Below are 72089 nucleotides of genomic sequence, written 5' to 3' on the forward strand. Positions count from 1 at the left end.
AAATTGTTTTACCATGTTTTCATTCTTTAGTGTTCCTGGTATCATTACAGGAGTACGTCTTCTCGACTTTTCCGGTATAAAAAATTTATAAATCCACAATTATCTCATCTAAAATATATTAGCTGGGACGGAAATAACTATATAAAGCTTAAGGACTAAAAACGTCAGCAGTGAATATTTCAATAGGAAACTGAAAGCCCTTCAGAGCTCCTAAAATAATACAAATGAAACTCTTGCTATTTACCTGGTCGATTCAAATTCTTCCAGAACATTGTGATAAATCACTAATACACTGCATCGTGCCACATTTTAATGTACTCCACAGTAAATGTGTAGTAGTTTTCTACTAAATGACAGGTTAGAATTTCTTCTATAGTCTGTCAAAGACTTGTCTTGTGATAGTCAACAGGTGAAAGTATTGCCCGCTCATATTCTGGCAAAAAATGGCGGCCCTATCTATGGTCTAACGAGCACGGGTCACTGTCTCTCTCAGTATATATCCTCTCTAGAGTTCTGCACGTGGGAGACCTCTCGCGGTAACCACGTGAACCAACCACTTACTAATGACGCTAAAGTTAACATTTAGCTTCGATGCATTACGTAAAAATCACACCAGGCTTTTGTCTTCACTCGTGTAGGAAACACAGTATTCCGAGATCGTAGGAATCTTTCTGAAATATCGTGTATTATTGAGAAGGAGGGTTGTAATGAAAAGGTGCCCCCCCCCCTTTCCATCCTGTTTCCTTTTCCCCGCCTACCCTCGCTTTGACTCCTTTCTATCCCTCGAGTTTTTTTGCTTTCCCCTCCACTGCCTTCCCTACTCCTTCTCGCGTCCGCCCTGCCCCCCCCCCCCTTTCTGTGTCCTCTTCTTCCATCAGCTCCCCACCATTTTTGCTTTTCCTCTCCTCCACCCTTTTCTCCCCCCTCATCTGTCCAGGTCGTCCCCTCCCCCCTCCCCCTCTCCCCATATGCATTTGTACTTTATAGTGCAGTGTTTTCTGTGAGTGTTCACTGTTGTGCATCCCCCTTTTTTAAATGTTGCGAACTGAAACCAAACTGTCGCCGTGTTTTTTAATTGTGCCTGTCTGTCTACTCTGTTTTAATCACCATCGCCCACCCTTTGTTTTTTATATTTTCTTCGCAACTTTTCACCGTTTTCTTTTTAAGCAGTCACCGTTTTATCACCTGTTTTTATTATTACATCTCCTCTGGGGGAGGGGGGGTGGGATCGAAATACAATAAAGAAAAACAATGAGAAGGTGTTGTATTCGCTGACAGCCCACTCCTGCCCATATGAATATGAGGTGGGCAGATGGGGGGAATGAAGTAACAGTACAGAAAAAAATGAAAAAGTGAGATTGTAGCGATTCAAAAGGGACTCGAATACATCAGTGGTTAGCCGCTTTTCCGCACCACATACTTTGTAGGGCCCTTACCTCTAGTGCGTGGTCTCGCTGGATTCAGGATGTGGGCGCGCATCCACTTTGCATGATTTCGCGCCTCGCTGCACCGGATTGGTCACGCCACAGCTGTCCCCAAGCTCTCTCTCTCTCTCTCGCCTTTTCCCTCTCTTTCACTTCCTGTCATTCCGCTCTCCACTTTTAATAATACATCCGGGATACCAAGACACATGTGTGTGGGTAAGAATTGGTGGCTGTTTCAGATCTTTCACCAGATGCGATGAATATTCAAGATTGGGTGATAACTTACCAGCAGTCAATCTGTCACAAAGACTGATCAAACCAGTGCAAATTCTTGAAAGTTACGCTCCTTGCCGGATGACAGAGCGGCTGTGGAGAGGACTGATTAAACTTCAGTTTATAATCTACTTATAGTCACTCGCAGGTGATGATTCTCGTATGAGAAGTGAGCCACAGCTCTCGAGATTTAAAACTGAATACATTTTGTTCGTATAACGCTTGTTTGCGAGATGTTCAGCACTCAGAAAAAGTTTCAAAATAAGATGATGTAGATATGAAGAGTAATTTTTGTTCAAGTGTATTAAATTATAATGGGTTATATGAAGTTAAGAGACTGAAAAGCAACGAGTCTTCAAGTTGTGTCAAGAATAGCACAAGAAAAGACATATCATATTGCAAAGTAACTTAACGGAAAGCAGGTTAATGTATGAATCTTAGGGCGTCGTAGCAGGAGAAACGTACTATTGCTTCCAAGGTAGGTTGTGGGACGCATATCAACTGAACATCGGAGTCCAGTTCAAAAAGCTAGTAATTTATAAGGAATAAGCTCACCGTCGCATGCGGCATGGAAAGCCACAATACGTGGCTGCGCTGTTTTTTTTATATTGTTACGTTTGTAGCAAATCATAATGATACGCAACTTTGGCACGTGTTGGCTGCAATAAGTGCATAATTTTTGCAGTTTCACTGCCATAAAAAAGTAAGTAAAAGAAATCTGCCACCTATTACACTGCCATTTCTCAGAGAGTACCTGAAGAAGAAATTTTTTGTTATTCTCCTACAACCTCCAGTAAAATGCTCACCGAAGTAACTGCATATTACGCAGTGCTAATAAATATGAGTTGTACAGCGTCTTGTTCCTCAGTTACATAGTCAAATTCTTGAATCTTGCATCATCACGACATAAATATGTGACAGATAAAATTTGTAATATAAATTAGGAGGACGTAATAGGGGTACATAAATGAGGTAATAAATGGTAGGATTACTGGTAGTATTGATAGCATTGGTAGGAAAAGAAACACAAATGCATGAGTAAGAGAGAAAATGGGAGCCGATGACTTCTCTTTGTTTTCTTTGTCTGTTTGGTTGTTTGTTTTGCAAATAATTAGAACTGCACATCATTCACTAATATTTCATTGTGTATCTTATATCCTTAAGGAATATGAACTGTATTTTATAAGTAATAAATGTTAGTTGACCTCGTAATGTCTGCACTTTTATAGAACCGAAGAAATTACTTTTTAATGAGAGTATAATTTACATTCGCAAATATAAAGAGTATCTTTCATTATTGTTGTTATTTGATGCTCAGTAGATGGTCTTCATCATGATGAACTGCATATTTTCCTGTTAGTATCAGTAAATGAGAAATTTAGTTATGAACAACAGAACACGTTTTATCTGTGTTCGACGAAGTATTGAAGCGATATTTGATATATGTTTGTTTTGTAGTTTTTTAATTTGCCTTTTTTTTAAGAAATTGCGTTTTCTAACACTGTACGATAAATCAGCATTGTTTTCTTCATTTTTATTACAATATTCCTCTGTTTCACATTATAAATCAACAATTTTCGAATAAAACCTGAATTAAACATTGACAATTTCAATTTTGCTATAAATACTGTTTGTTTTTACTTAACACACACAGGAGGATACACACGTAGAACAAATATATTCCATAGATTACGCGGTTCTTTGTACATCCTCAGTTAATTTCTAGATGGATCACTGCTTCCAGTATTTAGGATAATCTAGTAAGAAGCCGATCGCTTACGTAAATAAAGCAATCGTTACAAAGCAATGCCCGAAAGGAACGCAACACACGTAACGTACAGGCAAAGCAGGTATGTTCTTAACATAACTTTCGTATAAGTTGTTGGCTTATTCAAATTTAAGACATTTATTTCACCTGAAACATTTTCTAATATTTAACTAAAGTTTAGCGATTACAAATAACGTGTTCTGTGAGTCACAGTCTCTGTAGACATATGTTGCAAAAGGAATCGCGCCCTTGACTGTGTTCACAAAAATCTGAAAAGTACTTAATTTTTACAATATTTTTGAGTGATGTGTGCTATTATTTACAAATGCTTCAGTTTCACATGCAAAGTGTATCATAATTAATAGCAAAAACTGACACAGGTGGAAGAATTACATAATAGAAACAAAAACATTCCACTAGGCATGGAAACGAAGCGTCTGCGATAGAATTTCTGATGTGTGTTTACGAATCGCCACTGACTTCAGTATGAAATATGAGTATACAGTCAGTACAAACGCATTTTAAATGTAAAAATTTCGATTATGTCTCCCTCTAACTGAACACAAAAGGAGCCATTAGCTACTTTATCAAAAAATGCAGTATTATACTCACTGAGCACGTAAAATATTACAGTTTGCTATTCACTCGTATCTGTTAAAGAAGATGTTCCACGTGACGTCTTAGCATTTCGATGCAATACTGCACTCGTCTCTACAGTGATAGACAATTTATTTAGACATCACCAGATCATATCGAAAATCTTGGCAAGAATGTGCAATTCGCTGGTAGAGTTCTGCCTTATGCCAGTATAGGGTAGTTTTGTACCCTTTTCTTTGTGATATGACGACGGATAGAAAAATCTAGAGGACTGAGGTTAAGCCATTTGGGAGGCAAAGATACAGACCCGGTCAACCTGTCCATCTTGGACCACGTGTCGTCTTACATCAGCAGCAAAATTTGTTGGTTGTACATCATATATGTACTGGTTCCATATCACCAAGTCATGAGTAATGAGAGAAATTTCAAATACATTTGTGCTAATTATAACAATATTTTATTCGTAATTCGGTGATAGTTCGTAACTACACATTTGCAAATATATCATAATCTCTTCGTACATGAACCAGTTTGTACTGGGGCGTCTATGCTTCTATTATCTCGTTGTTTCCGCCGAGTCAGTTCTTGCTGTTAACTACGGTTCACGCTGTATGTTACACAGCCAGTGTAGCATCCTCCGTTTCTCTATTTGCATTGCATGCAGCACATTCGCCGATATAATCATACTGCTGTAAATATTTAATCCTACTCTGCTGGAAAGAAATGCAACACACTCAATGGATAAGTTCATTTTATGGACGAGTGAGGTGATAGGTTGAAAGGTGGCTACACTGAGTCACAACGCCAGAGATTGCGACAAAGATTATTCCGTTGCCTCCACTGAGCAGTAGTAGTTCGGAGGGTGTCGAGGGCAGTTGTTGTTCTGTTGGACGAGAGAGTAGACGCTGTTCGGTTGGTGTAATGTATAGATGGAAGAAGTTGCAATTGTCAGAATATTTTTGAGAAAGATTGGCCTTTGATTTATGATGCTGGTGTAATGGAATATTTTCGTCAATATATAATGAGGTAAAAAGGTATTACAGTTTTCTTTAATGACAATCCCTCTTGCTCACAGGTAAAGTCAACAAAGCATCTGGCACGTGTCCATTTATTAGACTTGTATTCTGGTTTCTATGTGCAATTATAGTATTTCTGGTTTTTCAATTAGTTCATTGTAAATGGTGTTTAAAATATTAGTCGTATTGGGAAATAACCGAGTCAGATACACGTACGTTGAGTCACACTACCACACACAGAACATTTACTGTTGTGCTTTGTTGTTTCGTAGCTTTTATAGTTGCAGAGGACTTCAATAATCAATTGTGTTAATGGAAATTCCTTGTCATTCTTTATTTTTATTTTATGCAGTCAGATTGTGTGCTAATACTAGTCAGCGCCAACCGGTTACGAGACTTCGTAACCGGTCACACAGCTACTAAAATTATTGCATTTATTCATTAATATTAGTCCTTTCTTTTTAATTAAGCCCCCATGCAAGGTTGATGTCATTGTAGGAGTGTTTGATTAAAAATCCAACCAAATGAAGCAGACGTCTCACAGTAAAGGTTGGCGAAACAGTCGCATTGCTACACAGTGCAACCCTGTCTGGCGACAAAGCGGGGATGTATTTTCGCCTGTAAACGATCATAAAAGTGCCGAATTGCGTCCTGCAATAGATACAGCATCTTGCGCCTTTTGTTGCAATTCGGCAATGGTTCCTGCAGGCCCTGGAAAACTAGTAAGTTCCCATTTGATTGTCTCCCACACAGGTTTAATTGATGAGAGATCCGGTTATCTTATTGGCCAGGCCAATTGTTGTACTCCACGAAGAGCATGTTGTGTCGCAACGCATCACCTTTCAGTCGAAGAAATGGCTGCAGCACGAGGATACAACCCTGTGAAACGTAGAGGGCCGGGCACTGATTATTCCACCCTGCAGAAACATCAAATGGAGCAACACACAATGAAACTTGTGATGACACTTGTGTGTCTACATGTGGCCTGGTTTCCACTCTGACTGATGTTTGGTCGGCTACGGCTGCTCGCACGATGTTTTGATCTTGACGTCCTTTCGTACCACGCACACGTGAAAATCGATTAGTGGTTATGCTACTTTCCATTCAAGAGAAAATTATGAGCTGCACATTAAGCGTGGGTCTGACATTCGCTTTCACTGCTAAGCGTAAAAAGACGCAAGAAAAGCACTCAGGATCTCGCATGCGGTGTCAACGGGACGTTTCACTTATAAGTCTTTCGATTTCAGAGCAAGAGAGATTTTGTGTGAATCATGTATTGACTACATCATTGCAAACAAAATCAATTTCTTTCTACATATCACTGTCAGAGTTAGTTGCTGCTAATTAGTTGCTGCTAGTCAGTTGCTGCAAGTCATTTGCTACTACTCGGTTTCTGCTAGTCAGTTTCACTGTTTTCTTAGTTTTGTCACGCAGAGGTAACAGACATTAAGTCATACCCGATGGTGGAGGGCTAATGTGTATTTGTGTGACTAGTATAGTTAAATATAGTATACTTTTGTACGCTACACAGCTTTGCTTTATTACCTCACAGTCCTCTCGTTTCCTTCTTTCTTCCCATTTACAGATATCTTTCCGTTTCACATTTTTCTTTCCTTTATTCTCCTTTGCGTTTCCCTCTTCTTTCCATTTTCTTTTCCACGGCTGTTCCTTTTACTATCATTCCCTTTAAATTTTCTCAGTCCTCTAAGGCATGTGCATAAGTCATTTAAATTACTGATACGATTACAGGATGTAAGAAGTAAAGTGTGACAAGAGAGAAGGAGACATTATGTACGTGACGTTACACATAACGTTTCATTGTCCTTTGTTTGTCGTTTTATTTACTCATTTCTAGAATTTCAAATTTATACGTGTATTCTAATGTGATGCAGACTAGTGTCACACGCCGAGTTGTACTGTAAAGTAGTCCAGAAGTAGTATCTGCGGAACAGGGTGGTAGGGTGGTAGATATGACCGGGCTTAGGAGGGTGGCGAGAGTAAAGTACGTAATGACTACATAATAATGTGATGAAGCTCTATTAATACGCTAATGTTCAAGCATATGAAGATAATCCTCTCTCGAGGGAAAAAAATCGAACAACACGAAGGGCCTTCAGTAAGTAATGCAACACATTTTTCTGAAAGCAGGCTGGTTTTATACAGCATATTCTTTTTTTCCGAGAGAAAATTGGTTTTATTCAGGATTCCCGTACACTTATTATTTCCCACTCTTTTGGCCACAATACCCTATTATTCAACATAATCTCCGCTTAATGCGACGGCCTTACGCCACCTTACTGGTAAGGCCTTCCCGCGGAGTATATCCTTCATTGGGCCAAGTAGATGTTGGGTGGATGATGATGAACAGTCCAATGAAATTTTTTGAGCTCCTCTCGGGTGCGCAGACTTGTGTGAGGCCATGCACTGCCACGGAGAAGAAGAAGAAGTTCGTTTACAGTTCTGTGGCGACGAACTCGCTGAAGTCGTTTCTCCAATTTCCTGAGGGCAGCACAGTACACTTTATCGTTGCACCATGAGGGAGGACAACAAACAGAATAACATCTTCAGCGTCCCAGAAGACGATCACCATGACTCTACCGGCTGAGCTTGAGGCTCTGAAATGTTTCTTTGTAGAAGAGGTGGCGCGGCCGTTTTGTTTGCGATTCGGGGTAATGAACCCACGTTTCATGGCATGTGATGATGTTCGGCAAAAACTGTCACGATCAGCCTCATAATGCGCAAGCAACTCCGCACAGATGGTCATTTGTTGCTCTATATGTTCTTCTGTGAGGTGGTGAGGAATCCAGTGTGTAGACACATCTTTGAACAGCCCAACTAATGGACGAATGTGTCATCGCCACCAACGGAGGCGTCCAGTTGAGCAGCGAGATGTTTGATTGTGATCCATAGATCACCTCGAATGAGAGTGCCCGCACGTTCCGACACTTCAGGAGTCACAGCTGTGTGCGGTCGGTCCGTACGCAGGAGATCGCACAGGTTTGCACGACCTTGTTGCGATGATGACAGACGCCCAGCCAACTACTCACAGTGCTTTGTTCACTGTCACGTCTCCGTAGACATTCTGCAAGCGCCTAGGAATATGTGTGATGCTCTAGTTTTCCGCGAGAAGGAATCCAGTGACAGCTCTATGCTTGGAGCTCAACTCCGTTACAGACGCCATTTTGAAGGTTACGTGTAACGCTGCCACCTATCGCAACTTCATGAAGCTGCAGAGGCTGAAGCGGGAATATTCCAAGCCGTTTCACAACAAATTCCGCATTTTTTTCAACCAAAATTGGCCGAGAAACGAAAGTTCTACATTACTTACTGAACGCCACTTGTATATTGATAAGTGAAAGCGCTCCACACATCTAGCTTGGGCCTGTTATTTACGTGTAAGTGTAAAGTCGCAGGTTATCTGAATCCCACATTCTGCTTTGATGTTTGTTCACATTACCGGTCAAAAAATTTCCTTCTCAAGACAAAAGACACATGAGCACCGTAGAAAGCTGCAGAATTCTCGTGTCTGTACAAGCGAGTTACATTTTTCTCCTCCTACCTAGGTTGCTGCTGTTGTTGTCTTCAGTCTGAAAATTATTTTGATGCAGATCTCCATGTTATTCAATATTGTGCAAGCCTCTTCACCTCCGAACAACTACTGTACCCTATATCCTTCTGAATCTGCTTACTATATTCTTCTCTTGGTCTCCCTCTACCATTTTTAAACACCACAGTTCCTTCCAATATTAAATTGGTGACCACTTGATGCGTCAAAACGTGTCCTATCAATTGATCCCCCTTTTAGTCAAGTTATGCCACAAATTTCTTGTCTCCCTAATTCTGTTCATTACCTCCTCATTAGTAACGTGAGCTACACATCTAATTTACAGGATTGTTTTGTAGCACTACATTTCAAAGCTTCTATTCTCTTCTTGTCTAAACTGTTTATCGATCATGTTTCACTTCCTTACATGGCCGTACATGGGTGAGGGGCACACGAATTTATGTTAGTGATATTGCGTTGAGCTGTGACGGCGACGATCGTGCAGTACTCCCGTACAGTTCTCGCAACATGGTACATCACATTAAAAAGTTATCTACTCATTCTACTTCAGTCAGTAAACTTCAGTTCTCATTAACAAATTACTTCATTTACAGACACAGTCGCACAACATATGATGCCTTTTGCGATACTCTCATAAGAGAACTCTGTCCCGGTACTTCGGACAAGAGAGTCCTTCAAATACACATCAAATGTTGATGCTGTGTTCTGCAACATCTTTTATTAGGGCTCAAGGAACACACTGTCTGGTGAATTCCTTAGGGCTGCGAACTCTCTGCACTTACTCTGTCATCACAACATCGGCCAACAAATACTGCAAACAGAATATGCACAAAACCAAACAGAACAAGTACTACAACAATCAAGTGAAACATGAGTTGTTATAAGAACATCATACGAGTCAACCAGGAAGTCTACACGTTTACTCATTAATATACGTTAGGGGACCGAGATTTTAGCGTGATAAATTCGAGCATATTAAAAGCTCTTAAGTCTCAGAATTTCTGCACACGTTCAGCTACAGGGTAGACAAATATCTCCAGAAAAGTCTTCCTACAAGAGAAGTGGAATTAGTTAATTGAAATGGCGTGTACTTCCACACGTGCCCAGTGGACAAGAACACAGGGAAACACAACAGTCTTCAAACTATTTTTACAAATTTCACCTCAGTGACTAAATATGTCCATGTTGCCAAAACGGCATCTTTCTGAATTTCAAAAGTTAGCAAAGAGTCATGATAGGATATTTTATGCATAAAAATGTGAACACTCAGTAACTAGATGCTGTTATTCTCATGGTGAGATGTTACACCAGGAGTGGTATTCAAATCCAAATTACAGCACAATTAAATCTAAACGGAAGCGGTAAAAAGAAACTGATACAGGTACGCGTACTAAAATAGAGAGATATGTAAACACGCAAAATACGGCGCTGCGGTCGGCAACGCCTACATAAGACAAAAAGTGACTAGCGCAGTTGTTTGATCGGCTGCTGCTACTACAGTGCAAGTAGTCAAAATTTAATTGAGTTTCACCGTGATGTTATGATGTTATAGTGGAAGCACGAGCGGTGGGACACAGCATCTCCGAGATAGCGATGAAGTGGGGAGCGTACCGTGAATATCAGGAATCCGCAAAAACACTAAATCTCCGACTTCGCTGGGCCGGAAGAAGATCCTGCAAGAACGCGACCAACGACGGTTGAAGAGATTCGTTCAACGTGACAGAAGTGCAACCCTTCTTCATCTTGTTGCAGATTTCAATCCTGGTCCATCAACAAGTACAGCGTGCGGACCATTCAACGCAACATCATCGATATGGACTTTCGGAGCGGAAGGCCCACTCGTGTACCCTTGGTGACTGCACGACACGAAGCTTTACACCTCACCTGGGCCCGTCAACACCGACAGTGGACTGTTGATGTCTGGAAACATGGTGCTTCGTCAGACGAGCCTCGTTTGAAATTGTACCGAGCGGATGGATGTGTACGGGTAGGGAGACAACCTCATGAATCCTTCGACCCTGCATGTCAGCTGGGGACTGTTCAAGCCGGTCGAGGCTCTGTAATGGTGTGGGGCGCATTCAGTTGGAGTGATACTTCTAGACACGGTTCTTAAGGTGACACGTACGTAAGCATCCTGTCTGATCAACTGTATCCATTCATGTCCATTGTGCAAACCGACGGTCTTGAGCAATTCCAACAGGACAGCGCGACACCCCACACGTCCAGACTTGCTACAGAGTGACTTCAGGAACACTCTACTGCGTTTAAAGACTTCCGCTGGCCATAGAACTCTCCGGACATGAACATTATTGAGCATATCTGGGATGCCTCCCGTTCAGACGAGACCTCCAACCCCTCGTACTCTTTCGAATTTATGGACAGGGCTGCAGGGTTCATGGTGTCAATTCCTTCTAGCACTGCTTCAGACACTAGTCGAGTATATGTCACGTTGTGCTAGGCCACTTTTGCTTGTTCACGGGGGCGCTACAAGATATTATATAGGCAGGTGTACGATTTTCTTTGGTTCTTCAATGTATATTTGCCGTTAACATTCTTTTTGCTGTTGCAAGTCTACATTTTATATGCTCTCTACCTATGTATGATGTATGAAAAGCGTTTACGAGCGAAACCTGACTGTAGTGATAGGCTTTTGAGTTTCGAGTTGTATCTCTTTTTTTTCCAGAGAAGTGCAGTTTGAGCGTAAAGTAGAGAGTGGAACGGAGCTTCATCTTACGGCCTATGCTCCTAGAAAAGCGCTGAGTCTACAGTCGAGCGTTTAATCCCAAATAAGGTGCAACGCCTTGCCAACAGAGTCTGCATCCCATCAGTGGATGAATGGCATGATACCTCCATCTGACCTGTTTCTTGCCAGGTCAGTTCGGTGATGAAACGTCTCGCCAAAGAAATTAAAAACTACTGCTTCAGGGTCGAGCGATTGTAAAGACCCACGATTTGTCTACATCAGACATGTTGTAATTTCACGGGAGGAGGCGTTTACTGGATTGCATTGTGTAACCCTGCGAATTAGGAAAGCCTTCCCAGAGCGCACGCCTATGTTGGCATCTGGCGGCAGCGGTACGGGACCCGGTGGTACCGATATCTGGCAGCCCAGCCCGTGAGGCAATTGGCGCCGTTAGCCGCTGGGCCGGCCTTATAGGCAGAGCGGTGTGTGGCCGCGGCGAGAGGCGCATCTGGGGTGTGGAGGCGGCGGCCCGCTAGAGCGGCACGCCCACTCTCCAATTAATGCCGGAGCCAGGCGGCCCGCGCGGGATAACGGGGCGCGACGAGGGCACGGCCGGCGCGCCAATACGTCAGACACAGGCACCAGCCAACACGTCTCATCTCTAGTGGGCCAAGTTGTAATAGGCACTGAAATCTCTCCTAAGTAGTAGGTGCCTGGATTAGGACGTCGTACATAAGTGGGAGGTAGCCGTTTTGAAATTCCTTGGTAAGACGTTCCTTCCCTTGCACTGAGCAGGAAAAAAGAAAAAAAACTCATTTTAAAAGAGGGCTACAAGATAATTCGCGTAAGGGAAATTCAGAAAAGCGCACAGGGCCATGGAGAGATTAGGTCAATGAGAAGGGATCGGGAAAGAGCTAACGAAATCCGCAGAATGCCCAACGACAGTGATGTACACTACTGGCCATTAAAATTGCTACACCACGATGATGACGTGCTACAGACGCAAAATTTAACCGACAGGAAGAAAATGCTGTGATATGCAAATTATTAGCTTTTCAGAGCATTCACACAAGGTTGGCGCCGATGGCGACACCTACAACGTGCTGACATCAGGGAAGTTTCCAACAGCAGCTGACTGGCGTTGCCTGGTGAAATGTTGTTGTGATACCTCGTCTAAGGAGGAGAAATGCGTACCATCACGTTTCCGACTTTGATAAAGGTCGGATTGTAGCCTATCGCGATTGCAGTTTATCGCATCGCGACATTGCTGCTCGCGTTGGTCGAGATCCAATGAGTGTTAGCAGAATATGGAATCGGTGGGTTCAGGAGGGTAATACGGAACGCCGTGCTGGATCCCAACAGCCTCGTATCACTAGCAGTCGAAATGACAGGCATCTTATGCGCATGGCTGTAACGTATCGTGCAGCCACGTCTCAATCCCTGAGCCAACAGATGGGGACGTTTGCAAGAAAACAACCTTCTGCACGAACAGTTCGACGACGTTTGCAGCAGCATGGACTGTCAGCTCGGAGACCATGGCTGCGGTTACCTTTGACGCTGCATCACAAACAGGAGCGCTTGCGATGGTGTATTCAACGACGAATCTGGGTGCACGAATGGCAAAACGTCATTTTTTCGGATGAATCCAGGTTCCATTTACAGCATCATGATGGTCGCATCCGTGTTTGGCGACATCGCGGTGAACGCACATTGAAAGCTTGTATTCGTCTTCGCCATACTGGCGTATCACACGGCGTGATGGTATGGGGTGCCATTGCTTACACGTCTCTGTCACCTCTTGTTCGCATTGACAGCAATTTGAACAGTGGACGTTATATTTCAGATGTGGTACGACCGGTGGCTCTACCCTTCATTCGATCCCTGTGCAACCCTACATTTCAGCAGGATAATATACGACCGCATGTTGCTGGTCCTGTACGGGCCTTTTTGGATACAGAAAATGTTCGACTGCTGCCCTGGCCAGCACATTCTCCAGATGTCTCACCAATAGAAAATGTCTGGTCAATGGTGGCCGAACAACTGGCTCGTCACAATACGCCAGTCACTACTCTTGATGAACTGTGGTATCGTGTTGAAGCTGCATGGACAGCTGTACCTGGACACGCCATCCAAGCTCTGTTTGACTCAATGCCCAGGCGTATCAAGGGCGTTATTACGGCCAGAGGTGGTTGTTCTGGGTACTGATTTCTCAGGATCTATGCACCCCAAATGGCGTGAAAGTGTAATCATATGTCAGTTCTAGTGTAATATATTTATCCAATGAATACCCGTTTATCATCTGCATTTCTTCTCGGTGTAGTAATTTTAATGGCCAGTAGTGTACGTTCTTGCGCATATGCTACATTGTTCCACACAGCCCTTGTGCGCATACTACTGCGGACCTTCTATGATCTGCCAGTGCATTAGCGTTGTTGACAGCAGTACACAGTTGCGGACATGATCAACATGGTGCTTACATACGACAAAGCGAATTCCAGTGGGAGAGCTGTTGCAAGATTGCATGCGGAACGTTTTCCGAACAGACGTGCTTCCCATTATACCACAACCTCGGCCGTCGAGATGCGCCTGAGAGAGGCTGGATGGTTGCCCGTACGTATTTTCTGCTGAGGTGTTTCCACTGTACTAAAGTAGCAGCAGTTTGTGCTTGGAACTTGCGAATACGATCCCCACTCTACTGTTGGTCCTCTGGTAGGTGCCGAAACGTGATGCGGTCTGACTATGCTCGGCTCGAATACCACAGCTGGAGGAGAACTTGCCGACAATGTTCGAAGAGAACCCAGCCGCCAGCACTCGGCAAGTGGCACAGGCGCTGCACATGGGTAAAAGTGTCGTGTGGCGTGTTGTCCACGAACACTAGCTCCATCCGTACCATCTGCAGAAAGTTCAGTCATTACGTGTGGCAGGCTACCCACAGAATTGTCACAATTAATAAAATATTGCTTACTGTTATTCCGTGGTCCAAGGGTTTTCACTTTAAAATTTGACATTTGGTCCTCAGCTGCGGAGGACGTTCTCAAGGGGGATTGTACATTTGTTGAATGTCCAATTCACACCCTGGCTCTCTATTGATTACAGAAAAATTCCGCTTCTGCGAGCTCCCGCACAGTAGCGTGACATCACATGTTTTGAATAGGCGAGTGCAATTGGCCGTTGTCGATCGCCGTCGTCCGCTGTTATTATCGTCCTGTGGTGGAAGACTGGTACAAATCTTCTTCAGTACCGTAGTCCAAATTTCATTCAGTCGTTTTCACAAACATCTGAACGTGATCAATGAGAAGATTCAGTTTACCAAAGAGGAAGAGGCAGGCGGAAGATCAAATTTCCTTGAAGTGCTACTTTTACAGAAAGCAGATGGTAGCTGCGCGGAGGCTCGCGGAAGCGGAATTTTTCTGTGATCAGTAGCGAGCCAGGGTATGAATCGAACATTCAATAAAGCTACAGTCCCCCTTGAGAATGCCATCCGCAGATGAGGACGGGTTTTAAAATGAAATCTCTTCGACCACGAAATGATATCCCGGAATGTTTAGTGAATTGTGAGGCCACCCACGACCGGGACCGTTAGCGCAGTGGAACATACAACAATGCCTACTCCATCCACAATTCCCGAGAATGGTGCTGTTCACGGATGAATGCACGTTTGTTAGAGACGGCATAGACCGCTGCGGTCGCAGGTTCGAATCCTGCCTCGGGCGTGGATGTGTGTGATGTCCTTAGGTTATTTAGGTTTAAGTGGTTCTAAGTTCCAGGGGACTTGCACAACAAGCATGTTAGGACAAACAAAATTTTGCGTGCGCAGGTGATTCAAAGTCACCAACATTTGGACCGGGGTAATTAGTGACCATATCATTGTGCTACATCTACCGCCAAACAGATTAACTGGACCGATCTACCTCACATATATTAGAGACGTTTTGTCTATCCTGTTGGGTGTAGTGCCATCAAATATTCGGATGGACATGTCGCTGCAACACGACGGAGATTCAGCACACATTGATGTCGATCTGCGAAACCGCCTCAACGTCGCGCATCTCAATCGATGAAATGGTGCCGCGCGAGATTAGCCGAGCGGTCTAGGGCGCTACAGTCAGACTATGCGGCTGGTCCCGGCGGAGATTCGAGTCCGCCCTCGGGCATGGGTGTGTGTGTGTGTGTTTGTTTGTCCTTAGGAAAATGTAGGCTACGTAGTGTGTAAGCTTAGGGACTGATGACCTTAGCAGTTTAGTCCCATAAGGTTTCACACACACATTTGAACATTTTTGATGAAAAGGCACGGGTGGACCAGTTCCATGGCCAGCACAGTTGCCAGATGCGGCATCTCCCGACTATTTTCTGTGGACTAGAACGAACAGTATGGTGTATGGCACACCTGTAACGTCAGCGGAGGACTTTATTGCTCGAGACCACGGAGCGTTTGAAATATGGTTCAAATGGCTGTAGGCCCTATGGGACTTATCGTCTGAGGTCATCAGTCCCCTAGACTTAGAACTACTTAAACCTGACTAACCTAAGGACATCACACACTAGAACCGCTCGGCCACAACGGCCGGCCGATTGAAATACTTCAAAGAGAATCGCTGGTACTGGCTCATGCACTTAAGGCTGAGTATCGCCGATGTAGGCTCTGCATTGACCTAGGAGGTACGCAGTTCGAAGCCTGTTTGTAATGTAGACAGCGCGATGTACTATTCATGTGGGGTTTATTGACATAACGCACGCTATCCAGAGCCCAAGTCGTGCGTCTCCAGATATGGGTACCTTCTTGAAAACCGATCAGTGTGCCTCCACGCACAACATGCTCGGCGTTGCCGGTGTTGTTCTGGGTAACATCTTTCACGCTGCGTCCCGTAAAAGAACAGAATGCTTTTTAAAGTACTCGTAGAATATTACGTACCCATTTGATAAAGCGGTTCCATGTTAGTCTAGTCCGATATTCGTGTAACCGATTTGTATTAACAGGCACGCTAAAACACGATGTATAACCAGTACACCATCAGCGACTAAGCAGCGCTGCTGCATGGCAGGAGCAGTCAGCGTGGACCAGGGCGGCACACGAGGCGCTACTGCAATACCGTGTTTTGTTAATCCTTTGCAGATGCAAACTTTCTTTTCAAAAGAGAGCGTTGGAATGTAATTTGTTAGATTACTTATCATTCCCAGATACACAAAAAATATTTAAAATTTGAAAAGTTTTTTGGCACTAATTATTATAAATTTTTATGCTTGGCAGAACATCGACCCCAGCCCATTCTGTGGAAATTCTATTTTTGTGGTCGATACATAGGTGTACGGAAGTGAAACATGGCAGTTTAAATAAAAGGATAATAGCAGCTTTCGAACTGTAGTGCCACACAAGAGTGTGAGTAGGTCAATCACGTAACTAATGAGAAGGTACTGAATAGAACTGGGTATACAAGGAGTTTGTGGCACAACCTGATCAAAAGAAGGGCTCGGTTGACAGCACACGTTTTGAGACATCAAGTGATCACCTGTTTAGTACTGGATGAACGTGAAACGTCCCCTTAGAAAAATTAATGAATGCCTGTGCCGATAAACCTCTTACATTGTTTGATTTTCAAACAGCTGAGCAAAACTGAACGTATTCAGACATTACTCTCTTTACTTATTCTGATCAAAACTAAGCTGACACACAATATTTTTAGCGCAACGCAATCTGACATTCAAAAATCCCTACAAAATACTGGCCCTGACTAACGTTAACCTACACCTTTCATAAATTCTTACCTCACAAAAATCTTCGTTACTCGAACTACTGCAGTACAGCGAGCGCCAATACTGCCAGCTAAATAAAAGATTCTAACCACTGAAGGCACTAACTACTGATAGGCATAGTTAGCAAATGAAAGATTTTGATAGAGAACAAACAATGTATTTACCTTAATAGTGTTCATAAGTCATAATATATGTTTCAGTTCATGACATCCATTCTTACAAATGTACTGTTTCTGATGGGCACACGTCCAGATCATCCGCCCTCAAAAATCCGCCATCTCACTTCCCCACATCCACCACTGCTAGCGGCTCACTTCCAACTGCGCAACGCTACGCGCTGTTCACATCCAGCTGCCCAACACTACAATGGCAGACAACAATGCAAACTAGCCACAGACTGCACACAGCACAGCCAGTGATTTTCATACAGAGCACTACGTGGCGTTACCAATAAGAAAACCTAAACAGCCTACTTAAAAAAGTTTGAGTGGTAAAAATCGTAGACTGGGACCAAGAGATGGATATAGTAAGCAGATTCAGAAAGATGTAGGTTGCAGTAGTTACCATGTTGATGGTTGGAGACACATTGCTGTTACAGGTAGTCTGCTAAAACCAGTTGATAGATGTTGGCGACTGATAAATCGTGTATACCATTGGAGTGAACCCCCTCAGCGTCAATTAATGCCTGAAGATGGTGTACTGAAGCAGCGGAACTGGTAGAATATTATAAATAACACCGTAAGAACGGCTGTGGGATTTCCATTTTATTACATACGCAATTACTGTTGCTGCATATATGAAGTAATAGAAAACTGCCACTCATCCACGCCTAGAGAGGGGTGAAAATCGACGGGAACTCTTGGATCAAATTGTAGTCAAAGGCTGAGGAGTTAAGTGCGTTATCATCTATGCCATGAGAAAAACTGATATTCATTGTATCTGTCTCGCCACTTGAATTTGCACGTTCAACGGCCTGATTGGCTAACTTCAATGTCATTTAAGTAGCAAATGGCGCACTGTATGAAATTTTTTTCTTAAAAATTATTCGTTAACACAACCTACAGTGCAACACCCTTACAACTGCTTCAGGTTACGTCTGATCACTATGAGAATACGGGTATATCGGATGTAAGTGCAGATATTTTTCTGTGTTGTACCTTAATATGTGCAACTTGAGTGTGTTTCCTTTTTCTCCTCGTTAAGCCGTGTTCCTACTGCACCGCTAAGTGGACTACTCCTGCCAGCCGTGGTGGCCGAGCGGTTCTAGGCGCTACGGCTTGGAACGTGCGACCGCTACGGTCGCAGGTTCGAATCCTGCCTCGGGCATGGATGCGTGTTATGTCCTTAGGATAGTTAGGTTTAAGTGGTTCTAAGTTCTAGGTGACTGATGACCTCGGAAGTCAAGTCCGTTAGTGCTCAGAGCCATTTGAACCATTTGGACTCCGCATGTCAGTATTATTCTATGCGCGCTTTATTGACGTGTCCCACATCGTAATGATCATCGTGATTATGATCTATGGAAAAGTAACTAACCCCGATATTGTTTGAGTACAGCGTCGATGATAATTCAGTGCCATAAAAATGAGTCTTACATTTGACAATTTTAACGATTCTTTGCATCGTAACTGAGTTTCTAAATTCCATATCAGGTACATTAGGAGACTTCAGAAGTCGTCTGCGAAGGTGGTCTTTTGCACAACTCCTTCGCATGAAGTGCTGTAACGAAATGGGGCGGTGCAGCAGTTATGTAATTATCCTAACGGATACGTTCGTCGGCGTACCACATTGATTTCTGCAACTATTTCATACAGAGTTGCTTGTCTGTTAGCACTGACAACTCTACGCAAACGCCTCTACTCTCAGTCGTTAAGTGAAGGCCGTCGGCCACTGTACTGTCCGTGGTGAGAGGTAATGCGAGAAATTTTGAATTTTCGACACACTGTTGACACTGTGGATCTCGAAATATTGAATTCCCTAACAGCTTCCGAAATGGAATGTGCCGTCTGCATAGCCCCAACTAGCGCGTTCAGAGTCTTCTGTTAATTGCAGTCGTGCGGTCGCAATAACGCCGGAAACGTTTTCATCGCAGTACATGCGGCTGTCGCCAATGCACTGCCTTTTTATACCTTGCATACACGGTGATACCGCCAGCTGTTGTGTCACCTCAGTGTAGAGTCATGCACAAAAGTATCCGAACGACCCGAAATGCATTTCGCCTGACTCGCATGCAACCCTCATAACGCAGCTGTCTAGCAGGTCCTCTACTCGCTCCTCGGTACAGTCGTTTGACTATTGAAAATGGTTCCAGCAAGTCACCACTAGGAAACACTGCTCTGATCGCTATAACTCAAGATGTAAAATAATACCACGATACTACAAATATCAGGAAACACCTTATCACAGATAAGACTGTACTTAAGGCTTGTAAGCTCGCATTTATTACAATAAATGACATACGTGAAATGTTACCACTCTCATTATTACGTCAGAGAGACAATGCACGTAGTAAGTTCGTCGTCATGATTTCGTGTTGAAAGTAACATACCGTACTTCTTATTTAACACAAAATGACATTAAAAATTTAAGTTATTCACGAACAGCTAGTTGAGAATATGTATAAACTTAAAATGACACGACGAACCGTCTCGTTCTGCATATGGATTCAAACCCAGGTCATGCAGACTAAGCAAACATTTCGTGACTGACGGAAACTAACAGTCATTCCTTACTAGGCATACAGAGAGTGATATACCTCGATTTTAGACAGTATCAGTTAGCAAATATCAACTTTCAATTACATAACGTTAACGTTTTTAGCGGACGAGAATTCCTACCCAGCATCTGTTGACCCTTTTAACGAAATAAGAGAGATGTTAAATATTTCTTCTTCACACGAAACTTACTTGAAATGCCGTGAGGTAAAGCTTCGTGTTGGACAGGTATTCGAACCCAGAACCTAATCTGATTGTTATCGAAGCACAATCAACTGTGACATATCGGATTTTCTCGGCAGTAGTTAGATGTTTTAACTGAAATGACGAGACGAAACATTAATTTTTTCGTATCCAAGGTTCTCGGGTGTCCAGGCTGGAGGTTCTGGGTTCGAACCATCTAAAATGATGTTTGTGACTTTCGTGCGAGCTGCACAGCACCTCCTGCTTATAACACATACTGAAAATTCTACGATTTGTAGCGTTATATTGATTACTCCTTTTCACATTGTGCATGCTGGGTTGCGAAGTACAAAGTGTGCATTTTATTGTTACTAGAAGGAAGTGACGCTGAAGCTGACGTGCAGTTCCTGAGGTCGAAGTTCCCATTTCTGTCCGCAACTGAGATCTGTTGAAGGCTGTCCAAGACCAAGTACCGGAAGCCAGTGCGACGCCTTGCGGTCGGAGCGGAACGGGGCGACCGCCACCGCCACCGCGGCCACACCCGTTTGTCAGCTGCCTGGCCGAGTGGCGCCAATAAAGCAAGCAGCCGGCGCCGGTAATAGTCGTCAAGTCGCCGAGTCGCTAATTCGGCGCCAGAAGACACTGTGACGCTGCCACATGTATCACCGGCACCCGAGCTACAGTACAGACGGCGCCATTAAGGGAAGAGGCGACAAGCGCGGCGCTGATGTATGAAGGGCCCCACCTCTGCGACAGGCCGAGTCGAGAACAGTGTGCAGCGACAGTTTTGTTATCAGTTTGCTATATACAACCCGTGGACAGGTGCTAAAATTAATATCATTATATGCACTATAAGCTATTTTGCTCTGCTCTTTGATTTGCAGCGTTCCGTACATCACTAGGTGAAAACGTGGCCCTTAGAAGATCACTTTGTTGTCCGTCTGTCTATCTGTCCATTTGTCTGTCGGGCCGATCGCTCAGTACCCTTTTTCTTTTTGAAGTTGAAATTTATGTCACGTACTGAGGTCTACGATCCCTTAGCTTTGGAAATATATATATATATATATATATATATATATATATATATATATATATATATATATATATGATTCAAATGGCTCCAAGCACTATGGGACTTAACATCTGAGGTCATCAGTCCCCTAGACTTAGAACTACTTAAACCTAACTAACCTGAGGATATCACACACATCCATGCCCGAGGCAGGATTCGAATCTGCAACCGTAGCAGCAGCGCGGTTCCGGACTGAAGCGCCTAGAACCGCTCGGCCACAGTGGCCGGCTTGGAAAAAAATCATTGAAATCTATAGAGCACTTTTTCTTGACATACACCCACGCAACTTGGCCAGGAGAAAGCACTCACCATACAAGTAAACGAAAAAATTAGAAAATTGTTAATCTATCATTATCTAAAAAAGAAGCACTGAAGCACCAAAGAAACTGGTCTAGGCATGCGTATTCAGATACAGAGATAGATAAAGACGCAGAATGTGGCGCTGCGGTCGGCAAAGCCAAGTGTCTGGCGCAGTAGTTAGATCGGATACTGCCGTTACAATGGCAGATTATCAATATTTAAGTGAGTTTAAACGTGGTATTATAGTCGGCGCACCAGGGACGGGACACACCATCTCCGAGTTAGCGATGAGGTGGGGATTTTCCTCTACGACCATTTCACGAGTGTACCGTGAGTATCAGGAATCTGGTAAAACATCGAATCTCTGACATCACTATGGACGGAAAAAGATCCTGCAAGAACGGGACCAACTACGAGTGAAGACAATCGTTCAGCGTGACGGAGGTGCAACCCTTGACAGATTTCTGCAGATTTAAATGCTAGGCCATCAATAAGTGTCAGCATGCGGACCATTCAACAAAACATCATCGATGTGGACTTCTGGAGCCGAAGGCCCGTTCGTGTACTCTTGATGATTGCACGATACAAATCCTTACGCCTCGACCGAGCCCGTCAACACCGACATTGCACTGTTGGTGACTGGAAACATGTTGCCGTGTCAGACGAGTTTCGTTTCAAATTGTATCGAACGGATGGACGTCTACGGGTATGGAGACAATCTCACGAATCCTTGGACCCTACATGTCAGCACAGATTGTTGCAGCTGGTGGAGGCTCTGTAATGGTGTGGGGCGTGTACAGTTGGAGTGAAATAGGCCCCTGGTACGTCTACATACGACTCTGATAAGTGACACGTACGTAAGCATCCTGTCTGATCACCTGTATCCATTCATGTCCACTTTGCATTCCGACGGACTTGAGCAATTCCAGCGGAACAATACCACACCTCACATTGCCAGAATTGCTGCAGAGTGGCTCCAGGAACACTCTTCTGGGTTTAAACACCCAGATATGAACATTATTGATCATATCTGGGATGCCTTGCAACGTGCTCTTCAGAAGTGATCTCCACCCCGTCGTACTCTTACGGATTTATGGACAGCCCTGCGGGATTCATGGTATCACTTCCTTCCAGCACCACTTCAGAAATTAGTCTAGACCATGCCCGCGGCACTTCTGCATGTTCGCGCGGGCCTGCACGATATTAGAAGGTGTACCAGTTTCTTTGGCTCCTCAGTGTATTTCATTTGTCATTTACTATCCGACCACAAACGTGAAACTAAAACATTCTCGACAATCTTGGAATCCATGAGACTGATATCTTGCCAGTATCAATGTCGATAACAGGCAAAAAATCGTCAACGTCCTCGATTCCTGGGCTGGTGAACTATCTATATACATAATATTTTACGGAAACCCCAGTAGATGAGTCGTACTCTCACCTCGCCGGTTTTTTTACTTCCTCGCATGGCTTACTGGCCGGGAGATCTTATCTTGTGTGAGTCTTCTTGTATTTGGCGACACTTCACCTACTTGCGCGTCTCTGTGGTGAAGACGAAATGGTTAGGAGAACACAGACACCCAGTCCCCGATCGAAGAAAATCTCCGCCCCGGCCAGAAACTGAACCCGGAACGCACGACCTAGAGGCAGCGACAATAGTCAGCAGATCATGTCCTGTGGACTATAATTTTGTTGGACGGGTAATTCATCGACAGATGCGGCCAGAAATATGTGGAAGATCTGCAAGGATTCAATCCTGCTCCCTAAAAGTTACGAGAAATTGACAATAGTGAGGGTAACATACCTTGTACTTAATACGGGACTTACTTCAGCATCCGCTCCAGAATCACCTCCAGAATCCAAAATCCTGCATTTCGAGGGCTACACTTTAACAGTTGATACATCAAGTCAAGCTTCACGAACGAACTCACAACTTACAATCACCACAAACTCATTCCAATGATTCCATGTTTCCCATCAGCCTCTGTAGCACTACGTATTCTGAGGTGCAGTATACACTTGATGTTAAGGGGAAAAAAACAGAACACTTTGAACGACTAGAAACAGGACTTTCATATTCACGGGACGTCTACATTAGTATATTCTGCAGAAATGACTAGCATTTAAGTCATCTCAATTTAGCATGTGCCCTGTTGCCTTGTAGGCACAGGGTCCGCCATGAGCAAGGCGCGAGTGGCGTCCTGTGGTGAAGCCATCTATGCTGCATTCACTTGGTTCCAAAATTCATCTGTGGTGGATGGCACTGGGCTCACAACCCCCTCACCCGTTGTTCCACCGTATCCCACTCATTTTCGATTAGTGACAAGTCTGGCGATCTGGCGGGCCAGGGCAAAAGGCTGACATCCTTTCGCACCAAGAAGGTACGTGTTCGTGCAGTAACATATGTTCGTGCGTTGACTTGCTGAAAAATGACGTCTAGGGTGTTGTGCAGAAAGGATGTGGCTACGGGTCACAGGATGTCATTCATCTAGGTCAAACTGGTCACAGTGCCTGGACATGCACCAATTGTGATTTTGGTTATTCCCAATAGCACCCCATACCATAAGGCCTTGATTTGGCATTCTATGTCTTACGCTAATGCAGTCATAGTGCTACCGCCCCCTCTGTTTGCTGCGAACCAAAATGTGGTCATCATTTTAAACAAACACAATCTGGATTCGTCCGAAAACATTATCTGATGCCATTCCCGTCCACAGTGACGTCTTCCCATACACCACTGCCGTCTAGCATGTGTCTGTACATTCGTCAAAAGTAGGCGGAGAAGTGTACGACGAGTACGTAACCTGTGGCACGATAAACGGCGACAGACTGTCATCCCTGATAGTGTACGGTATGATAAACTGTTCCACTGTTGCGCCAGAGCTGAAAAGGACGTGGACCTGTCTTGCATTGCCATTCGGATAGTTGTCAATCTTCTTGGAGAACTGGTGTGGGTGGTGCAACCTGGCCCATCTCGTCGTCTTCTAGGGCGTTCCGTGAACCATTCTGCACAGACCCGTTGCGCTGTCGAAACACTTCATCCTACACGAGAAGCAGTTTCCCGGATGGATGCATCACATTCTATCACGACAATAATGCGCCCTCTTTCAAACTCACGGATTTGACGGTATGGATAGCACATACGTGTGCAACACATCCTGCACGTCTGCTCAAGTCACACTGATCCATTACCTTATTAACTTCGGTCTATAGCAAAATGAGAGCCGCAGGCACATTTTTTACCGGTACGTGTTGTTGCACCGCGATGTCGCCGTTGAGTGTTCGTCGTCCACTAAGTCAGCCACTGATTCATGATTGTTACTGCAGTGAAATTTACTGAAGTCAACGCTAAAGTAACTCTTTTCCAAAGACGTGGGAAATGTTGCACACCGTTGAGAGTGCCCAATCATAACAGTAATGCGTTGTCAAACTACTGACACAAAATACAGCTGACCATACCACGTGATATGAATATACCACATAGTTGGTAAACATTCCGAGTGAGATACCACTACACCTCCAGATTCTTAGAGACGTTAATGGGACGTGTATAATTAAGTATCATAACTATGTTTGACACGTTGATTTTCCATGGAATGGGGTGACTCCACATCAGATGAAATGCACCGTCCTCATAGAATCACAGTCACCTTCGACGTGAAAAATAATACTCATGGAAAATTTTAGGTCTGATAGGCAACAAACTAGCGAACAACTGCCAAAGACGTAGCTGCTGTATCTGAGAACGAGCGCCAGCCGTTGAGGCCGAGCGGTTCTAGGCGCTTCAGTCTGGAACCGCGCGACCTCTACGGTCGCAGGTTCGAATCCTGCCTCGGGCATGGATGTGTGTGATGTCCTTAGGTTAGTTAGGTTTAAGTAGTTCTAAGTTCTAGGGGACTGATGACCTCAGATGTTATGTCCCATAGTGCTCAGGGCCATTTGAACCATTTCGAGAACGAGCGCACCTACGACGTTGGTGACTAAAACACTCTGCTCTGGAAAATTTAAGGACAAGATACATAAACTAACATAAAATATTTACTACTCAGTGTATGTTAATAAAAATTTCGGGAGCATGTTGCCAAAGGTCTCGCAGTGTTGTAGAGAAAGTACGACATCACATGGGGTGATGTCAGCGTGACTGTAGCGCCACTTGGGTCTACCTCCACAGCACGAGGCACTTGAACTAACGAGAAAAGACACTGCGCGACCAGCAGCGAGCAGTTACGGTGCACGGTAGGTGTTCTTCACTACAGCTTGGCCCGCAGACAGCATATGGATGACTTCACGAGGAGAAGAATCATTGGGGAACTGGAAGAAGGACAAAGTGTGACTAGTGCAGCCAGAGAATTTGGTACTGTTCACAGCACTGTTTCACATACGAACCACAGGTACTGCCTCCCAAAGGAGAGGAGGTGATTGACCAGGGGTAACTACAGAAGTAGATGATCATAGCGTCCTGCAACAGTCAAGAAGGAACCCACGTCAAGCAGCAGTTGCTAGTGCAACCACATTTAACAGGGCTGCAAGGCACACAGTCGCACCCTCCACAACAATGACATGGTGGCAGTGATGACACAGGGGTGGCGTCTCTGCCCGATGACCAGTGCGTTGTGTTCTGTTTGTAACCTCCCTCTTACTAATCAGCCTATCCCGCGTGCGATATAAAATATGACCGTGGATAGCGCGTACGGCTAATGGATTTTTTCTAATTGTATAAGGCCATCTTTCCCGAAGAAGTGATACCGATAAGTAGGAGGAAATTGTACAACCGACCCTTCTGATGGGAAGTCTGCTACAAATAAAAGTAATTAAACGGAACAGGGCTATGATTTGGAAAATGAAAGTTATTTTGTGCATTAACTTACGAACAACACTGGACAGAAAGGGGTACCACTGATCCTGAATCAAAAAATGGCTCTGAGCACTATGGGACTTAACATCTTAGGTCATCAGTCCCCTAGAACTTAGAACTACTTAAACCTAACTAACCTAAGGACATCACACACATCCATGCCCGAGGCAGGATTCGAACCTGCGACCGTAGCAGTCGCGCGGTTCCGGACTGAAGCGCCTAGAACCGCTCGGTCACCACGGCCGGCTGATCCTGAATCCAAAAGTTACACTAACGAACGAAAAGGAAGTAATTAACGGTCGCCAGCCCACTAGGGCAATTTACATCCAAAATCCTGTACAAGATGATGGGAAAGAAAAACATGTATTATTAAACGCTGACGTGGCAACTAAAGGTTTTCACCTTTTTTTAAATGTACTAATTTTAAGTGAGCATGTAATGATATAGATAACTGAGAAGTCACTCTAACGTTACGTTTGGCATTCAATTTTGTAATAGGCAATCGAGTAATGATTTTGTGGTGTCACCGCCAGACACCACACTTGCTAGGTGGTAGCTTTAAATCGGCCGCGGTCCATTAGTACATGTCGGACCCGCGTGTCGCCACTGTCAGTGATCGCAGACCGAGCGCCACCACACGGCAGGTCTCGAGAGACGGACTAGCACTCGCCCCAGTTGTACGGACGACGTAGCTAGCGATGCACACTGACGAAGCCTCGCTGATTTGCAGAGCAGATAGTTAGAATAGCCTTCAGCTAAGTCAACCGCTACGACCTAGCAAGGCGCCATTAGTAGTTTATTGCCTGAATCTACAGAGTCTCACTTGTATCGTCAATAGCGATGTACAACAAGGATGGATTAAAGTTAAGTATTCCAGCAGCTACGTACTTTTCTTTATAGCATTCATTACGCATCCTGTTTCAGACCTCACGCCATCCTTCGTGTGTTTATAGCGTGCATTGTGGTCCCCTCAAATCACACTGTGTCGGCACTTCTGTCGACACATCAGATTTGAAAATATGCAAGTAAACTGTATGTTATTACTCAACTTCGTTACGTGAACAATGATTTTCAGTGACCTCTGCATAACGTCTTCAAAGAAATTTAGAAAAAAATGCAAGCACTTTTTACTTTGCCGTTACTTATTTTGCAAATTGGATTTCATATTATTGTCTGAACAAGTGAGCCTTGTTTCCTTACTTGAACAGAATTAAGTACTAAAATACATACCAAACCAAACAGCCATGTGCTCCAGGCTATATGTAAAATAAATAAAACTTCTGCACTCTTAATTTGTGTATTTCTTTTGATTTAGATTTTTTCCAGTGATTGATTCTCAAACTTGAAAAATGAAATTGCTTTACTTTAGTCATATACTGAAGCCTCTGTTGTACAACAGTTAATTGAAAGTAGACTGAGGCTAAAATTTTTAAAAGAGAAATTATTCATTAATAAACTGGCTGTAACTGTTCAATTTGTTTCTTGTGACACTCAGTTAGCATATTAGGAAAAAAAGGAACAAGTATCCTGCTTGGTAACAATGTCTGGGGGTAATGAGGACACAATCGCCCTGAGTTTAACTGATTATTATTTAAATAAATCTTATCAATCAAATCACATTCAGTTCTGCTGCTGGGTTAGCCGTTAATACTTTCTACCAATGAACAGTCTTCCTTCAGTGCTGTGCATACGACGAAACTCGGAGCCGACGACGAAACTGTGTTGCTGGAACTGCTGCTGTTGTTGAAGACGGTAGCATATTGTGGAGCCACGGCTAATTATAGGAATGGGCAATCGTAATTAATACAGCCTCTTCCGCCCGTCCACTGTCCGTACTCCTGCTCTAGACATCTGGCCGGCGCGCGCACATGATGCAGCCGTAAATGGGTACTCTCTACTGCGAGAGCGTTAACACCACACTTCCGCACACTACAAGCGCTGGAACCCCTCTCCCGCTTTCTCCGCACGCTCTGCGCAACAACTCCCTAACCACAGATTTTACAACGCACAGCCACTGCTATTATCGTTGCTAGTCGATGCAAATAACAATTCCTTTGGCTTTTTCCCAGATCTTATAAGTCTCATAGTAAAATACAGATAAATACAATGAAACGTCAACAGGCTTCTACGTAAACGTACACATACAGTGAAGGAATGTCCTTACTTATTAAAAGAAAGCATTTAAATTACAAATATTTGCATACAATTAAGAAAAAAAAGTTTTATACAGGTAGAAGGTGCCATGCATCCTGCTTTTTCGGCGTTACACGTTGACAACTGCACATCGGAGCTACCGAATGCGATGTTTCCAAGAGCAAAGGGGCTGGACCAGTGAGTAGTGGTTTCGCATGCTCTTCTAGGACAGAACAAATTGTAGTTGTATCGTCATACGGTGAGAAATGGTACACACAATGCACCCAGGAACAATGCCGGACAGAATTATTTCTGTGGTCCAATTGTTATGGTTTGGAGCGGCGTAGTGTTGCAAGGGCGAACTGATCTCCTAATCTTTGACTGTGGTACACTCGCCGGGCAACTTTCTTGTGACATTGTACTCCTGGCCCACGTATTTTTTCCGAGGTGCATTCGAGCTCGACTTCATCTCTATGAATGACAATGTGCGACCGCATCGAACAGCACAGATTGCGACCAGAGGATATCCGGAGAATAGACTAGCTTTCCGGTTATCCCGACTTAAATCCCATCAACCACGTGTGGAATGCGATGGGGAGACATACTGCAGTTGTCCACACGCACGAAAGACCATCCAGCAGTAGCCATAGGCTCTAGTGGAGGAATGGAAAGCCCTATTACATGAACTCCTTACCACCCTTATGACCAGCATGTAACACTTTGCACAGGATGCTAACACACCCTTCTAAGGATCGTGCGCCGCCTTTTGTAATGTGCAGGGGACCATTATACGTCTCGATGACTTCTGTATAATGGTTGTCTTTGAATAAATGTGCCATTTCTGCCCGTATCAATGCGCATTTCTTTCTGCTACCTCACGTACTTATTGTATCTTTTTCTATGTATGGTCAAGGATTCATCGAGTTATGGTACTCTGCAGTGACACATCATGCGAAAGTTAATTTCGTCCTTAATTTTTCATACCGTTGCAGTTCTTAACTGTAGCACAGCGAGATTCCCCAGACGCGCCATCTGTCGATGCTTGTATGTGTACCCACGAAAAGCTTTTAGCAATGAAAGAGACAGTTACAATAGCTAATCCACGCCGTAGAGTATCCGTACCTCCCCCCGCCCCTCCAGCCCAACAGTTAATCCAACCATCCAATCACATATTATGGATCCTTCACTAAAGACCAGTTTTATTTGTAGCTTCTTTGTATTTCAGTTGCAAATTAGTCCCTTACAAGAGAATAGAACCAGGATTAATGTTCCTGAAACAGAAAGGAACGGTAACCAGGAACCTGGTTCAGTGAAAAGCTGACGGTGAATATTAAAAATTACGCAAATTTTCTCATGGCTTCTTTTTCTCATGGGACGCAGGGATACGGTAACGACTGCTGCAATTGATGCAGAATGTGAAACATTTTACAAAACTTCCATTAGGGCTTGACCCCGGTAGCTGGTTTCAACAGACGGATCGTCTGCGTGAGGGCTGTAGTTGCAGGGTAGGCACACCTAGGAATAGTTCTGTGCTTATGTGGTGTCTTGAGGAGTTGATAGATAACCCCTTCGCTGCAGAAGACAGCCCCCGGACGTTGTTTCGTTTATGATGTGGCGCTGCTGGATTAACACCGAAAGAAAAATGAGAGGCTACATTGCCGTAAAGAGACCTTCAGCGATACTTAAGGATTGCCGTGTTTTATTACGGGCTATAAGTCTTGGCACAGCACCGTTTCCACACAAAATGATTACTCCAGTGATTGCATCGTCGCACAGACAGTGGTCTGGATCTGAAAAAGTGGTGAAAAATCGAAAAAAGTGATAGTCACCGAATAAGTTGACTACTACAGAATCTTGAAGATTAAGCTTTACTGCATGTTACGCCACAAGAAAACCGAGATGTCTTTGGTACCTGAGGCACTTCGTTAATGCAAAGTTACTCTTCTCGGCATAGCGTTAACGAAGCATAGCAGCTCTGTAATATCTCCGTTATTTAATGTGCGTGTAAGTTTTTACTAGTGTTCCCTACTTCAGATCTGTTTGATGGAGCCTATTAAGAAAGGTTCGTGGAATATTAGCGTGTATAATGTTTTCAATAATTTATGCTACTGTGTGTTATAAATCAATGTCAAATATGTGTCTACATAACGGTTTTCCTTATAAAAATTTTCACAGAAAAGTAGCAAAAAAGTTACGCATTCAGCGTTATTTAGGAACTTCCGACATGGGGCATGTAAGTTATAACATTTTTTAATAGACTGTCAAAGAAAATTCTGACCGCCTCGTCCCTGTACTTTTGAGGTTAGAAATAAACGACGCCGAGTCACGTTTGGCAGATATTTTGATGGACTACGGTTGACCGCTATAACCACTATTGATATATACTATACCTGATGTCATACTTTAATGTAAAATTAAATTTTTACCTTTGTGCAACTAATAATTAAAATGTAGGTTGTTGCAAATATGGAAGCGCAGTGGTAATATGCAAACAAGTAGTATATGTCTCCTAGAGTGCTGCATCCAAGCAGGATTTGCAGGAAATAGTTGCAATAGTTCCTATTCTTCACAGTAGAAATCAGTTACTAATATTGAATCGCATTATGCCTGTATTTTAGAGTCTCTTATTGATAAAATTAGCAGCGCGCTCCGAGAATTGTTCGAGTTTGTACAGGAAGATTTCAACTCGGACTTAAACACGCAGCTTTAATGTTTAGTTCAACATTTTACGAAAAAAATGAATAATGCTTGGCGACGTAAACAATCTTTGAAGGTGTTGTTGTCCACACTTAAATTGAGATGGAAACAATGTCAAAGAACAACTGAACGGTTTCTTCAGAACAATAAAAAGTGACTTTCTTCTTCGACGAGTATTAATGTGAATATTGAAATTTAGAAATATAGAATGTAATTCTAATTAGTACACGAACGTAAAACAAGATCAAAATTCCGTACAATAATTCCACCACGTACTCCACAGATTGTTTGGACGACAAATGGGAAATCTGTGGATTTAAGTACAGCGACAACTAGTACATGGAAATCAAAATCCACGGAATCAAAAAGCATAGACGACCAAGTATGGAGTTCCAGAAAGCAAGCGGTCGAAGCAAAAGAAGAAACGCCACTTGTTTACATAACACAGTTAGCAAATTGGAATTACAGTCGGGTATTGAAATAAATATAGAGCAGCTTGAAAATTATCAGCTACCCAGTCACAAAAATGTTTACTGATGAGGAATTGTCTGATGTCGCTGAGGGAAAGTTGTCGAGATATCAGTAGCTGCCTATTATAAATTCACCGACACAAGGTAATGCTCATATCTATGCCGCATACGAAAATATAATAGAAGCCAAATGTAGGTGTTACCCATCAGATATACACATATGGTACACTTAAATCAGAATACATCCGAAAGAATTTTCCTTGTTGGAAAGGACACACTGGAAACATTATCTTCAGAGATTTAAAAAAAAAAGCAGGGTTGCTACTAAAATGGGTTTTGATGGTTCTTCGGGGCACAGTGAGTACAAGCAGAAGTACTAATGAAAGTGCTTCGGACGCTAATTTTTTGAATCATTCCATTGGTTCCACTGCAACTTACTATCCATAGGTAAAAAAATGGCTCTGAGCACTATGGGACTTAACATCGATGGTCATCAGTCCCCTAGAACTTAGAACTACTTAAACCTAACTAACCTAAGGACATCACACAACACCCAGTCATCACGAGGCAGAGAAAATCCCTGACCCCGCCGGGAATCGAACCCAGGAACCCGGACGCGGGAAGCGAGAACGCTACCGCTATCCATAGGTAATCTCTTATAAAAAACAAGTAGTGACATGGAGAAATCGTGAGACTACATCACCTCGTTTTTGAGGGCCTATAAGGCTACAATTTTTGCATGAAAATGTGAGGTCTACTTTAAATGAGAAGAAACGTAGGGACGACCAAATTGTGTCTCTACGTTTTCTCAGATACACTCCTGGAAATGGAAAAAAGAACACATTGACACCGGTGTGTCAGACCCACCATACTTGCTCCGGACACTGCGAGAGAGCTGTACAAGCAATGATCACACGCACGGCACAGCGGACACACCAGGAACCGCGGTGTTGGCCGTCGAATGGCGCTAGCTGCGCAGCATTTGTGCACCGCCGCCGTCAGTGTCAGCCAGTTTGCCGTGGCATACGGAGCTCCATCGCAGTCTTTAACACTGGTAGCATGCCGCGACAGCGTGGACGTGAACCGTATGTGCAGTTGACGGACTTTGAGCGAGGGCGTATAGTGGGCATGCGGGAGGCCGGGTGGACGTACCGCCGAATTGCTCAACACGTGGGGCGTGAGGTCTCCACAGTACATCGATGTTGTCGCCAGTGGTCGGCGGAAGGTGCACGTGCCCGTCGACCTGGGACCGGACCGCAGCGACGCACGGATGCACGCCAAGACCGTAGGATCCTACGCAGTGCCGTAGGGGACCGCACTGCCACTTCCCAGCAAATTAGGGACACTGTTGCTCCTGGGGTATCGGCGAGGACCATTCGCAACCGTCTCCATGAAGCTGGGCTACGGTCCCGCACACCGTTAGGCCGTCTTCCGCTCACGCCCCAACATCGTGCAGCCCGCCTCCAGTGGTGTCGCGACAGGCGTGAATGGAGGGACGAATGGAGACGTGTCGTCTTCAGCGATGAGAGTCGCTTCTGCCTTGGTGCCAATGATGGTCGTATGCGTGTTTGGCGCCGTGCAGGTGAGCGCCACAATCAGGACTGCATACGACCGAGGCACACAGGGCCAACACCCGGCATCATGGTGTGGGGAGCGATCTCCTACACTGGCCGTACACCACTGGTGATCGTCGAGGGGACACTGAATAGTGCACGGTACATCCAAACCGTCATCGAACCCATCGTTCTACCATTCCTAGACCGGCAAGGGAACTTGCTGTTCCAACAGGACAATGCACGTCCGCATGTATCCCGTGCCACCCAACGTGCTCTAGAAGGTGTAAGTCAACTACCCTGGCCAGCAAGATCTCCGGATCTGTCCCCCATTGAGCATGTTTGGGACTGGATGAAGCGTCGTCTCACGCGGTCTGCACGTCCAGCACGAACGCTGGTCCAACTGAGGCGCCAGGTGGAAATGGCATGGCAAGCCGTTCCACAGGACTACATCCAGCATCTCTACGATCGTCTCCATGGGAGAATAGCAGCCTGCATTGCTGCGAAAGGTGGATATACACTGTACTAGTGCCGACATTGTGCATGCTCTGTTGCCTGTGTCTATGTGCCTGTGGTTCTGTCAGTGTGATCATGTGATGTATCTGACTCCAGGAATGTGTCAATAATGTTTCCCCTTCCTGGGACAATGAATTCACGGTGTTCTTATTTCAATTTCCCGGAGTGTAGTTTGGGAATGAAAAGAAATAATAATACATTTTGAAACGTTTTCACGTTGATTGATGGAAAAGTCTGTAACGCTATAACATCTACTGTGTTGTCTATGCACTGATACTTGTGCGGAGCAACACCAAAATAGCTTAATTACCAAGAATTTGTAAAAAAAAATATAGAGATTAATGTTTCCACTTTAACTTAAAATATTGCTCGTCGTTTTCGTGAGGAATCATCGGTGTCGGCTCAAATCCTGGAGTCTGACGAAGACTTCATTCATCGGTTTCACGTTATCTTGCAGGTCATGTCAATGTGGCTACAATCCGAAAATCGCGAAGTTTTGAAAAGATTGTCATGATACAGCGCAAATGTGCATAGGGAAGTTCGTGTGGTATTCAATGTCTATGACAGTACATAATGCCTCAATGCACGGCGCTCAGACAATATAATCAGCCATTTACCAAAAGGCAATTATTATCTGAAGACGCACAGGAAGCCAGAAATAAAGATATCAAAATATCGTGAAGGGTTTCCCAGGAAAAGTACACGCATGAATACAATGTGGGACGTATTTCATTGGATCATGGTATCTGTGGATCCACTCCTTTCGAACCTAGGCCATAATAAGTAAAGAATTGTCAATGGATGCAACAGAGATTTTCCTTTTTCCTGCTGATGAGTCTGAAAATTTTCAAGAAATTCCTGGTAAGCATGATACTGACTCTGAATTCGAACATGATAACCAACCCGACAGTGCGAAAGGTTGAGAATTTGCGTTACTGTGTGCGATATCACCACTCTTTTAACTTAGATGGGTATCCAGATTCATCCGCTGCGTATTCTGTTGCAAGCCAGTCATTGCAGGGCTGTAGTCAACACACTTTCTGTGAATAAGGAGGTAACCAGACATTCACGAATTGTGAGATGTTACGTATAATACACATTGTTCTCAAACTGTCTGTTGGCTTTGATCTCGGGTTCTTCGGCCGACGTATCTTTGATGATTTTTCTGACGTTCCGCCAGCACGAGAGACTGGCATTGTCAGTGCTTCACCCTCCAACAAACAAACGTCGGCCGAAGAACCCGAGACAGAAGCCGACAGGTTGGCTGGCTCTGAGCACTGTGGGACTTAACATCTGTGGTCATCAGTCCCCTAGAACTTAGAACTACTTAAACCCAACTAACCTAAGGACATCACACACTTCCATGCCCGAGGCAGGATTCGAACCTGCGACCATAGCAGTCCCGCGGTTCCGGACTGAGCGCCTGAACCGCTAGACCACCGCGGCCGGCAGCCAACAGGCAGTTTGTCAACAAGTGACCAGGAAAGCCTTAGAAATTTTGTACATATTGTTCTGTTAAGGATCCAAGCCGATTCTATCGATATGAAGCAACGAAGGCTTCAACATCTCAAGTAATTGACTTCCAGAAATGTGATTGATTGCATAAAGGAAGGGAATCCTACATCCAGGTGACGAGCTTGTTTCACAATCCAAGATACAGAATACTCTACTGTACAAGGGAGATGGGTAGATCACATAACTAATGAGGAGTTATTGAATAGAATTGGGCAGAAGAGGAGTTTGTGGCACAACTTGACTAGGAGAAGGGATCGGTTGGTAGGACATGTTCTGAGGCATCAAGGGATAACCAATTTAGTATTAGAGGGCAACGTGGAGGGTAAAAATCGTAGAGGGAGACCAAGAGATGAATACACTAAGCAGATTCAGAGGGATATAGGTTGCAGTAGGTTCTGGGAGATGAAGCGGCTCACCGCCAGATACAAACTTCCACATGTCTTCGGTCCTGCGTCACAACCTGTACTCGTACACACATTTTGTAATTCCCTTACAGTGGAGGGCATTTTAATTGAAAGTCGCTGCTTTGTATCGGCGGATAAATACGATATTGTAGCGCCTGTATTGCTAAGAAGAAAGATGCAACATGTATGTCCGAAGGAACATTACATCGTTCTTCTTGACAACATCGCACGATAGGGGAAATTCACCACACGTATACTACAAGACACAGATGTTGTAGATCCTTACTGGAGTAATAGATATTATTTAGCATATTCTTAGGCTCATCACTTGAAGCTTAATCTTGAAATATACTAAATTGGCTCTCTCGGGATAATTCGTGTCCATCTACAACCATTTGGCAGTTAACTTTGTTCAACATTTCCGTGAAACTCTCCCGCAAGTCATGCTAAGCTGTGACCAATCATGCTGCCGTTCTCTGTATGTGTTCAAGATCCTGTTTGGTACGTGTCCCACACACTTGAGCAATACTGTAAGATTGGTCGCGCCAGTGTTCTGCAAGCAGACTCGTTTCTAGAAAGAGTGCATTTCTTTAGTATTCTGCCAATGAACCGGAGTCTGTCATCTGCTTTACCTACGACTGATCCTATGTGGTCCTCCGACTTCTTATCCTTACAATCTGGTACGGTCAGGTATTCATGTGAGCTGACCGATTCAAACTCTAACCCGTTGATATTGTAGGCACAGAGTACCAGGTTTTTATCGTTTTGGGAAGTGCAAAATTTTACATTTCTGAAGAGCTGAAGCCGGTTGTCAATGTTTTCATCGCTTCGGTATCTTATCCCTTTTTCGTAATATTTGTGCACCTTCTCTGAGACAGTACTTCATTTTAGATAAGTGCATCATCTGCGAAAAATCTAACGGTATTATTAATATTGTCTGCAATGCCGTTAATATACAATATTAACAGAAAGTACCCCATCATATTTCCCTGGTGCAAACTCAAGGTAACTTCTACATCTGTCGACGACTCTCCGTCCAAGGCAACATGCTGCGTCCACCCTACCAATACATCCTTAGTCAAGTCTCAAACTTAGCTTCTGACCCCATGTAGTCGTAGTTTCGTTAATGTTTTACTTTTTTTTCAGTACATGAGGTTAGTTTGCCGCTGTATGAGTGTACGGGATGCGTGATAGGTGCACGCAGAAAGTGGGTTGCGAGAACTGTTATTGGCAGATCGTGTTGTCTCAGTTCATGGCTGTAATCAGTTAGGTGGATTGTTAATACATGTTAGTTATGGGGTTTAAGCACTGATAGAGGTAATGTCTGCTTCCAATAAGATCCATTGTTAAGTACCAGTAATAAATTAAAATTAAGCATTAGCATAATCACACGGTGTTTCAAAGGCACCGTTCCTCAGTAATAACAGGAGGAGGAGACAACTTGATATAATTAGCGAGTTCTTGAACAGCTCCATACGGCCCTCCTTTGCCATCGCCTGTTGACATAATTCTCACCGTTTCTAATAATATGCGCGGCAGCAAGTCAAATGCTTTTCGAACATCAACGAAAACTATATCCATGTGACTGCGTAGACCCAAGGCTCTCAGAATAAGTGAAAAACGCAAGTTGGATTCCACAGGATCGAGTTTTCGGAATCCTAGCTGATTGGAAAGGAGGAGGTTACTCTGTTCGAGACATCTCAGTACACACTCTTCAAACACTTAGCAAGGGAAGCTAATGTATGTTTATTTTAAATCAAATACTAACAAAAATGTGACCTTTAGCCTCAAAATGAATAGCCAGTTTCATTTCCGTTGGAGTAAATATGCATTACACGTTCTGACTTCCTGCAGACTGATACTGAAATAATAACCTGCCTGTATGGCAGGGCAGAACGTGATTTCATTTTTTGAGCATCATAGTATTTTTTTAAATAGATGTAATAGTGTTGGGGGGGGGGGGGGGGTGATAGCTGCACTTCCCTGCTCTCCGCTTGGATACGCCCTTGGAAACGCTTAATTCAAGCAAGCACTTAACAGTCCATCTTATTGGAAGCAGACGCCACTCAGTTTCTGCGTGCACCTATCACGCATCTCGTACACTCATAAGTGACAAACTAACCTCATACACTGAAACAAACATTTACGTACCTGAATGTGTAGTTCGCATAGCTTAATCTGTTATTAGACTGCGAGATAGTGACCATCGGAAAGATTGGTCGAGGGTTGCTGAAGATTAGGCAGACGATATGTAAATTCAGAAAAAGAACTCTGAATAAATATAGATTAAAAGAAAAACAGTAAATCCAATGTGGGTTCCAACCACAATGTAAGCTTACACATCGCCAAATACTAAACAGACACAATGCGTGACCATATGTTACAGAAAGGGCGATTCTCGTCAGCTGTTACAATAATCAGGGTGGTGGACAAAAATATAGAAACACCAAAGAAACAACATATTACCATGCCCAAAGCAGGTTGTTTTGGAATGGATAAATACGAGTCTTGAATGGTTTTCAAGCGAAATACACAATTATCCCTGAAAAATAGTGGCAAATTCAAGCAACGATAGTGAAGCAGGATAACGATCACGCAACATTCTCTCCAAAGCAGACCATATGACCTCGGTAATACTGAGATCTGGTGACTGTGTTGGCCAGGGATGGTGCGGCAATTCATACTCGTGCCCATGAAACGTGTCCTGGACGATTCTAGCTCTGTGAACAAGAACCTGTCGTCTTGGAACACAACTTCAATTCTGGGAAAGAAACCGGGTACCATGCGATGGACCTGATCGGCCGATATGGTCACGTGGTTCATGGCACTACTGCGACCCTGCAGAGAAACCATGGGACCAATGGAATACCACGGTATGGATGCCCAAATTAGCACCAAACTCCCTGTCTTGTTTCACTCTTCCGTCTTGTGACTTATCAGATGATATTTTTCTGCTTTCCCTTTATGCGGCATTAATCTTTGATACGGTGCCTCTTTAAAAACCAAACAACTCGATTACCATGGTGGCAGAAGCCCCCACCATTGGAATACCAAAAGTTTGCCTAATTCACTTATCTTCGATAATGCACTCACAACTAAGCAGAACACTGTTCTGGCCACGAATGATACATACAACGTATTGATGGATACAGCGCAACTGCCGTTCGTGGTCGAATATAATAGCTCAGCCTGCAGGTTTGGCTAGCGCGTGCATTTATGCTCAAGCATGCATTTCTCGTAGTGTTTCCGTATTTTTGCTCAATCCCTCTATGACCATAAAAGGCCTTTAAAGCACATTAAGAACGGGCTTCAGAAAAAATACTTGTACCAAGAACGTCAATGAAGGCCATAAATCCATTACCGATTGGTCGTTATGAATGTTAAGATTGACGAAAACCAACAAACGGAAATTTTACTACCATGATATGCCCAGAATGTGGCTTTAATTTTCACTGATAATCAGCCGTCGTCAGAAAAGTGTTCTGTGTAGTTGTGAGTATATTATGTCTGAGCTAAGTGAACCTGAATGTCGACAAGATGTTGGTGCTTCCGTAACCATGACAGGCGAAGTGTTTGTTTCAAGAGGCACCGAGCTGAAGATTTATGCCGCGTACGAAGAGATTTACTACTGAAATTTCGAGGGAGCACTTTCCGGTATGAGTTGGACAACGAATTACCCCCCCCCCCCCTCCGACCCCTCCGTGATGACCACGAGGAGAAAATTCGGGAAATTAGAGCCAATACAGAGGCTTACCGACAATCATTCTCCTCACTCGTTACTCGCGAGTGGAACAGGGTTGAAGTGCTCAGTTTGCGGTACTAATAGTACCCCTCGCCACACTGCATTTGGTGGCTTGTGCAGTTCGATGCAGATGTATATGAAGCGGGGGAAAACATCGTCCGCTAAGTCACAGAGCGGAGATATGTGTATTAAATGAGCGTGACAGACGGTGATTTAAGGGGATTGCGCCGAAAAACGAGAGGACGACAGGTGCAGAAGTGAATATGTCGCAAACTCTGTCAGCACTAAAAAAAAACGAAGGGAGATCCATAAGCAAGGAATAGCAAGGCAAACTGGAATTTCAAAACCACTCATCAGTGATGCAAATACCCGTAACAGAAAAACGTGGTGCCGAATACATACGAGTCAAATGAAAACCTTAAATATTTTTTTAAATATTATTTATTGTGCAGAAGTGGTACAAAGCTTTATCAATTTTCAACATAATCTTCCCCATGCTCAATGCAAGTCCTCTAGCGCTCACAAAGTGCATAAATTCCCTTAGAAAAAAAATTCTTTTGGTATTCCGCGCAACCACTCATGCACCGCGTGGCGTACTTCTTCATTAGAACGGAACTTCTTTCGTCCTATTGGGTCTTTGAGTGGTCCAAACATATGGAAATCACTTGGGGCCAGGTCTGGTGAGTATGGTGGATGAGGAAGACACTCAAAACGCAGGTCTGTGATTGTTACCTTCTCACTATTTTGCAGGAAGAGCTGTATAAGATGCCCTTAGAAACTTTGTAGGTCCTGTATTTGTCCATTCCGAGACACTGGAAGCTGGTTTGAATGCCACCGTATTGATTGTCTGATCAATGTTAAGAAAACAAAGTAACGCACATGTCGTTTGCTCAGAGAGTATGTATGTTTCAGAAATATCTTTACTGGTAGGTTATCTTTCCTTTAGCATGTAATCCGTGTGCTGCAGAATCACAAAATACCAGAATCGTGATGAAAGTTAGGGTTATGAACTTATTGCTGTAGATATAGGCTACATAGCCGACATTCAAGTTCTCGCTCGCTGATTCACCGAAGCATTACAAATGGATAATGAAAACGACTGGCACATTCAAGACATTGGTATCTATTTATACTTTTCTGGCGAACATCTGATGGGTTTGCCGTAGGAGGCGATGGTCCAGACGGGACGAGACCCTGTGCTGGAACGCACTCAGCCTTAACACCAGCCGTCGCTGCTAGAGATATATATCTGCTGGCACCCGTCCTCACGCACTACCTGGACGGCTCCACCCAGGATAGTGTGAAGCTGGTTTCAAAGCCGCAGCGCCTCATATTGCTGCCGTCTCCAGTAAGCGCAAAGAAAAGCGTACTGCTCACCAGATTATGTGCTATTAAATCAATACACACTGTTGGCAGTTAAAGCTGCAGCACCAGGAAGGAGATACAACAAGCATCAAAACGGCATATTATGTAGAGTATGCTTGGATATGCCACTAATCAGAATTCCAGCGCTTCCGCCCTAAATAATAGGAGTAATGCCTCCTACATTCTGCATATAAGGAAAGATCACGCTACAGGTTTCCTATTCAGAAATCACATTTGAAAGTACAGCGTAAGCACAGAGTCTTGTCCTGATTATAAAAAATTATAGCAGAATAAACGTTTGACATAATAAGTTACATTTGATGCCGTTACATATGTTAGTGTTAGTAGTTGTTGTGATCAATAGATGGCGCTAGTGCTCCACAACACCGACGCGGTCTGTTAGGTCACGTTAGTTGCTGGCGAAATGGCGTCGAAGCAGGAGAAAGCGCAATGTGTGCTTTGGTTTCACGAAACGAAATCGCCCATCAGTGTTCAGCGTAAATTTCGGGCTGTTTATGGACGCAGCCCTTGTGACGTTAAATCAACAAAGCGATGGTATGCAAAGTTTAACGAAACAGGCAGCGTTGAAGATCGTCCTCGAAGTGGCAAACCTCGTGTGAGTGATGTAACTGTTGATCGTGCTCGGCAATCGTTTCACAGGAGTCCGTCTAAATCAATTCGTCAAGCATCACGTGAACTTCAAATACCGAAAGCAAGTGTGGTGAAGCCTCATGAAAGGCTTAGGTTGCATGCTTCCAAAGTGCAAATCGTGCAGGCCTTGAAACCGAATGATTTGCTGACACGTACTGAATTTGCAACTGTGATTCTCAACAGGATTGATGGTGCTAACGATTACTTAAATCGCATATGATTTACCGATGAATCCACCTTTCATGTCCGTGGAATGGTAAATAGGCATGATGTTAGTACATGGGGTTCAGAGTCTCCACATGCTACTGCACAGTTACAGCGAGACAGCGAAAAAGTGAATGTTTGGTGCAGCCTCATGCATAACCGCATTACCGCTAACAGTTACTTTGACGTTTTGCAACAGTTCATTGCCCCACAATTAGAAAAACATCAACCATGGATAATTTTCCAACAAGATGGAGCACCCCTCTTCCTCTCCCCACTGAGCTTTGATGGTGCGTGATTCCCTGGCTGAAACATTTCCGGATCGGTAGATTGGAAGGAACGGTCCAACACCCTGGCCACCCCGCTCTCCAGACATAACGCCCCTAGACTTTTTTTTCTGGGGCTATATCTAGGACAGAGTCCTTGTCACACCAGTTGCTGACGTCGACGAACTGAAGGCTAGGATACAAGCTGCTGTGGGTACTCTGACAGAACACATGTTACGAAATACCTGGCGGAAACTGGAATACCGCCTCGACATTCTCTGAGCTACCAAGGAAACACACGTTGAGGTTGACTAACGTAAGTGGTCTTAAAAAAAACTGATAACACTAACCTATGTAACAGCATTAAATGTAAATTATTATGTCAAACTATTATTCTGTAATAAATTGTTATAATCAGGGCAAGACTTTGTGCTCACACTGTAGTTTGTTTGCAAGACGACAATAGAAGGACAGACATCTACTAACATGCGTCAAAATACAGCAGGGTAGGATCAAGTCTATCGAGTCTGTTGAAGGCGCAGTTTACCATTCCGCAGTATTGCCGCCCGCGTTGTTCAGAAAACAATAACTGTCATCCACAAATGGAATCAATTTCAAACAACTTAGGGGAATGCACCCGGGAGTAGTTTTTGACTATTGCCGATGTTCAGACCGATATCACTCTCAAAATCAAGTATATGAAATTCCGTGCATTAAATAGATAAACTGTTTCCAAATCTGTGAAAATCTCACATTTCAACCGATGGAATGTTCTCATACGGAGCTTTCCCATTCTGCAACTGAGTCTTTATTTCATTATCGTGTGAATTATTGCCCGTTGCTTTCGAAGCTGAGAAGAAAACTAAGCATTTCTCAAAATCGTTCAGATTACTCCAGTCACAAACTTCAAGAGCATTTTCTCTCATTTCTCATGATTACAAAAAAATGGCTCTGAGCACTATGGGACTTAACATCTGAGGTCATCAGTCCCATAGAACTTAGAAATACTTAAACCTAACTAACCTAAGGACATCACACACATTCATGCCCGAGGCAGGATTCGAACCTGCGACCGTAGCGGTCACGCGGTTCCAGACTGAAGCGCCTAGAATCGCACGGCCACACCAGCCGGCTCTCATGATTACAGATAAGCAACAAAATAAATTATAACAAATTACCACATACGTCACCATTCTTGCCACGTTGAAACAAAATTGTAGGAAAATGGCTTCCATGTTACAGCAAAAATATGCTACACTGGACATTAATACAGGATGTGTCCACTCTTCACCTAAGCTTGTGCTCTGCTGGTGATGGTTTCAATGACGTGTCTCCAGGTCTGTGGAGAAATGGCAGCCCATTCTTCCTGAAGAGAGAAAACCAGAAAGGGTAGTGACGTTTTACTCTTGGGTCTGGATTGAAGTCGACATACTAATTTATCCGAATGCTGTTCCATCATGTTCAGCGCGGGACTCTGGTCAGGTCAGTCCATTTCTCCTTCTTTAGCTAATAGGCGAAATTGCCTATTACAGAACTCATCTTTCCTGGCATGTAGCTCTTCCTCTTCTTCCTTGACACTTATATTTCCCTGTTTTAAGTCGAGTCTCATTCCTCATTCTAAGTATCCGTTCCATTTTCTTCTATAATCTAGAATTTTATCACTTACACTAAAAATTCTTAGTTCTTGTCTAATATCTTGACTCTTCAGTCTCTTCTATTCCGTAGCCCTTAACTCTCCTTAGGAAATTCCTTTCTTCTGTCTGAGTACACCTTTTGTGCTTTTAGCTGATAACTCAGGTCTCAAATCCATAGTCCAGTGAGGGGACTGCAACAGTTCTGTAGAATTTAATTTGAGCAGTTTTCCTAGTTTTCTTTATAGGTTTTCTGTTAATTGTTTCACAAACATGGGTGAATTTACAAAGCTTAATTTCTATCTTTGCTGTAGCCATATGTCACCTCACATTCTAGGTAACTGGAAGTGGTTCACTTGCTCAAAAAATCTTCTGATATACCAGTATTTAGGTTCCAGAGTATTCTTTCCCCTTGAATGCATTGGTTTTTTTTTGCTGTTGAGATCTCCATGTCAGATTTCACACTTATTTGTTTCAGTAAGTAAATTCCTTTCTGAAGGTCCTCTTCTTTATTTGCTAGGATCACTGTATCGCCAGCATATAGAAAGTTATTCAACAGAATCCTCTTGTCTCAGTATATACCTTCTTGAAATTCTGTTCACCATATATCTATTATATCATGTACGTAAATGTTGAACAAATTTGGGCTGACGCAGCAGCGTTAACTTACTCCTTTGTTAGTTGGTACCTTCGAGATCTAACGTGACAATCGTGTTCCGATATAAACTTTTTATCTCGTTCATCAGATGTTTCGGATGTCGCGATTCGTCATTATCTTCCAAAACTTCTTTCTACTGACACTGCCAAAAGCGTTTTTAAAAAAATAATCGATGAAAGCAATGCGTTCCTTTATTACGTTCTTTACGTTTTTGTAGTACATGTTACAAAATAAAAACTGCATCTGTCCTGGAGCGTCCTTTCCTAAAACCCATTTGTTCCACATGCATTTCTACTTCTGTTTCAGAATGAGATTTTCACTCTGCAGTGGAGTGTGCGCTGATATGAAACTTCCTGGCAGATTAAAACTGTGTGCCGGACCGAGACTCGAACTCGGGACCTTTGCCTTTCGCGGGCAAGTGCTCTACCAACTGAGCTTCCCAAACACGACGCAGGCTCCGTCCTCACAGCTGTACTTCCGCCAGTACCACGTCTCCTACCTTCCAAATTTTACAGAAGCTCTCCTGCGAACCTTGCAGAACTAGCACTCCTGAAAGAAAGGATATTGCGGAGACATGGCTTAGCCACAGCCTTTTTCCTTCTGTTACGTTTTTAAGCCTTGTGTTAAAATATCACGATATATGGTGTATGCTGAGTCCAATGAACACTCACTATATCCTCATTCAAAATTTTTAGGTCTTTTTCTTTTTATTCTTTTTACGGAGAGCTTCCCCATGGACCACTAACTGAACGTTCGGGAGGTCTGTTTGCCTCAATGATCCACTGAGCTATACTGGCGGGAGCAATGCTCCTGGTACGATCACACATGCCAGACTAGTCAGTTGGTGAGATTTCAGACAAAGTGTAACCTTCACAGGGGGCTACTTTCTTGGGTGTATATGGGTAGCAACCACATTGACCCCTAGCTAAGTCCACTCTCTTGCGTCAGGCTTTCTTTTCCGGACTGTCTTGGCCAACTTTTGTTTTCTTTTTGGACCCCAACAGTATTAGTTTTAGAGGTCCAAAAATCTATTTCATTTTCCTTTTCTGTCTACAATGGTCAAGGCTTAGCAAGGGATCCCGGAATTACGTGAGATCGGTAGGAACCTTACCGAAATGATGGACAGAATCCTGGAATGTGTTTTATATATCAGAGGATATCAAAGAGCAAATGGCTTGGTTCAAATGGCTCTGAGCACTATGGGACTTAACTGCTGTGGTCATCAGTCCCCTAGAACTTAGAACTACTTAAACCTAACTAACCTAAGTACATCACACACATCCATGCCCAAGGCAGGATTCGAACCTGCGACCGTAGCAGTCACGCGGTTCCGGACTGAAGCGCCTAGAACCGCTCGGCCACCCCAGCCGGCTATCAAAGAGCAAATAAATGCTCTCCATGAAAGGATAGGAAAGTCTTTTGAGAATGCTGATAAGTTGATAGAGTACATTAACGAAAAAGCGGAAAGTCGATAATCGATAATAGAAAAACTTCAATATTTTGATCACAATAACTCAACTGTGATCGTTTCATAGCTTCTGTTACTGCTAATTAGTAGACACCAGTGCCTAAGAGCTTTAATTTGTACTCTAAAGCACTGAAGATGATCATAATGTGATCGAAAATCGATTTTGCTGTTAATAAATCATCAAAATTACGGCCAATGCTGGCTGTTGTGCACACAGCACTCTATAGAGTCGCCAATCAATAATAATAAAATATTAAAGATAGCTCATATGGATTTCGGCTGGAGGGTAACCAGGGTGTAGGGAAATTTGATTGAAACGTTCAATTTTGAGTTTAGGAATTCTTCTAACGGAATGATATCTTACTAATTGTTACTACCAAAGGCCTCTGTTTAAAGCGAATGTTTCAAATTTGGTGTATATCAGCTGGAGAGCCAGATTTAAAATGCATGTATGACGTTCTGTATTACTTTATGTTGATTGTCCATTAGATTAAAAACGATAATGAGTATACACAATTGTGATACAATGGGAAATGGAATGAGAATCTGGTGTGGATATTAGGAAACTGAAAATCAGCATGCTTTTCGTATTTAAGTAAACTTGTAAAATCTTTCTTTGGTAAGTACCCAATGAAATCATTTCATGGAAAAAAAAGGAAATCTAGTTAAGGGTAGATTATGATGAGGTCTTATATCTATTTGTGAAAGTTTACTGACGGAAGAAGGACAAAAATGTGTAACTGACACACACAATGGTTACGGTTACTACAAGCCACACCACAAGTTGGGAAACGGGGCCAAATTTCTGATAGTTTACCGTCTAGTTGAGATTTTCACACACAAATGTTTTATTCATATCTTACAGAAAGTAACAGTACGGCAATAAACAACCTTTTAAACAATCTTTTAGCCGCCAACGGCAATCAAATCATTTATAGCAGTACAATAATTAAAAAAAAATTCTTTCTAAAAATATAGAAGTACCAGTACGGCAATCAACAACCTTTCAAAACACGCCGCTAACGGCAATCAAGCAATTTATAGCAATACCACAATTTAAAAATTTCTTTAAAAAAACACACAAGCTAGCAGTACGGCAATAACAGCCTTTCAAAACACACCACTAACGGCAATCAAGTAATTTATAGCAATACAACAGTTTTAAAAAAATCAAAGAACATTAGTAAACAGGCTACTAAAGTAAATACATAACTTTGTTAATAAGGTACGGTGAGGTAGTGAAGCTACCAACACCGCCATAATAAAAATCAAAGGTCTAAGCAAACACACGATTAATGGCAATAAAGGAATGGAGGAATTTAAAAAAGGCTTTTAAACAAAAGTGTCCTGGAATATCATTAGAACATAACAGATATGATGGACCCGTGTAAGGCGGCCACAAATCACCCACTCAGGGATGCTAAGACTAGGCACAATACTGACCAATTTAAATACGCCCGTAAACACAATTGCCACTCTCAGGCTGGTCACTGCACCGACCTTTAGCCAGCGAAAACTTGTAATAAGATGGCTTAACTTGCTGACAGAATTAGAGCTAACCTCGCGCAAGGAAACATTACACCATACAGTCCTGAATGAGCGAGCACATGGTCAACCAACAAGAAGCATGAATTTACTTTATAACACACGATAGAATAGCGAAACTATTAAACTGCCACAACTACACCTCCCATCGGGCAGTAACGAGAGGAGGAGGAAAGATCACTGTCTTCAATAACACCCGTGCCGGGGACAGGAAACCCGATCGCCGGAGGCCACAAGGCAGAAGAGACACTGGTTACGCAAACTTATTACTTAATGCTTAAACTTCCCACTAACTTAACTTGCAATTATGCTCGAACAGGCAGTACACGACCTCCGATGGTCAGGATCGACACATCCGACCGCGCACGCGTCGCCAGAGTACCCAACACGCCACGGTCACGCGACAACACGCTCTGTCACCGGAGTTCACGTCTTCTCTGCAACGTTGACGGGTAGTGACCGCTCCTTCATGTTAGATGTCTTCTTTTTAAACTCCAGTGTTGAAACGGAGCACTTAAAGAAGCTTGTTAACGTTCCACCAAGGTGAAATGAACAGCAACTACTCGTGGGGCGATTCTGTATACAACCAACCCGCGGGGAGCTCTTCCGTCAACTCCACCCGCTCGTTACACACAGCCGACATACATCACGTGGCGACTCGGTACAACCCACCACGCCTGGTCCGCGCCGGCGAGCCACACTGCCGTCCCGTGTCCACCAGACTCTCTGCGCGCACAACGCCGCTATTTCCGCGCCACCACGCAAGGTTACCACCGGTCAAAGATCACACTTCCTCCACAGCAGTTTCCTGGAATCAAAAACGCAGATATCGATAACAAAGGGAAAAGGCAACCAAGCAGCCACTTAATGAGAGACAACATATCAAACAAACATGTCAGGGGAAGAAAGGAAAAACAAAGCAACCTAAACACAAGGAGTAGCACGAGTCGATACACGGCTCAATAACCTACTGCTATGACCCATAATATAATACTGTTACTCAGTTATTTCAAACAATGATATGTTGTTAAAAAAGATACTAAATTTTAAAAGAAACCAACGAACGGAATGTGCGAGTTTCTTCATGGTTCCGACTGTATTTATTTTTCGAAATTTTACGTTTATTGGAACTCTGGCAATAGCAGATGTGAATTTTCCGCCTAGCAGTGCGTCAGAATAAGACGGTAGTGAATAGAAAGCTGGATCGTACGGAGGCAGTGGCAACGACTGGACAGTATGTTGGGGTGGTGAATCACGAGAGGCAGCAGAAGGACGGAGCTTTGTGAAAGGATGTTGCTCGGCAGTCAGTACTTACGGGAACCACGAGTTTTCTGGCGCGAAACGCAGATTCCGCCATATTAAACATTAATGACTGAAGTACACTTCTTGCGTAACTTGTAGTAGGATGAGCCTGCGGATCATCAGAGATTTACTACAATAACAACGCGGTGCAGTGAACCAGTAAATTCAGTAAACATATTGGTATTGTTAACTTACCCAAGATGTACGAAATGCCACGAAATCTTACGATGTAAACAAGAGATTTCGGCTGCGCACCAATCTCGCCAGTCGGCGATGGGACGTACTCGGAGCTTGTGCTTCTGTGACAGTCGTCTCTACCATCGCTCTCGTATTTTATTAACTTTTTAAGAGAAAGAGTTTCATAATACTGAACTGTCACTATTTTACGGTATTTGCAAATAAACGCTTTACAATGCCATCCCAGCACTTAAGTCATATAAAATGGCTACCCGCACTAACATTTAGAATCAAAGGTCTCCTGCTTGTATCTTCTGAGAAATATAATACGCTAAAAGAGCTGCCTCGACGGACAAAATCTACGAGAGCTACAGGGAGAAAACGTGCGAGAAAATCCTATGCACTGATTCATTAAGATAATCCATCATAGTATCATCTCAATCAGTGCATTCTCGCATGAGAAGGATGAACCAGTATACCGTACGCATCTATACCACTGTCTATGGAATCATGGCTGAACTGAGAAATTTACATGGAGGTTTCAGCCACTGCTATTGCTCCCTCCTAACCCCTTTCTGGTCCCATTTGCTAACAGAGAGGTGCAAAAACTACTATGTGTAAACCTTGTTAACTGTCATTAAAATGATTTCTTTAATAAAATGAAATAATAAACTTTACGATTAGATTGAATGAATGTCTGATCAGTGGACTCAGTACAGAACTCGAATTGTCGTGTTGCGTTTTGTAAGTGCAATTGGTGTGCTTACTCTGTGTTATTAGTAGCAAAACTTTACACCAATTGATTGGGCAATGCAACTCCCAATACCAAGAAAGAAATACAGTTGCTGCAAAATACCTTCAGTCCCTGAAGCACTGAATCCTAAGGCCCTGTTCAAAACTCGCAACTTTGGTCCGTGTGTACATAACAAATAAATTAAATTGTCTTACCTCTAAAGCAGCAACGGTGGAACGCGATATATTCTGGTCTCTAAAAAAAAATATATATATTAATATGCTAACTGCAGTCTCGGCAGTGTGCAATGCTGGCCATAATACCTAAAATGCACATTAAATTCATTTGGCTGATGAACTCGAACATTTAAGAAAATTCAAATTCTTTGAAAAATTTATGACCTGGACTGGGAACTGGTACTGATAATGGTGAATTACTAACACGCAGTTTTTTTAGCAAAATTGTATAGCATGCTAAGTTTGTCTTTTCAATAACATCTGACAACTGAAGTTTCATTACTCACAACTGATTCACAAACAGAGAGATTTAAATGGCAACTATTATCTAACTTCATTAATCCAACCTAAACGCAGATCATCAAATTACACATATCTCTGTAAACAAATCTTAAAATCATTACAAAAATGAAATATCTAACTAGCCTTCTTATCAAAACGGTTTACGTACATTCTGGGGTTACTCAAAAATTACAAATTATCAACCAACTGATCTATACCAACGCGCTGGCAAGAACAGAAATCATAATTATTTAATATCTTTACCTTGGTTGCATGAAGACTTCTGCTTCCATGTTCAACAATGCTGACATACCTGAATTAATCTAACTCTTGGTGACTTCACACACACGCCATAAAAACTGCTAGTCCATCGTCTTTCCCTCAGAGACAGCTACCTACAACCGTGCGCCCAGCGCTCTCTTCCTCAACACTAGCAGTATCTTTGGCTCTGCGGTCGCGCGCAATCAGCGATCCGCATTACCGAGCCTATCAGAGACATTCATCGTTTATAGTATACTAGTTTCATTTTAATTTATTAATATTCTTATCTTATTCTGGTGCCATATAAAAGTGCACCCCAGCATACTCCTTTCAACCTTCAGATGACCTCTAATTGTACTGATTTCATCTGCACCTGCATCTACATCTACATACATACTCGGCATGCCAACATATAGTGCATGGCAGAGAGTACCTTGTACCACAACTAGTAATTACCTTTCCAGCCACTCGTAAACAGAGTGAGGAAAAAACGGCTACCTATATGCCTCCGAGCCCTAATTTATCTTACCTTCTGTTCGCGGTCCTTACGCGAAATATCGTTGGCCGCAGTAGCATCGTTCTGCAGTCGCCGGTTCTCGAAATTTTCTCAATAGTGTCTCACGATGAGAACGCCATCGTTCCTGCAGGGGTTCCCATTGGATTTCAAGAAATACCCCCATCGTACTCGCGTGTTGATCGAACTTACAGTTAACAGAATTAGCTTCTCGCCTCTCAGTTTATTTGGTATCTTTCTTCAATCCGACCTGGTGAACACTGCAAACACTCGAGCAGTACTCAAGAATGGGCTTCGCTAGCGTTCTATAGGCAGTCTCCTTTATAGATGTGCTGCCCTTTCCTAAAATTCTCCCAATACGCTGAGGTCGACTATTCACCTTCCCTACTACCGCCTTTAGGTGCTCTTTCCATTTCATATCACGTTGCAGCGTAACGCCTAGAAATTTAATTGACGTTGATTGTGTCAAGCAGTACACTGTCAATATTGTATTCGCATATTAAGGGACTATTTTTCCTAATCATCTGCTTTACTTACATTTAGAACAAGCTATCATTCATCACTCAAACTGCGTAACTGGCGTATTTTGGAGCATCTCTAATACTTCTAATAAGTTTACGTCGTAAAAGTCTTACTCAGGAATCGGTGGTATGAGTGCTTTGTCAGGCACTTCCTTCGTGGATGAATGAAATTTCCTCAGAATTCTTTCAAAAAATCTTAACGTGGCAACTGCTTTGGCGGTAACTAGTTTTATGTGGTCGTTTCATTTTGAATGGCTCCGGACGCATAGAAATAAATAGTTTTTACTGTTTCCGTTCATTTATCTTCAGTAATGTAGACGGAGCGCAATGGATATTTCCGCTTATTTAAGCGCAATAAGTTACTTTTAATAACTTTGGCGATTAACTGCCAGTCCCTGCACCACGCGGTTAATCCTCTGCAGCTCTTGCTGCATTCCGCTACCAGTTTTATGGTGCAGCAGCTTCCCTGTATGAAACAGCATAATATGCGAACAACTTCACGTAGGCTTCAACTTATTGCGTTTATAATATTTCATTTAGCTCAGATTTTATAACATTTTCTTGGAATTAAAGCAAAATATGATAAGTACAGCGGTAAAACGACACTGCGCAAATCGTTCTCATCAGGTTATCAACGATTTCAGAGTATGTTACGAACTCTGTAGTATGTTCATAAGTGAAATCCGTAGCAGCATATGGATACAACATACTAAATGTAATTAGTGAAGAAGTAAATTAACAGTGATCTTATTTATGCAAAATTATAAACTGCAAAAGATATTGAATCTAACGTTGTGTATCGGATGTTCAAGGATCTGGACTTATGGTGAGAATGGTCAACTCCATAGCCGAGGTTGGAGCATTAAGCTATACTTTTCTCGAATCAGGACAGTGCAAAAATCGTTGGCTTAACTGGGCTATAATGCTCCAACTGAAGCAGCATTTGGCCTCGGCTGGTCTCGACGTCCATGAAAAGTCAAAACCTAACCTACGTATCCGGGTTCTTTTGAGAAATATGGATTACAGAACTGCCAACCCAAGACAAGATGCAGGAAATGGTGTCTTAAGTACAGATCCTCTCATGATATCTTTCTGAATCTGGAAATAAGATCATCCTGAAAAACCGTACAAAAATATTCTTAGTCTTCTCGACAGGCCGTAGATTCCTCAGTTCAAATTCCTCATTCCTCTGGACGTTTTGCGGAGCTTATCACTAGACGGTGGATTTTTAGACCGTGAAAAGTGCGTTTTAGGCTCCTAAAGTACGCTGTTTCAGTACATCATTTATAAAATAGTTCAAATGGCTCTGAGCACTATGGGACTTAACATCTATGGTCATCAGTCCCCTAGAACGTAGAACTACTTAAACCTAACTAACCTAAGGACATCACACAACAGCCAGTCATCACGAGGTAGAGAAAATCTCTGACCCCGCCGGGAATCGAACCCGGGAACCCGGGCGTGGGAAGCGAGAACGCTACCGCACGACCACGAGCTGCGGACTATTAAACAGGGCCTATAAATTATTATGCATGAAAACTAAACATATTTTAAAATACACGATGTTGACAAATAGGAAAAGTAAATATTATTATTCATTGCACAACACAGCAAACATTTTACTACTTTAATGTACGAACTGATCCATCTTTTCGGTTTCAACAAGGTAAAAGTACAGGATAAAACAGAAATAGCCAGATACAAACGCAGGCACTGCAATATCGTATTCATACCACACAGCGACTTACAATTAAAATGTCCTCCCCTGTTCGGGAATTACATAATATATATACGAGACGACATACGGAAATTTGGGTCTAGCCGTGAGTGGTATACGAAAACGGTTAAGGCGACCGATCGCGTTAAACGGGAAATGTACTCGCAATTCCGAATAAATTTCACGTATAACATATAGGTATATATTGAAATACTTGTAATGTTTAATTTAATCCTTTCAGACCTGAAATCTTTCTGGAGGAAGGAAAATTTTTTTGTGTGCTTACGTTCTTAGGTGATTATTTTAACAATTTTAGATGTAAGATTTAGCCAAAAATATGTACCATTTTCAAAACGTACTTTGTACACTTGGCTACATTTTATGAACTAAAATAATTCATTACGAAATATTTTCTATTCAGTCAGTAAAATGGTCATTCAGTAATTACCACGCAAAATGACGATAACAATATGCAATTATACAGTGGGAGATAACTAACCAACCACATCCGTGTAGTCTGGTGGGCACGACCTCCTGCGCACTGCTTCGCTGACTTGCTGTTATTTCCACAGTGATGCCCAGCAGCAGGCAGTATTTGCACATGATGAAAACACTGAAAATTCAAAATGTGTATCTCAGGTTTCCATTGGGAAAAAATACTTCTCTTGTAACTGAGACATAGTAAAAGCTAATATACACATTAGTATCCTGAGGTTTTTGAAAGGGTAAATGACTGCTGGATAAACCAGCGGTTTCAAACATTCAGACCGCAATTGACTTCACAGTTAATAATTAAAAAATTTTCTGTATTTTACAGAGGAAAACCGTGGTGCTTGTCAGTCAGTATTAATTTATGTGCCGAGAAAGAAGCTTCTACATCAACGGATGTGACAGGGGCGTACTTTACTTACGCTCAAGTTGGACGTGAATGCTGCAGTCAGCGGAGTTGGATTTTCCGCTAAGTTCCTTCAGGTGGGTGTTCTTCTGCAAAACCTTTTGCTTTTTTTCCCTTACTTTTTCTCTAACATCACCTGACACTCCATTAATTTTAGTTTTAACTTACTCAAGTAAGGAAATGTCTCCCTGGGCCATCTAATTCGAAAATAATTATTGTCATAAATGTGTAATTGATTCTAATATAAGCCAAGCCCGTTTGATGGAGGGATCTCTTAGCAACTGTTTTTCTGCAGTTACAGAGGTGGCATCTCCCGTTACACTTTCAAGTGCCTTCTAGCCTGCTGAGAGATGCTTACCGTAGCATTGCATTGCTGCTAACCGCGTACCCCAGGGGGTAACAACAGGTTCATGTCGCAAGGTGACATCTGGAATTTGTTCTTTGAATGCCTGTATCATTGATAGTGCCTTAACAAAAACTTTCTGTACCCTGGAGATTAATTTATTTATCTTAGGGAATTCTAGTCTTACTTGCTCTGCTATATGGTGGACACCACGTTTTAACACAAGCTACCTGCAGCGTGTGAAGAAAACGATTGCCAGTGGTTGTCTTTTGTGAGATTACACACCGTGTGTTTAAACAAAGTCTTGTGAAAATAACCCTATTGCCAATGTATCTAATTATATCACCCCGAAAGAACTCGTTTTACTTCCGAATTGTGTGGAATAAAACATCGTTCAATGCAATAGTCTCCTAAACGCGTAAATCCCACACAGTTCTATTAATAATCCCGTAAACGCTGAAGGTTTAGGCTTTGCGTCGCTACACTTATCCCCTGTGATCATCAAAAATCGACGTTTCTACTCATGATACTGTGGTAACATGACTGAGTACGATGTAAACATAGCCTGTGTGGTTTGACAGCTGTCACATTCAAATTTACCCTCGCCACAGAGCTTGCACCAATAGCGAATAAGTAGCATTAACCTTATTAGTCGATTTACGCGCGCGAACGTATCACACAATAAAGCTTTGCCAACTCACTTTTGAATTAATACTACACTCGCATTTATAACACTTCTCTCCAAAAGGCACTCAAAAATACATGCAAATGCAGCAACGTTAACTTAAAATGAAATACAGTTTAAGTGAAAGAAAACTGCTTATAAATAATGGCAGGTCAACAATACCTACAATGAAAGCTAACAGTTCTGTGAAAGTTATTTTTTTACGATAGGGAAAGTTAAACAAAATTATGGTTTAAATGGAAGCAAATGAATTTACAAGTTCATCCGCTGAAGTACTGTTTAGACTTTCAATAGGAAGAGCGCAACGCTTTGCATCTTTTCGGTGCTGATGTGTTGAGATGACGGTAGTACGTTACGATGTTGAAGATGATGGTACATCAGCTCGTTCGTACAGGCAGCGTGTTGGATCAGCTTCGTCGATTGAATGAAGATTTCCGATGCTCTTCTCACGTAGCAAATGATCTCCATCCAACAAAGTTGACGCCAGTGGCGTAATATAGGCCACTGGCAGACAGAACGTTGTTGTTGTTGTTGTTACCAACACACAGACTGGCGTGTGTGCATCATTTCCCGTCTATCACACACGAGATTTGCAGTAACATTGTCCGTTACACAGTTTTAAAGTTTTCTATCGTGGAATTACAGTTCATTAGTTATGCGAAAACCACGACCGCGAATCCACCACGCTTGCCAGGAATCAGCACGTTCATAGTACACCGTTTTTAACACGCCTGTGGCATAGTTAACAATTAAGTTACGCTGTTCTCAGCCACTACGCGAACACACATCGGAGTTCTGAAACTTGCAAAGTGCACGCGATGCAGTCAAAGCGAATACAGTTCACCTCAAAACCCGTAACTACAATGTCGTCCGTACACGGCTGTATTGCCGTAGTTACACGACCCAGTTCAGCTGGCGGTTTTACACAGTCCAACTTCTCTGTCCGCAATGAACATTTTCAGAAGTTAGTGCGGAAACAACAGAAACATATATCACCATTAACGAGTTCCATTTGTTCCAATTTGCATGAAAACAAACATACACATCAAAGCATACGTGTTCGCGCGATCTCCATCTAACACACTCTCTCTACACACACTGTCCGAATGTGAAAATATTTCGTTGACACCGACCTACATAGGGAGAAACGATGACCAGAATAAAATAAGGGAAATCAGAGCTCGTACGGAAAGATACAGGTGTTCGTTCTTTCAGCGCGCTGTAGGAGATTGGAATAATAGAGAATTATGGAGGTGGGTTCGATAAACCCTCTGCCAGGCATTTAAACGTGATTTGCAGACTCTTCATGTAGATGTAAATGAACTTGTTCAGTTTGTGAAGCTCTTTATCTGTACATTTAAATCACATCTGCTGACTTCCTTTGTGCCGTTATTTTTTTTTACTGTGTATGCAAATGAAACGAGTTTAATGTCTTAAAAAGCTAATTTGTGTTAGTTTTCAGTACTTGAATTTCAAGATATGCTTAACTTGTAACTAGTTTCAAAAATACTTCTGCTTAATTTGATTTCCCTTACTGATCGTTGGTGTATAATAGAGTAACACTATAACATATGTCTATTAAATACCGAATTGACGGGATTTTTACGATTGTAACACTTTTAAACTTCAATCTTATATTTGTTCCTAGACACATGACCATGTAACGGAGACAGGTGGTGCAGTAATTGGCAAACCGGACTCTCTGTCGGCAAGACGACTGGTCAAATCCCCATTCGGCGATCCTGATTTAGCTTTTCGGTGATTTCTCTAAATCGCTCCTGCAAAATGCCGAAATGGTTTAATAAGCGGGCATGGCTGATTTCTTTCCTCATCCTTTCGTACTCTGAGCTTGTGCTTCGTCTCTAATGACCTTGCTTTTTACCGGACTTTAAATTCTAACATCCCTTCCTTCCAGTCAACGTATTGTACCATAGAACATTTTTTCACATTTGGGATAACCTTACATTTTCATATCAACTTTTATAACTTCAGAAAAGGATTGCAACACACAAAAAGCGAATGCTACCATGTAACATGGAAAACAAAATATGAGGGAGGATCGGAAAATTAACGCACAATAAACTTTTTCTCCATTGGTATTGCACCTGGAATATTAAAACTCACTAATATATAGCTGAAGTTAGCGCTACAGAGGACGTTTTATGTACTGGCCTTGTGAGGGTCGCCTGAACTACGAAACAAAATGGCGCACTTGTTAGTGTCGTCAACGTGTGAAGAGTGTGGGCCAAAGGGTATAAACCGACTAAAATTCACAGGGGCATACGTGGCGCTTATAGGGAGGACTGTGTGGACCGTAGCAACGTTTCCAGTGAGGAGCATCCTTCCAAAAGGGACGTGTGTACTTCAGTTACTCGCTACGCTCCGGACGGCCGGTAACAGCTGCAACACTGCAGAATGTCGCAGCCCTAGAGAAAGCGATTTTGAGCGACCGGCGTACGCAACTGTGAACCTTATCGCAGCAAGTCAACATTTCCTATAATGCGGTGTACGATAATATTCACAGCATTAATGCACCACCTCGCTCCGTTACATGGTCATGTACCTAGGAACAAATATAAGATTGAAGTTTAAAAGCGTTACAATCGTGAAAATCCCGTCAATTTGGCATTTAATATACATTAATGCATGCTGCAGAGTGAAAATCTCATTCTGGAAACATCCCCCAGGCTGTGGCTAAGCCATGTCTCCGCAGTATCCTTTCTTTCAGGAGTGCTAGTTCTGCAAGGTTCGCAGGAGAGCTTCTGTAAAGTTTGGAAGGTAGGAGACGAGATACTGGCAGAAGTAAAGCTGTGAGGACCGGGCGTGAGTCGTGCTTCGGTAGCTCAGATCACTTGCCTGCGAAAGGCAAAGGTCCCGAGTTCGAGTCTTGGTCGGGCACACAGTTTTAATCTGCTAGGAAGTTTCAGTTCATTTGTGATCTTTTTTTGTTACTTAATAAACTTGTTGGTGGTAAAATTATTGTGCATTACTTTCCGATTTAGTAAACATCTATTACACATCTGCCTAGAGGACTGATAAGTATTCCAAGGAATAAAACTGCCACCTCCACTCGCCTACCCCCACTACTATTCTCAGGGTACCAACAGATAGGTGTTTTTTCTCGTTAGTTAACAAAGTTGTCACCAGCTGAGCTATCCAGGTAGTTTCTCAGACGAATAGTAGTGAACGAACCGGAAGTCTTGACATTCAAGGTACCCAGTCGCTGCTCTCGGTATGAGTCCATGTCTTGTGATAAATTCATTTTCGCCAGGAGATGGTTAAGATTATCTGGCTCCGTCTGCTTCTCAGCTTTGGAAATTTGCCTGGAAGTTCTTTTGCACCACCCAGGGTACACTTGTGACTTAGGGAATGTCACGGATGAGGAGGATAAAAGAGAGCCAGACAGTCTCCACTAGTGGGGCAAGTCTTCGTCATCATCGAGTGACTGCGGTTCGGAACGACAGACAGTAGCTCATGTTGTATCAACATTTCCCGCATGTGCCTACGATGGTTCTTTCGAAAATATCCTGACAGCGACGAGGGAGGTGATAAAATAAATAGAAGACCTTGATATTCGTATATGCATTCAACAAAAAAAGTTTTACATCACCTCGGTTCTGAGAGTTCCGGAACCTGTACAGAAAATTAGAACAGAGATCAACATAAACATAATTTCCGCCCTTTTTCTTGCTCATGAAAACCACACATTGCATGTTGTACCACAATACAGCGAGACTTTCAGAGGTGGTGGTCGAGATTGCTGTACACAGCGGTACCTCTACTACCAAGTAGCACATCCTCTTGCATTGATGCATGCCTGTATTCGTCGTGGCATACAATCCACGAGTTCATCAAGGCTCTGTTAGTCCAGATTGTTCCACTCCTCAACGGCGATTCGGCGTAGTTCCCTCAGAGTGGTTGGTGGGTCACGTCTTCCATAAACAGCCCTTTTGAATCTATCGTAGGCATGCTCGATAGGGTTCATGTCTGGAGAACATGCTGGCCACTGTAGTCGAGCGATGTCGTTATCCTGAAGGGTGTCATTCATGTGCACGATGGGGGCGCGAATTGTCGTCCATGAAGACGAATGCTTCGCCAGTACACTGCCGATACGTTTGCTGTCGGTCCCAGGATGGCATTCACGTATTGTACAGCCGATACGGCGCCTTCCATGACCACCAGCGGCGTACGTCGGTCCTAATGCTACCCCAAAACAGCAGGAAATCTCCAACTTGCTGCACTCGCTGGACAGTGCGTCTAAGACATTAAGTTTGACAGGTTTACCTCCAAACACGTCTCCGACGATTGTCTGGTTGAAGGCATACGTGCCACTCATCGGTGAAGAGAACGTGATGCCAATCCTGAGCGGTCTATTCGACATGTTGCTGGGCGCATCTGTACCCCGCTGCGTGGTGTTGTGGTTGCAAAGATGGACCTCGCCATGGACGTCGGGAGTGAAGTTGCGCATCATGCGGCCTATTGCGCACAGTTTGAGTCATAACAAGACGTCCTGTGGCTGCACGAAAAGCATTATTCAACTTGGTGGCGTTGCTGTCAGGGTTCCTCCGAGCCATAATCCGTAGGTAGTGGTCATCCACTGCAGTAGTAGCCCTTGCGCGGCCTGAGCGAGTCATGTCATCGACAGTTCCTCTTTCTGTATCTCCTCCGTGTTCGAACAACATCGCTTTGGTTCGCTCCGAGACGCCTGGAACTTCCCCTGTTGAGAGCCCTTCCTGGCACAAAGTAACAAAGCGGACGCGATCGATCCGCGGTATTGACCTAGACGGTCTTGGCTAAACTACAGACAACAAGAGCCTTGTACCGCCTTCCTGGTGGAATGACTGGAACTGATCGGCTGTCGGACCCCCTCTGTCTAATAGGCGCTGCTCATGCTTGGTTGTTTACATCTTTGGGCGGGTTTAGTGACATCTCCGGACAGTCAAAGGGACTGTGTCTATTATACAATATCCACAGTCAACGTCTGTCTTCAGGAGTTCTAGGAACCGGTGTGTAGCTGTTGTTATTTGTGTTTTTTATGGTGTAGAGCTGTGTTTAATGTTGACGTGTGGTAATTTTTTAATCTTTGCATATGTAAGCAAATACTTATGTCAATATGACTTCAGTTCGGTGGAAGCTTACTGGCTACATGTAGTTCAGATAGTAAGAGCAGTGACCGCGAGTGTCAAGGATCAAGTAGCGAGTGCCGCTGTGGTACACTGTTTGATCCGATGATGAAGTTCGTCTGAAAAAATATATGCTGCGCAAACGAAGTGAAGAGCAAAAATAAACAAATCGCATAAGTATGAATGAGTGGTGCAACGCTAAATCTAAAAAGGGTTAAAATGGTGGTAATCGATGAAGTGACTGTTAGCGCCTAACCGAGTCCAAGAATAGCAGATGGAGTAAGCTGCGGACGAAGATCTAGCAAATGGCTGGCCGTTGTGCAGTTACCGACCAGATATATTGCACTGCTACGCCGGATTACCGTGCTATGATTTACAGTCTCATTTTGTTCCAGAAACTAGCACGAAACAACCAAAACACGTCATGAACTGCTGAGAAAATTGGTCTCGCTACATAGGCAACTAATCTTGTAGACAGACTGCAAGTATTACGGAACAAATTACGAAACAAATATAGCACTTCTAAAGATGTCTTGCGTTCATGATTAATGGTCCTCACTCCAGTGTTCTAATGCGCTCTAAACGAGTATTGTGGGCTACGCTGTATTAATCTCCATAATACGAGTCTGCAGGAACTTGTGGTCCCACACACTTACCATTTTATATACGGCTTCATGTGTGTACAAGTCCCCCACCATACAACACCTCTCCCCTCCCCAACAGCACCTCCCCCCACACATGTTCACTCAGAGGCAGGCGTGGTGATATGGTAGGTGGGCGAAAAACCGATAAAAATAGTATCGAAGGAGAATAAGAATGAGCAGCGGGAGTAAAAAGGTCTATTAGTGACTACCTTACGGCTATAAATCACGGTAGTGCCCCCACGCCGTACGCCACAAGAGAGAAACTTACATCTCCGGCATCTTCCGCTCGAATAAATCATGCATTACGCGCCACACAGGCAGTGTTTCCAGAGCCCGTGCCACGCCCCGGACGGAGGCTTTCAAGTCTCCCTCACACACACACGCGTGTCTTCTCACCCCACTGTGAAGGAACGTTTTCACAGTATTTTGTAAATACTGTTAAGCGTATAAAGTTTTGGTGAGGTCTGCTGTGTTCTGTAACAAAACATTGCTGAATATGAGATTTGTTCCGCTATTTGCATCGCACCAATCAGTACATCAAAAGGATATATTAGATGAGGTTCAAAAATGGCTCTGAGCACTATGGGACTTAACAGCTGAGGTCATCAGTCCCTAGAACTTAGAACAACTTAAACCTAACTAACCTAAGGACATCACACCCTTCCATGCCCGAGGCAGGATTCGAATCTGTGACCGAAGCAGTCGAGCAGCTCCGGGCTGAAGCGCCTAGAACCGCTCGGCCACCACGGCCGACATTAGATGAGGACTGGTTTCGCTTTAGGAAAGGTGCAGGCACACAGAGGCAGTTCTGACGTTGTGTGTGACAAAGGAAGCATGAATTAAGAAAAATCATGAGACAACCATAGAATATTTCGATTTGTTAAAAACTGCAAGTAAAGTGTGTGTAACTCATAGGGAAAGACGAGTAAGATACAATACTAGCGGAATATTCTATATTCTCCTAACGTAACAAAAAAGAAGTGCCTGATTGAAAAGTGGGATACAAGCAGCCCCATTCTACCTTCCTCAGCCCCTTTAACAATCTTCCCAAAAAAGTTTTCCTGCAAACATATTCGATTTTTTTATGCTTAGGGGGATGGAGGCAGCAGGAAAGAAACGGAAAAAATAAGTACTGGAAGATTACAGGCTGTGGTTCTGGTATAGTAAGAGCGATGGAGACAAACAGCAGTATGAGAGAAAGAGAGGGACACCGTGGCAGTGGAATATAATTGACAGCGACAGAACATTGGTAGTAAAAGAGCGTGACATATTCAAGCACCAAAATATTTGGAAAATTTTTTATTGGTACTGAGGTAAGTAGAATGAGGTGGCTGGTACCCGACTTTTCGGCGAGAGTCTTTTAAACAGGAGAATATTCGCCTCTTGTGCTACTATAGGGGCTTTTTCCACTGGTTCCCTTCTTTTCCCTGCTACAGTAGCGTATGTCACTCATATGAAAAGAACTTACAGGGTCAACAAAATTTTAATAGTTTACTAATGTGAAACTGAAATTAAGCAAAACTAATTTTACAACTCAGGCCGGATTTTACGTGCCCAAAATTTGCCATCTGCTTCAGTACTAAACGTTGGGTTCCCAGAATCCTCCTGAGGATAACTTTACAGTACATTCCTTCATGTTACGTCACTTTACAAATTATGTTTCTTCCTCACATCGGATTTCACGTATGAATTTTACTTTTGCAAGTAGGGTACTTTCGAACCTCTGTATCTCGGAAACGGATAAATATACCACGAAAATTTCCAAGTCTCTTCGACATCGAAATGTTTGGAATATATCGTACAAATTACATCAATTTGTGGTGCATAGTCGGCTTGGAATCCACGAGTCGGTTTTGATATCCAAAAACTATGGTTTTGGGGATGTTTGTGGATAATGGATAAAGATTATTGTAAACAGGAAGATGGCACTTCTAGACAATGTCTAGAGAATACACCGTTAAAATGGCCGGCCGGAGTGGGCGTGCGGTTCCAGGCGCTACAGTCTGGAGCCGAGCGCCCGCTACGGTCGCAGGTTCGAATTCTGCCTCGGGCATGGATGTGTGTGATGTCCTTAGGTTAGTTAGCTTTAATTAGTTCTAAGTTCCAGGCGACTGATGACCTCAGAAGTTAAGTCGCATAGTGCTCAGAGCCATTCGAACCACTTTTGAACCGTTAAAATGTGATCAATGTGCGGCGGATAGTAATTTTATGTATCCGCTGCTGACGGTCAAAAGTTTGTGGAAAATGCTTTTCGAGATTTTTCAGGAACTGCCCATGAACTATATGGTGCCTCCATAAGGCCCTTAAAACGCACCTCAGACAGCATCTAATACAAAAGAACCGACCGATTTTGCTCCTATTGCCTAACCGGGACAAAATGTGGAATATTCACACTTTCACTCCGTACTGTAGGGCAGCTGCAGTAATACGAACTTTGCGCTGGGTGCACAAATTGTACCCAGCTCAAGGTCTATCCGAAAAACTTGACTCTACCTTTCTATCATCAATAGAGCCCGTTGTTATGCGCGGCTTTCTGGAATATTTTCGTAGCGCATGTTGTCGCATACGCATCGTTGTACAGGATACAAGAGGGAACACTGTGAATGGAACACCAAGAGACCCTAATCGGATTAAAAAACGCAAGAGGCAGTGAGGCAGTCCTTCTACTCTTCCGCCTCCTTCTCCTCCCCCCCCCCCCCCCCTTCCCCCCGTTCAACTTTTATGTCGAAGAAGCAGCGACATAAATAAAGTGAAGGCTAGGCAATGGAATTAAAATTCGTGGTGAAAAAATATAAATGATAAAAGATTAACAGCTGACACTACTTCCAAAGTAGGAAGAATTACAGTTGAATGAAACGAATAAGATTGGGGACCACGTAGCAGAAGGATGAAGCTATTCTGCTACTTTGGAAGCATAAAGGGGTCTACTACTTACTCTTCTGACACATCCTTCTTCTTCTGTGCCTTTCCACGTTTCCAAACGGGATCGGGATGTTCATACTGGTTGTGGAAACGTTAGTGAAAATGATCGGATGTCCTTACCGACATCAACTCTCTTCCAGGGTCGGTATTGTGTACCCTACCTATCTGCGACTAGACTAAGTCTCATGTGCAAGTGTGAGAACGTTTTCTACACGTGTTTGTAGCGTGTATTAGAGGTGGGACTTAGTTAGCACCCTTGTATTCACCTAGTCGGATGTGGGGAAACGTCCAAAGCCACATCCAGACTGGTCTGCTCACTAGACGTTGTTAATCCGCGCGTCAGATTCGGTCTGCAGTAGGCTCGTCTCTCCGAACCACAGAAGCGGCTCTTTGACGCGTTTGGCTATTTAGACGAGTCACTTATGCTCCTTACTGACAGTTAGAAATCCGTCTTAGTGAGAACCGACACTACCTCTACGACTAGATGAAGCACGTAACTTACACTGTTCAGTAACATGAATAAGAACACCTGTCAACATCCTGAGTAACCACCTTTTGCAGAGTGGATCGCTTCGAGACGTGCAAGAAGGGAGTTCAAAAATGGCTCTGAGCACTATGGGACTTAACATCTGAGGTCATCAGTCCCCTAGAACTTAGAACTACTTAAACCTAACTAACCTAAGGACATCACACATCCATGCCCGAGGCAGGATTCGAACCTGCGACCGTAGCGGGCGCGCGGTTCCAGACTGAAGCACCTAGAACCGCTCGGCTAGCACCGATTACAGAGAAGTGCAGTTCGTGAGAAGGTGCTCTACCATTGCGCCCCATTATTTTGAACTCCCTGTGCGCAGTCACTGTGCTAGGTGGAATGCTGGTATTTTTTTTTTAACTCAGGAGGAGTGATTCCTTCCACTTTCATGCTCTCTAGTGACTTCCATGCTTCTCTAGTGACTACACAAAACTCTGTGCCTCCTTTCACACTGGTGGGGCCGCGAATCGTCACATCTAATGGTCAATTCTGCATTACTTTTGATCAGGTAGTGCATCTCGTGGTCGTGCGGTAGCGCTCTCGCTTCCCACGCCCGGGTTCCCGGGTTCGATTCCCGGCGGGGTCAGGGATTTTCTCTGCCTCTTGATGGCTGGGTGTTGTGTGCTGTCCTTAGGTTAGTTAGGTTTAAGTAGTTCTAAGTTCTAGGGGACTTATGACCCCAGCAGTTGAGTCCCATAGTGCTCAGAGCCATTTGAGCCATTTGATCAGGTAGTGTATGTCCTTAACAACGTTTCTTATTCAAAAGTGACCTCTTTTTCCCGATTATAACTAAATTTTGAGCTCTAAGAGTAGACGATGCCAAAAGCCTTGCCGCAGTTGTAACACCGGTTCCCCTCGGATAACAGAAGTTTGGCGCTGTCGGGCTGGGCTAGCACTTGGATGAGTGACCATCCGGTCTGCCGAGCGCTGTTGCCAAGCCGCGTGCACTCAGCCCTGGTGAGGCAAAACTGAGGAGCTACTCGATTGAAAAGTAGCAGCTCCGGTCTCGTGAACTGACGTACGCCCGGGAGAGCGGTGTGCTGACCACGTGCCCCTCCACGTCCGCATCCAGTGACGTCTGTGGGCTGAGGATGACATGGCGGCCGGTCGGTACCGTTGGGCCTTCCAGGGCCTGTTCGGACGGAGTTTAGTTGAATTTAGAGTAGACGAAATCCCAAACTAATCACTTCTGGAATTTTACGAAGTACCTCTCTCCTGGACTGCCGTGAGCCCACGCCATGTGCGGTAAAACTGGACCTGAGGTGAGATGTCGGCGAGAGAAGGGAACGACTACACGTGCTTACGCACCGGCGAGCCGGCCTCGCCCAGCCCTGAGGTTGCCGCCTACATCGTGACCGGAACGCCGAGCCGCGGGGCGCCCGTGTACCGAGTGCGTTGCGGACTACAATACGCTGCGCCGACGCGGGGGTCACGTTCCGGACGCCCTCGCAGGCATGGCTGCCTCTCGCGAGAAAGGGCGTTACCGCAGCCCGCCGATGCCGAGACTGTGGCGTCACACGTACTTTTACTCGACGTGCGAAACGCTATGCGAGGTAAATCACACCGAAGTGAGTAAAGTGTGTCAGGCGGCAAGACTGTATCGGCCGTTGTGAGTGAGCACATCGAAGCGTGTGACACAAACCATTGCACGAATCGTCAGTCATGTTAGTGACAGTACTCACCCATTTTGTGATATGAGCAGTATTCTGCAGCTAGTAGGAACGAGAGAGGTGTTGCAGTGGTTAGCACACCGAACACACATTCGGGAGGACGACGGTTCATTCCCGCGCCCGGCCATGTAGATACAGGTTGTCCGTGATTTCCCTAAATCGCTCCAGGCACATGCTCGGATAGGTCCTTTGAAAGGACACGGCCGATTTCCTTCCCTATCCTTCATAAAACCCTACACTAAGCTCCACCTCTAATGACCTCGATGTCAACAGGACGTTAAATCCAATCTTCCTGTCTGTTTTAAATACGTGGGCAGAGTATTGTACCTAGAAGATAGACTACCTAGGAAGACACCTTTTTTGGTGGGTACTTCACACCAATGACTGGTTTTATTCACATACAGGAATGCGCATTGAATAACGCCGTAAGCAGTTACAGGCACTTTCTACTTTTCTGTTGTTACGAGAGCCGGCCGCGGTGGCCGAGCGGCTCTAGGAACTCAGTCCGGAACCGCACGACTGCTACGGTCGCAGGTTCGAATCCTGCCTTGGGCATGGATGTATGTGATGTCCTTAGGCTACTTAGGTTTAAGTAGTTCTAAGTTCTAGGGGACTGGTGACCACAGATGTTAAGTCCCACAGTGCTCAGAGCCATTTGAACCATTTTGTTGTTACGAGAGGTGAAATCGTTTTTAGTGTATCATTTGTAACTATTTCGGCTTCTACACATTTCGTTCCTATACAACAGGCAAAAAGTAATACAAACGTCTCAAAAATGAGATCGACAGGAATTGCCAAATTGCTAATCAGGGATGGCTAGAAGACAAATATAAGGATGTCGAGGTATATATCACAAGGGGTGAGATAGATACTGCCTACAGGAAAATTAAAGACACCTTTGGAGAAAAGAGAATATCAAGAGTTTAGATGGAAAAAGGGTTCTAAGCAAAGAAGGAAAAGCAGAAAGGTGGAAGGAGTATACAGGGTGGTCCATTGATAGTGACCGGGCCAAATATCTCACGAAATATGCATCAAACGAAAGAACTACAAAGAACGAAACTCGTCTAGCTTGAAGGGGAAAACCATATGGCACTATGGCTGGCCCACTAGATGGCGCTGCCATAGGTCAAATGGATATCAACTGCGTTTTTTAAAAATAGGAACCCACATTTTTATTACATATTCGTTTAGTACGTAAAGAAATATGAATGTTTTAGTTGTATCACTGTTTCGCTTTGTGATAGATAGCGCTGTAACAGTCACAAACGCATAAGTACGTGGTATCACGTAACATTCTGCCAGTGCGGACGATATTAGCTTCATGATACATTACCCGTGTTAAAATGGACCGTTTACCAATTGCGGAAAAGGTTCATATTGTGTTGGTGTATGGCTATTGTGATCAAAATGCCCATCGGGCATGTGCTATGTATGCCGTTCGGTATCCTGGACGACTTCATCCTAGTGTCCGGACCGTTCCCCGAATAGTTAGGTTATTTAAGGAAACAGCAAGTGTTCAGCCACATGTGAAACGTCAACCACGACCTGCAACAAATGATGATGCCCAAGTAGGTGTTTTAGCTGCTGTCGCGGCTAATCCCCACATCAGCAGCAGACAAATTGCGCGAGAATCGGGAGTCTCAAAAACGTCGGTGTTGAGAATGCTACATCAACATCGATTGCACACGTACCATATTTCTATGCACCAGGAATTGCATGGCGACGACTTTGAACGTCGTGTACAGTTCTGCCACTGGGCACAAGAGAAATTACGATAACAGATTTTTTGCACGCGTTGTATTTAGCGACGAAGCGTCCTTCACCAACAGCGGTACCGTAAAACGGCATAATATGCCGTATTGGACAACGGAAAATCCACGATGGCTGCGACGAGTTGAACATCAGCGACCTTGGCGGGTTAATGTATGCTGCGGCATGATGGGAGGAAGGATAATTGGTCCCCATTTTATTTATGGCAATCAAAATGGTTCAATGTATGCTGATTTCCTACGTAATGTTCTACCGATGTTACTACAAGATGTTTCACTGCATGACAGAATGGCGATGTACTTCCAACATGGCCGGCCGAAGTGGCCGTGCGGTTAAAGGCGCTGCAGTCTGGAACCGCAAGACCGCTACGGTCGCAGGTTCGAATCCTGCCTCGGGCATAGATGTTTGTGATGTCCTTAGGTTAGTTAGGTTTAACTAGTTCTAAGTTCTAGGGGACTAATGACCTCAGCAGTTGAGTCCCATAGTGCTCAGAGCCATTTTGAACTTCCAACATGATGGATGTTCGGCACATAGCTCGCGTGCGGTTGAAGCGGTATTGAATAGCATGTTTCGTGATAGGTCGATTGGTCGTCGAAGTACCGAACCATGGCCCGCACGTTCACTGCATCTGACGTCCCTGGATTTCTTTCTTTGGGGAAAGTTGAAGGATATTTGCTATCGTGATCCACCGACAACGCCTGACAACGTGCGTCAGCGCATTGTCAATGCATGTGCGAACATTACAGAAGGTGAACTACTCGCTGTTGAGAGGAATGTCGTTACACGATTGCCAAATGCATTGAGCTTGACGGACATCATTTTGATCTTTTATTGCATTAATGTGGTATTTACAGGTAATCACGCTGTAACAGCATGCATTCTCAGAAATGGTAAGTTCACAAAGGTACATGTATCACATTGGAACAACCGAAATAAAATTTTCAAACGTACCTACGTTCTGTATTTTAGGTTAAGAAGCCTGCCTGTTACCAACTGTTTGTCTAAAATTGTGAGCCATATGTTTGTGATTATTACAACGCCACCTATTACAAAGCGAAAAAAGTGGTTCAACTAAAACATTCATATTTCTTTACGCACTACACAAATATGTAATAAAAATGGGATTTCCTATTTAAAAAATACGCAGTTGTTATCTGTTTGACCTATGGCAGCGCCATCTAGCGGGACAACCATAGCGCCAGATGGTTTCCCCCTTCAAGCTAGACAATTTCGTTCTTTGTAGTTATTTCGTGAGATATTTGGCCCGGTCACGATCAATGGACCACCCCGTATAGATGGCCTATACAAGGGCGATGTACTGGAGGGCAATATTATGGAAGTGGAAGAGGACGTAGATGAAGATGAAATGGGAGATATGATACTGCGTGACGAGTTTGACGGCGCTCTGAAAGACCTGAGTTGAAACAATTCTCTGGGAGTAGACAACATTCCATTAGAACAACCGATAGCCTTGGGAGAGCCAGCCCTGACAAAACTCTTGCATTTGGGTGTGCAAAATGAATGATATATGTGAAATATCCTCAGACTTCAAGAAGAATGTAATAATTCCAATTAGAAAAATAGCAGTTCCTGAGAAGTGTGAAAGTTACCGTACTATCAGTTTAATAAGTCACGGCTGCAAAATATTAACTCGAATTCTTTACATACGAATGGAATAACTGCTAGAAGTCGACTTTGGGGAAGATCAGTTTGGATTCCGTAGAAATGTTGAATAATGAGGCAATACTGATCCTACGTCTTATCTTAGATTAAGGAAAGGCAAACCTACGTTTCTAGCATTTGTAGACTTAGAGAAAGCTTTTGACAATGTTGACTGGAGTACTCTCTTTGAAATTCTTAAGGGGTCAGCGGTCAAATACAGGGAATGAAAGGCTATTTACAATTTCTACAGAAACCAGATGGCAGTTATAAGACCGGCGCGGAGTGACTCAAAATATTGAGATGTGGTGATGGTAGTGGCCTTGGGAGATGCGACAATTGATCCTGGTGCTCACTAAAGGCCTAGACGATGCAAGCTGTGTGAACAGGGACCTGTCGTCTTGGAACACAGCATCAGAATTGGGGAACAGACTTTGTACCGTCGGATGGACTTGGTCAGCCGCAATGGTCACATGATCCATGGCAGTAATGCGACTTTGCAGAATAACTACGGGGCCCATGAAGTACCGCGATATGACTGCCCGAACAATCACTGAACCCCCGCCAAATTTCGCTTTTCGGACGTAAACTTAGCCAGAAAATTTGGAAACAATTTGAAAGAAGAAAACAAGATACATCCGACCAAATTTCTTTATCCAATTGCTCTGCAGTCCAGATTTTACGACCGAGCGAGGTGGCGAGGTGGTTAGCACACTGGACTCGCAATCGGGAGGACGACGGTTCAATCCCCGTCCTTCGCTAACCTGATGAGACCGATGACCTCGCTGTTTGGTCTCTTCCCCCAAACAATGCAATCCAATCCAGATTTTATGGCTTTCGCACCACTTTTTCCTGTTAAGGCATTTTCATTACTGATGTGTGGTTTTGTAATTCAAATCCAGCCTCTAAGTCCGTTCTTTTGAAGCTCTCCTCGTGTTGTTTTGGTGCTGACAGTGTTCGCAAGTGCGACATTCGGTTCTGCAGAGAGTTTCGTAGCTGTTGTCCTCTTCAAAGACCGTCTGTCACTCAACGTACACTTTCATCTGCGTTCTGATGTTTTACCACAGTCCATGTGTGCGGTATAAATCTCCGATATGGTTCTCTTTAAGCACGAAACACGTCGGCTACCCTGTTTATAGAAGCATATATCATACGAGCACTAACAATTAGCTCACGTTCGAAGTCACTTACATCCGACATAAATCGTTCACAACTACAGAGAACACTATTCTGACCACGACTGACAATTGCAAAGTATTTTGTCTAACTCCTGTATATAGAGATAAAAAATTCAGTACAAAGAAGTCAGAGGTTAGAGACAGTCTGAAGTAAGCAGAAAAACTGGTGTTCGAGTCAAATCACATAGTAACAGCATAGTATGGGACGCCTCAGAAGACAACGTTGGGACAATGAATCTTTAAAAAAAAGATTCGTTTTGTCACTTCAGAGTTCTTTAGAACTTTTTGCTGTATTTCATCCTTGGAGAGTTGCAGTGGTGTGATTATTTCGATTTGTCACCACAAAGCTAAAGGTGAGATATTGAGGCAATGTTAGGAATTTATAGATCTACTGTTCTTTATGAAACTGTTAATTACGTGAGGGAGCTGAGAGAGGAACAGCAGGTCGGACATTTGGAAACATTAGCCCTCACTTGTGTGTCGGGGCGATTTTGAACGTTGGCGGCTTCTTGGAACAGGGAGCAAGAGCAAAGCCGTTAAGCACTAACATGGAGGAGAAGACAGAGACATTGTTAGTCTCATGCATCGTGCAAAATCGTGCTTACCAGGAAACTTAGCAGAAACAGATCCTTCTTGCCTCATCCTGGCTGCCAGCCCTGAGAGTGCAACAGGCCGCACAAACCACACGGGACGCGAGCGTTACCGGCGAGTATTTAAAGCCGTGCGGCCTGCGCCGAGCAGGTGAAAACAGGAGTCCACACCTCATTCGCCGATGAGCACCGATCATAGCAATACAGGAAGCAATACACAATATCAGGTCCCCAATCCGTCCACTGTAGCAACCTATTATAAAATATGTTCCCGCTCCTTCCGCTTCAAGCGACCAATGACTACTACGACCATTCACACTATGACGCGCCGTCATGCTCAGTAAGCGGCAGTGAGAAAGTGTAAACGACTCCTCATGCCTAAAGCACAGCAATAGACCCAGAAGAAGGCCACTGTAAGCGTTGGTTTCTCCAGTGAAGGTGTTTACATTATGACGCGGTACGTTGTCAGATTCTTCTGCCATTCCATTCGGAGGAGCATGCTTACGCCACTAATTGAGATGAGCCAGCGCAGCAAATTCTCTGAAGCCAACTGCTGAAGTAAGGCCAAAGGCTGTCCGGGTGGTACAACAGCCCTCTTCAAGAAGGAAGGGCACTAGGGAGGAGAAGTGCCTTGAGGCGTTACTCATGAGGAACGAGCCGCTGCTTACGGCGCCCAGTGCGTACGTCACCATCCCACGTTTCAGTATGGAGCAAACTCTCCATGCGTAGTAAACCCTGGCGCAATGGTTCCTCTGATCTCCCCCATGGTCACAAAATTTCAGTGCGTTTTTATCATTGCAGCCTGTGCATTGCATTAAAAATATACGCCGTTTTTAACAGGATTCTTCTGTTTATAACTTTTTCTGCATGACCAAGCCAAATCATAGATTGTGTATCTGGGAGCTATAGAATTCCGACACGGTCACATTATTGCTGTCAAACTCTGCAAGAAGAATCAAACCGAGCCCCTCTGATCCAGACCTTTACTATCTCATACATGAGGCAGTTGCTCTTCCAGAAGAATCGGTGAATAGCATTAATCTGACTACCGTATTTCATCCATTGGCTTCAGGTAGCTATACAGGCACAGTCAGTCAAAGTAATGAGTCATGGGCAGTTAATTTGTCTCTGGCGGAGACTGCCGCATAGTAACAGCCGACCACAAATTCTACCTGTTTTTCGGAACAACATGAAGGATAACTTGTACGCTTGCACTTACAGCTATAGTCCTGTATTTTTGAGGTTTGCAACATAAACCATGAAGCCGCCGTAAGCACCGTGTTTCGCGGTGCAGAATATATGGTAGTGCTGGGGAAATG

Source organism: Schistocerca americana, chromosome 8, assembly GCF_021461395.2.
Source record: "Schistocerca americana isolate TAMUIC-IGC-003095 chromosome 8, iqSchAmer2.1, whole genome shotgun sequence".
Classification (NCBI taxonomy): Eukaryota; Metazoa; Arthropoda; class Insecta; order Orthoptera; family Acrididae; genus Schistocerca; species Schistocerca americana.